This window comes from Frieseomelitta varia, unplaced genomic scaffold (assembly GCF_011392965.1).
Source record: "Frieseomelitta varia isolate USP_RPSP 00005682 unplaced genomic scaffold, Fvar_1.2 scaffold_996, whole genome shotgun sequence".
Taxonomy (NCBI): domain Eukaryota; kingdom Metazoa; phylum Arthropoda; class Insecta; order Hymenoptera; family Apidae; genus Frieseomelitta; species Frieseomelitta varia.
This window is the reverse complement of record NW_025110807.1, coordinates 919-73,007: the sequence shown is the minus strand read 5'-3', so window position 1 is coordinate 73,007 and position 72,089 is coordinate 919. Positions and strand designations below refer to the sequence as shown.

At 41.5% G+C, this 72,089-nt stretch overlaps 2 protein-coding genes across 2 annotated transcripts; one reads left to right on the top strand and one right to left on the bottom strand.

Moving 5' to 3' along the window:
- Positions 1-17,289: 17,289 nt before the first annotated feature.
- On the top strand, positions 17,290-52,694 carry LOC122538418. Its single transcript, XM_043672465.1, has 3 exons — positions 17,290-17,298; positions 17,889-18,204; positions 50,485-52,694. The coding sequence occupies exons 1-3, from the start codon at positions 17,290-17,292 to the stop codon at positions 52,476-52,478; spliced, it is 2,319 nt and encodes a 772-aa protein (XP_043528400.1). The 3' UTR covers positions 52,479-52,694.
- Positions 52,695-68,370: 15,676 nt separating this feature from the next.
- Positions 68,371-70,456, bottom strand: LOC122538419 (TIP41-like protein). Its single transcript, XM_043672466.1, has 6 exons — positions 70,263-70,456; positions 69,669-69,850; positions 69,424-69,603; positions 69,118-69,340; positions 68,880-69,038; positions 68,371-68,602 (listed from the first exon to the last, which is right to left on the bottom strand). The coding sequence occupies exons 2-6, from the start codon at positions 69,845-69,847 to the stop codon at positions 68,411-68,413; spliced, it is 933 nt and encodes a 310-aa protein (XP_043528401.1). The 5' UTR covers positions 69,848-69,850; positions 70,263-70,456; the 3' UTR covers positions 68,371-68,410.
- Between the last annotated feature and the right edge of the window lie 1,633 nt (positions 70,457-72,089).

Sequence of the window (72,089 nt, the reverse complement as noted above, 5' to 3'; positions counted from 1 at the left end):
CATGATGCTATTCAAAATATTGTTGCGTACTTCGATTGTTTATAATAGTAAGTTTATAATAGAAAGTTTATAATAGTAAGATTAATTTTTTAATAATATATTAGAACATTCATTATAGTTTATAGTGGCATGGATTTTATTTATTTATTGCACATACTTTTCTTAATATCAAACAATAAACTGAATTACGTCGAATAATTTTGCCACGCTACATTTCGATACAATTCAGTTTATTGTTTGATATTAAGGAAAGTGTGTGCAATAAATAAATAAAACGTGTGCCACTATAAATTATAACGAATGTTCCAACACTAATTGTTGAAAAATTAATCCAAACTTACTATTATAAACAATCGAAGTCCGCAACAATATTTTAGATAGCACGATGCCCGAATATCAACAAGAGTCACTGTATTTTAACCTATTGCGCTGGAATGACGAATTTTGCCTCAAATTGCAACTCAATTTTCTCAGTTACTGTGTTTCATTAATTGATATATAACGTGAACTATTATGTCTAATACATTGAAATGTATAACACAGGTGAAACAAATAATCAATTCATTGCTTCTCAGTAATTTCTATCCAGTGATATGACCGACGAATTCGAAAAGAGGACGCGTCACTGTATGGTCGCTCGTTACGGTCCGTCAACCAGTTACTAGCGCAAGAGGTTAACGCGTTAACAAAAGTGTACATTTCGCGCAAAGATCCGTGGTTTAGCTGCGAGAGTTGGCGTCGACGTGAAACGCGTTCTTGTGCAATACTGAGTATGGTGGCAATATAAAGTCTCGGAAACGATTTTTCTATCGGCGTGGATTGAAAACGCGTTACGTGGGGTCCGTAGGGGTTGGGGATTAGTACAGAGGGAGGCGAGACAATTACGGCGATGATAATTACGGCGACGAATTTTGTCACGAGTGGCGAACTCGTCGGTGCTCACACGATCGATTCGTGGAAGCAGAAGCGTGTCTCGCATACGGTTCCCCGACGTGTTTCCGGTTTCGTCGCGCGCGCACGCGGAGGAGAAGGAAGAGAGACAGAAAGAGGAGTAGGTGTATAGATACAGCGAGTCGAAGAGAGAGAGAGAGAAAGAGAGAGAGACAGCGAATGAATGAGCGACTGAAAGACAGAGAGAAAGAGAGATATAGCGCGTGTGCATGAGACAGAGAAGCAGAACGAAGGTAGAACGACGTTGCGTTTAGAGAGAGAGAGAGAAAAAGGGGAATGATATACGAGAACCTCACGTGTTTTGTATATGTACTCACTTTGTATAAGATAATCGAGCGATAATCATCGCGATGAAAATAAAGACCACAAGTTTCACAAGAAAAGCACGTATCGATCCAATGATACGCGATTTTATCAGCGTATAACCTTCTTTCTGTTTTTGTTTTCGCCGTTTGGGAGCACCATGGGGTTTACGAAGGTTCCAGAGAAGAAGCTCAAACGGAGTTCATCCATCCTGTTGGATCCATGGCTGTTCTTCCGTGCGTCTTTGACGTTCACCTCATTCGCACAAGAGGAGAACGCGATCTTCCATCTATACGACGCAAGAATGTGCAGAAGAGTTTTTCTACGACGTACATACAAGCTCGAACTTTCAAGCACAGCTTGCTTCGTGCTTAACCCTTTCGATACGACGTTACCTTTGGCCACTGTGCCTCCGTTGAAGAGGAACAGTTTCATCGCGAATAAGCTTCACCAGATAGGAAGCAACATAACGAATTGATGGGGAGAGACACATTTTTATAAAAATCGTTTGACAATATAATTTTGTGCGAAATATCTCGAAACACGGATAGACACGAATCTACATCGAAAATTTTACAACAAGTAGTGACTTTCGCGTCTATCATCGGAGTATAATACTGTGCCAACTCAGCGTTACTTTAGGGCAGCTATACCTAAATCGTGCAACTATTGAAAACATACAAAACGTCTGGAATCTCGTAACCAAGAAGATAACAGCTACGCTCTGATCAGTCTAACGATAAGTTGTTGAATTCATGCGAATTCTTTACGAACGGCTATAGTCATCTTATAGTATCGAGGGGGTTTTTTTTCCCCACGTAGAATCATCTTGCATTTTCGAGATGGAACACGAAAGAGAGACGAAATTCGGAGAAGAAATTCTGGAAGGATAGGCTTTTAACGATCGGCAATCTCGTTGCTGATTCACGGCGAGGAGGCGGACGATCAAATACACCGGAAGGCAAGCGATGTACGACCGCCGAATACTGGAATACTTAAAATTCCCCGGGGATACACCACCACGACTCGTTAACTTTTTAATGGTAGGTATAACTGTTCCGCTTCCTCCTTCGCTTCGGGTAGATCGGTAAATTTGAAACATAATTAGCGAAGGAACTCGAAACGAGGCTATCGTCGTTTTGTGCACGGTGCACACACACAGGAAATGCATCCGTGGCGAACGCCGGGGCGCAATGCACTCACGTTCCTTTTCTTCCGTTCCAGCTCGTCCGTATCATCGATTCCACTCTGAACGTCCGAGTCTCTCGCTCATTCCCCCATCTCTCTCTCTCTCTCTGTGTGTGTCCGAGCTCCTCTTCACGAACCCGCCAGAGACCCTCTTTTCATCGAATCCTACGTGTCTTCGAGGCTCTGCCAACTGGAACTTATGTAAGTCGTTTAATCGGTTTACCGATGCGGTCGCCTCCTCTACACGCATTCGCTACACGCTCTCATGTACCGCGTAAGCGTAAGTGTGCGCGCTCATTTCCTCCGTTCGCCCTCTCTCTCTCTCTCTCTCTCTCTCTCTCTCTCTCTCTCTCTCTCTTCCCTCGTGTTCCAACAGCTTCATACTCTTGCCTCTGCCCACCTTGTCGCCCCCTCGCCGATACCACCGCGCTCCCGAGTCATCGATACCGCCTGTTACGGTTGTCGGAGGATACGAACGAGCTTTCGGCACGAACAAATTTAACATGTTCGCGCTGGCAAATCGGCGTGTCACGCACGTCGAGAATTACTTTGACAGTCCTCGCAGTTTTAATCACTCGCGGTGGCAGCTGATTGCGGACCGTAACGAGCGACCAGAACCGATATATACGATATAATTCGTCGCTTTATTTTCGAACTCGCCGGCACGACGTCGCCGAAGTATCATATTTTGTTTTACTTAAATGTGCTCGATACTGAGAGGATATTACAATTTCGGAACAAATTGCAACATTTTCTCAATTTTAAGTATATTTAAATGTAACGCGGACAAAGCAAATAGTAGATTTATTATTTCTTAGTAATTTCTATCCGGTGATATCGAGTGCCGACGAGTTCAAAAAGAAAGGAAAAGAAAGCGACGAATTGTATACGGTTCGGTCACTCGTTATGGTCCGCGCAACCAGTTGCCAGCGCAGAGGGTTAAGAGTGCAAGTCATACGGCGAAAAAATGTCGAGAAACGAGATCCTCGTTAATTGCAACGGGTTTCACGGGTGTCTAGATGAATGGCTCCTTGATTAAGTAAGCTGGAGAAATAACAGACTTACGAAAAGTAAAACGACAGAGAAATAGCGAGAATGATAGTAAAATAAAAATAGCCGAAATAGCCTTAATTACCGAAAATTTTGTAGCATTGCTGCTTTTTATAGAAGTCTTAATATCTCACTGCAGTGGTATAGCGAAAATTGACTGACGATTATATATTGTGAAGAATAGTTTGGTTAGATTCTCAGAATCTGAACTTTGTTTTATCCGCATCGTCACACGAGTGTTAAAGTTTCAGCTTCGGTCATTTTCTATCTTTACACTCGAATTTACAATCTCCTCCTATTATCCATAACGTGCAAAAGTAAGCATTGTACACCTGTGTACAAATTAAAAAAAAAACATGAAACTCGACAAAAATCGGAGCGGATCAATTTGACTCGCGAGTCAAGTCAAAAAGTCACGTAACTTAATTTAAATGAAATTTAAACGAACAGTATTCTCTCACGTGTTATCGCGATAAAAGGTGGTAACGCGGCGAGGAAATCGGTCGGTTCGAATCTTTTCCTACGCATGTCAGAAAATATGTCGTGTCCTTGCTGGGAGCAACCGAGAGCACCAAGTCGGCACGCCAAGCGGCACTCAATGAACACACGTCATTTCGAGTCATTCATGCATCTGCAGGTTGTCCTCGCTTGCGTCTATACGCAACACACGTGGCTGCGTGTGCGTTAGCGATGGGAATGATGACCTCGCAGCCGACGTATCGACGCTTTCGTGGAAAGTGTTGGTTCGTCCGCGAATAAACGTCGCGATTATCGAACGATGGCCGAGGAAAAACTTCCGAGACGTTGGTGAATTATGTTGGCCGATGCTAGAGTTGTGTAGCTATCTGCGTGTACACGTGGCACGTGAAGCGTTCATCAAAGATCGGTGTTCTTAACACACGTGTACACGTCCTTTAACGTAATCTTTGATATAAAAGTGCTTTTTTTTCTCAAATGTGTGTGTGTGTGCAAATGAAAGGCGAGTTTTTCCATGAGAAAGAAAAGCTTGGACAATGGTACCGTTCATTTTGTTGTTTCGATTATCTTTTGCCAACTTCGTGATTCCACGTTCACAAAGGAAGTTGATACTCTTTTCGACGAAGAAACGGTTACAAGAATATTTGAAGATTTGATAACCGCAACAGAAGTGAAAACTTATTGTTAGCAAACCAATTCTGACACTGCTCTTTCGCTCTACACGTTAGATAATTTTCTATCAGCGTTTTTAATAGGTTTAAACGATCAGTGATCAGATGAATTTTGTAGTTTAAAATGAAGTTAGTTACGTACATGTTCATCTATATATATATATTAGAAAAAAAAACGCAATTACTTTTGACCCAATACATGTTTGAGTTTTGGTTATACTTTTAACATTCAATATTTATTGTAATAAAATTTTTAGGATGTCACAGCTCTTCACGCATTAACACTTTTCACAGGTTTTCAAAGCTTTTCTATAAAAGTATCGTTTAGTATCGTGACAAGTACAGCATTCGCATATTTCCGAAGACTTTTGTCCGGGACTTTGGGTAAAAAAAAAAAAAAAAAAAAAAAGAACAGAAATGCACGGAATAATATCAAGAAATTACGCTTGATTGAAATCCGGATTCGCTCGCTTACACGTGTACACGTGATGTGAGGACTTCTAATCGATACTACCGCGTTACTACTCGTGTTTATGGATGACTATTATATTATACTTGACGATGTATGTACGTATCGTCTGTGGAAAGTGTTATATAATTTGTTTTCCACGAATTTGTCATTTGCATATTTATAAATCTCCACGAACTTGATTTCTGCCTTTATAATCAGCCGTTTGTTTATCAGTTTCCTCATTGACGGTCTACCGGATTTTTTTGTCTCCTCTCTCTCTCTCTCTCTCTTTTTTTCTTTTCTTTTCCTTCTTTCTTTGCTTCATAAATATTCATTTCGAAAGATACCGGATGAAAAGTATGAATCGATAGAGCCGTGCCTCTTTTAGCCTTCGCTTTGGCCTTCGGCGTCTCAATCGAACGTTTATCTCCTCGCGTAAAAATACGATCGTTCGCAATGAAAACTATTTTATTGACGATTACCCCCATCGGGGTGAAAATCATCGGTATATCTTCTCGACGATGGAGGAAAACATTCTTTCTCGAGAAACATAGACGTTTTACACATGGCAGCTCTGCTCTTACAATTAGATATGGCGGAGCGGTTGTGGCTGACAAGCGCGTGTATGTTCGTTCGTAGCTTAGGTCACGAAAGATCGCTTAGATAGTTGTACAAATACAGATAGTTATACAGCCAGAAGAACGGCGTATCGTTATCATTTGTCTCTGCGTCTTCGATCGTGTCTTTGACTCCGGGTTAGGTTCTTTCCGCTTCGTTCCCCTTTTATACACTAACTGCAGGCCTAAGCGAATTTCTCGGTTCATTCGTATCGATGCACCGGATGCCACTCGATCTTCCGAAGTTTCGTATTCTGACTCGAACGATTGAATGCCTGAAGACGCACACACGTGCGGAAATTGCTCGAAACTGAAGTTGGATGAACGGACGAATTGTTTTTTCGTGAGAGGGCGGAGTTGCGATTACTCAGGCGAGCAATAATTTTCAAATATCTGCTCTTTTTTTTTGTCATTTTCAAGGGGATATACAAATTAAACGTTGTTTGATAACGTTTTCCATTATTAATTGACGACGTCCTACATTGTGAAATTATTAAGAAAAAAGATGGGAGATACGATTTATCGTGTTGCCGCGATATCATTTATCGTGTTCTCTGCGGTCGAACAAATCGTTCTTTGAATTTCAATTATCTGGAGCTTGTTAGCGTGTGAAACATGCCCCGGTAGAAGCGATTCGGGATGTTTAATCTGGAAGGAATCGTCGTCTGTTCTGGATCGCGCCGTTGGCCGATGGTCGATAAAATTCGCAGCGATATCGTCGCCGATATCGTTGCGCTTTCAATAGGCGGCATTCTTTCGTAGGCAGAACTCGACCAAGGTCGACAAGAGAGGAGAAGGAAAAGACAGAAATGTGTGCTGCGTTCGCGTGTCGTAGGTTACAAATCGTCCAGGGCGAGGGAACGAGTAAACAGGCGTAAGGTTAAACGGGCGTACACACTTAAGTGCATTAATGAACGCGCTAAGATACGCGGCGTGCCGCCGTTTAAATATAGGCTAAACCAGTGTCTCTCAGCCTGCTCTGTTATAGTAGTTAGAACAGCCCATTCGATGGTCCAAGAAGACTTCTCTCGCGTCACGGCTGTATGTATGCATGTATGTATGTATGTATGTATGTATGTATGTATGTATGTATGTATGTACGTATCTCGCTGATGCTTGCTCTGTAAATGATATCGTGAGAACGAAACGCGCGACCCTCCACGCGACGTAACGAACTCGCAAGTAGCTCGCCGAGCGATTACTTTGATATCTTTGCTCTTCTTCTTCTTCTTCTCCTTCTTCTTCTTCTTCTTCTCCTTCCATTCGAGTACAGTAGAAGCTACGCTTTTGTCTCCGATGTTTCCTCGAATTACGACGATCGAACGATCTGCGGTAAGAGTTCTGCCGGCGGCGCCGATATTTAACCACTTGCGCTGGGCAACTGATTGCGGACCGTAACGAGTGACCGAACCCGTACACGATAATTCGTCGCTTTCTTCTTCCCTTGAACTCGTCGGCGATGGTATCGCTGGATAGAAATTACTAAGAAGTAGTGAATTTATTATTCGTTTTGCCCGGATTACACTTAAATATACTTGAAACTGAGAGAGAATATTGCGATTTTGGGACAAAAAAAAAAACTTCTCGACGTACATGGCACGTGCAGCGCAAGAGGTTAAATTGCAATGGGGTTATCCGTCCCGCAAGGACGAGGAACTGATCTTGCTCGTTGCAATATTAAAGTTGCAATATAAAATACGTACACGTATGTGTATTATAAATTTAATTTGTTATACTCGTTTATTTTATACGTTGCATACCGTGTGTAAATTTACAAGAGAGTCGAAACATATTTTTCCCTGCTCGTTATGAGATATCCAACAGGTATATTTATGGGAAAGGAGTTTATGACCAGGAATATTAGTACTTGATTTTTTGACATGAAATTGGTTTTTTGTTTTATGGAGACTGCAGTTACCTTGTTAATTCTTCCGGTGCAACTCCTTCGGTTTGCAAGTGTTCGTGCTTCGAGATGAATAGGAACGCAAACTTTGGATACTTGCTTATCAGTTGTGATACATTTCGCACTCGATAGTATCCAGCGTATAAAAACAAAAACAAAATTCGGACGACTTTCCAACAAAATTCTACAGTTTCTCGGTATAAAAGTATAAAAAAAAAATGATATCGAAAATATGGCCGGCAGTTTATTGGATGCAGATGTTGGTTACGATCGATTGAACTCTGATCCAACTCGTCAGCAGTTAATTGATAGAAGCATTAACCGATGCAGATTTCGTGGTTTCGCGAAGGAAGAAATCTCTTGACGTTTAATGTCCCTTGGTTCGTTGCGACTGGCACGAGTCGCAATAAAATTTATTGACAAAGAGAGGAGAAGGAAACAGAGAGATGTACGTAAAGTTGCGAAAACGAGGATAGCTTTCGCCGTTATTGTTTTTCAAGGCGTGCAGCTCGCTTCACGTCGCGCGAACGCCTTACTTAATTAGACAATTAACCCTTGCAACCGTTGAAACCGATGGCGCAGAAAACGGTCAGCCGGAGTTACGCGAAAATGTCACTGTTCTCTTAATTCGTCCTCGAGTCCTGAATCGGGTTTATACGTACAGGAAGCTGGCAGTTGTCTCTCGACGCGGAGCTGTCCACGTATTTTCTAAGAAACCTGCAACGAAGTTTCACGTCAACGATATTTTAACCAACGCTAGAGAAATTTTATAATTTGAAGATTCCACGAAGGAAGAATACACAATGTAGAAGTTATTTTTAATACTACGGTAACAATAACTTTCTGTTTTTTTTTTTTTTTTCTTTAAACTCAATTCATCTCCTGTCGATTGATCTCTCGTTACAAAATTTACTTTCCCAGTAAATTAGTTTTAGTGCTCTTCAAAAATTTTCAAAGTATCGAAAACGCTAACTTCCACAAAAACTTCATTCGATTTATCAGTGTATTTTCGAGAGACCTCTGAACTCAACAACAGCTCGTTTCCTTTTTCAATAGCGAGGCATTGAAATCTATCGTAACGTTAAAAATCAGAGAGAACGTGTTCGTTGCGTTGGTTTCCTACGAGAGTCTCGAGGGATTATTATATTCGCGCTCACGACGAGTTGAAGAAGAGTTTTCAACAAGGTAGCGCACGAGGTGGCGAAAATTACGAGACGAACGTGTCTCCGTTCGTTGGTTGGGAGTATACGTCAGGACGTGTTATTACCACGCTAGGAAAGGTGATCATCGAACGTAAGAGGGAAGAGAGGGGCCTCGTCGGTCGGAACGAGAAGAAGGGAGAGGTAGGACGAAGCGTTTCCACACCGGATATCCTCCCGGGGGAAGTGGTGCACGCGATTCGCATCGCCACGCCCGACATGCAGAATGTGTATTTATATTATTATTATTATTATTAATATAATACTTAATTATTAGTAATTAAGTGTTATATAAATAATTAGTAACTAGTAATAATATTATTAGTAATTAAGTATTATATTAATAATTAGTAACTAGTAATAATATTATTAGTAATTAAGTATTATATTAATAATTAGTAACTAGTAATGATATTATTATTAATAATAAATACTAATATATATTATTAATATATTTTATATATTATTAATATAATACTAATAATATTACAAGTAATTAGTGACTATTAGTAATTAATAATATTATTATTAATAATAAATGCTAATATATATTATTAATATAATACTAATAATATTATAAGTAATTAGTAACTATTAGTGATTAATAATATTATTATTAATAATAAAATAATACTACTACTATTATTACTATTATAATGATATAATTATCATTGTATTGTTACAAATTCTACCCATATATAAACAAGTAACGAGCACGGGAAGGATCCGCGAATGTTGCGTTAATTAGACCGGTCTTTTACGTCTCATTAACCACGATTTCTTTAGATAACTTCGTTATATCTGCTCTGATTAAATTAATTGCATCGCTATTACGAAAAAGTCGAGAAGAGGGAAATGTCAGCGTGGAGATGGGCTTCGTCGCAAAGATCGTTTCATTTCATTTCAGAGGCCAACGAAAATGATCGAGCTCTTCCAGAAAATGAACACACCCGTTATATATATATATATAAAACATTTCGAAGCTCTGTTATTACTACGTAGCATTAAAAATAACTTCTATATACAATTTTAAATTTGTTTCGGACTTTGCGAACACAGTCGCAATAAAGGGATCTCACTGCATAGCGAATGTTTCGAAATCTTTCGAAGCAGAAAATAATAGAAGAAATGATTTCGTGGAACTCGATAATTAGTACAAGAGCGTTTCATCCTTGACATTTCAATTACCTGACGAGCGAGTGAAAAAGTACAAGTCGTATTTTAGTTAAAATAATATAAGTTGCTGTTAGCTGTTGTAAGAATGTTAAACATTATTGAGCATTGAGCCATGGCCCAGTTTATATCTCTTTTCCTCGTTTCTTTTTCTTTTTTGTTCGTCAATTTCCAACGTTGTTTACTAGAATAAAGACACCGAAAGCACACGTGTTTGTCAAGACGATCGCTTGATGATTTCTCAATATTATTTAAGACTTGAATGTTCTAGAAATGTTTGGTGTTGTCACAAAACAGGCTCACGTGTTGTTAGGCTAACGCCAAGCGTTAGAATCCGAAAAGTTTTCATTAAGTGATCGTCGAAGTAGAATCTCCATCGTTGAACAAGTGAAATTTATCAGAACGCGATTGAACAAGAGTGTACAGTCCAAGTCTCATTTATTCCAAATCAAATTCGACTGAATATGAATAGTAGAACCATACAGATGCTGAACCACAATGTCTAATTACCAAGTCAACCATAGTCGCATTGGGGATGGAATCTCTACTAGTACATCTAGGAGCGCGTCAATACAAGCCAAGGACATTTGGAACTCAATTGGAGTGGGAGGTCTATCTTCGAGAATTACTGAAAGACAGCAGTGTGCGTCAATGCGATCCAAAACATTGAAACTCGCCTGATAGGCAGCTAGCCAGAGGACCTCCCCAGGACCTCCACGTCTTCATTGGTGCGTCCAGAACGCGGCTGTGCGAAGCAGAGGTCGATCTGAAGTTCGTAGCCTCCTGAAACTAGGAGCCACTAACGAAGAACACCAACGAACGACGAAAGGAGTCTAGAGGAAGCGGTTGGCGTCAACCTCCACATCGCGTGAGTTGATTATCATTGTCCCCTCACGTCAAGACTCGACTAACGCTCGAGAAATTCGCCGTAGCCGATTCGGATCGAGAATCGTATTTAAACATCATCGATCGTTACGAATTCGACGAAGTTGGAGCTAACAACAAGATTAGAGGCGACAGTCACAAGCAAGTCGTATAAACGTGTGAGGAGATACATTTGCAGGAACACGAGCCCTTCGAAGACTATTTTCCACAGTCTTATCTTTATCGCGGATAAATTGTAGAAATTTAAATTCGGCGCTCGCGATCGATTTGCCGACGTTCGATGGCAATTTCGGTCAGTGGCTCCGCTTTAAACAGTCGTTCACCTCGTTAGTACATAACGCGGAGCAGCTATCGGATATCGATCGCTTTAACTGTAATACATGGTAGAATCTTTAACAGCCGCGTGGTCGAAGTTCTCGACGTATAGGCCGTTAATTATGAGCCAGCGTGGTCTCCAACAGCAATGATTCAAAATCATTAATAGATCATTAGTGACTGTTTTTTTATTTTTTATTTATTTTATTATTATTATTATTTATTGTTATATATTATATATATTTATATATTATATTATATTTATTATTATATATTATATATATTATTATATTTATTATTACTATTATTATTTATTATTATATATTATATATATTATTTTATGTTTATTATTGTTATTATTTTATATTTATTATTAGTTTATGTTTATTATTATTATTATTATTATTTATTATTATATATTGTTTTATATTTATTATTATTATTATTTATTATTATATATTGTTTTATATTTATTATTATTATTATTTTTTATTTCTTTTTATTATTATTCGTTTACTCGCAATTTTTACTGTTGTAACAAAGTACAAAGTTTTACTGTCGGCGCCTTCCGCGATTTTAAAAAAAATACAAATCCGTTGGAGGATTACTTGTGTCTATCAAACTCCTTGGAAAATTAGAACTCGGGATGGAAATTAACATTTGTTCTCGGCCAACTCGTTGTTCCTGACGACAGGGTTCGCGGAGCTAATGGATCAGGTGAGTCCTCGCGAGCGAGCATGTTTCGTGAAAAAACATTTACGTTCGACATCGAGTAGTCTCCTCAGCTGGCCGTTTGCATTCATGCAACGCGTGGAACATGATTTGCAGCAACGTCGGTGCCCACGTTATTAGACGAGGTCTGGCCGGTCGCGTTTCTAGATTACGTTTCGTTGCTCTCTTCAATGTCGTCAACTTCTTTTCCGTTTTTTCTCCACTCTCAGGCATCGCCTTCTATTCGTCCGATTCCCGATCGTAAAATTCCTCGAGGGCTTTAAAAAAAAAAAAATGCGATTTGCAAATCAATCACACGTTTAATACGCCCGCTTCGCGCATTCGAGATTAGAACAGTGGCATTCTTTTTTTTTTTTTTTTTTTTTGCCGGGGAACCGGTTCACCGTATTTATTGCCCGAGTACTAAAAGTCGTCACCGTCGCGACGTGTCGATGCGTTTCGTAAAATCGCTCCAACCCCTGCATACAAGTGGGCCGCATTTACCAACGATCAGATTATATTTATTACATTCCTCGTGTTTGCATAAAGCGAACGATTATCGAGGAGGGACGTGACGTACGTCACACGTTTCTGTCTTTTGCGGAGAAGCAGTTTGAAAATTCGATGCGTGATTCCGCGAATCACGGTCTGTTAAGAAAAATTGTTATTTCATTTTATTTTCGTCTGTTTGAAAATTTTAAAACTACTGCTCGACTCGACAAGCAGATGTATTTACTATTTTTAAGGCTGTTTTAAAAACTTGGATTCCTGTCGATCCAACAGGTTGTTATCATTTTTTAATACATTGCTGTACGGCACTCGGCGCGCCCAACCTGTTTTCCAGGGCCCGCGCATTTTTGGAGCAATCGGGGAAACTTTGTACAATGCATATATGCACTTCCTTTTAATTCACATTGACAAAGTATTCTTAAATATTACTATATATCTTTTATTTTCCATTTATTATGTATTTCAGACTTTAACTATTATTTATTATATTAATTAAAAATGTATTTATCGCGTTTTGTTTCCTGCTACGATCGTTACGTGCGAGCGGACTTGCCAAATCCGCATACCTCGACATTTTATTTGTCCATCCATCAACAACGTCGAGATAAATAAACTCAAAATACAAATAAAGTGTGCGCGATCGTGGGCAAGAGCGCGGCACGATATATATTTGGCGAATTCTGGAGGATAAAACGCGTATGATTGCGCGAGAGATGAAAGAGCGCGAGGCATGATGCAACTCGGTGTATTTATGGTAATTTTATTTGCAGAAGTCTGGTCGATTTATCATGACAATATTCCGCGCTCGTGATTCGAAACTTGCGTGCCCGATTAATACCCGAACTGCTGCGCTGCCTGGTGTCCCGGCTGTGCGAAACGGAGACAGCCAAGCTGGAAGCGACGAGGACAGCCTGGTTTATGCTCACTGTCTGCCTTACAACAGGGAGTGGGAGGAGGAACACGCACACACGGCCGCATAAATAACGTGGCACAGGCACAGAGTCACGGTGTAAGACTTACGTGTAAACGAACGGAGTGAGACGAACGCATGGTGAACGAGGACGATCGTACCGCGCTGCGGGGGGAAGAAACGACGAAGACGAAAGAGGATGTAGTCGGCGGACATTTACGAAGAGAGCCGAGCATCGCCGACATGTGGGAGAGACCCGTAGTACACAGAGGGGTATCGGTTTTACGACGTTCGATCACCTGAACGACTGTGAACGACGGTGGATTTTTCAGGCACCGCCGGAGAGCAATGAGAGAATACGAGGCGAGCGAAATCGTTTCCCGCTTCGATATCCTTCAATGAATCCGTCCTCCCTGACCGCGTTCTCGCACTCTCGTCATTTCTCTCCACGCGTTCTAATTCACCGCGTTCGCGAAAATTCACGCGACCGTGAATCTCTCTCTCTCTCTCTCTCTCTCTCTCTCACTTTCTTCGCCTCGCTTGCTATTTGTAATTTACAAAATTACACGTTTTTCCATCAAGATTAATTGCACGCGCCTGATACAATCTCTGAGAGGAAGTTGGATCGCTCGACGAGCAAGCGGGAGATAGATTTTCGTCATTGACGTGAAGTGAATGAATGTAACTGAGCGTAGGGAACGGAGAGTGAGCGTGGTAGATTAGACGCGGTACACGTGTACGAATGTTGGCGAAAAGTGCGTGGAACCTGGTCGAACAGAAGCAGCCCTGGCCGCACAATACGAGCATGAATGAAGTATCGGCGTCTGGCTCGCGGGGTACGGTATACTCGAACGAAGGCAGGCTAAAGCGTGGTGGGGAGATGGCAGGCGTCACGGTGCTTTCCGTGGCGGCGTGTATGCACACGTTTACGTGTAAAACGGTCGCGCGCGCGCGCGTATGAGTGGACGCGCGCGTATGCAACTTTCGGTATGATCGAGTGCGCATGCGCATCGCGCGCACCTCACTCACGGACAGACAGCGGCCGCTGCTCCGCTGTTTGCAACAAGCAAAGAGTTTAGAACGCCATACCAGCAACCGGCCGCCTCGGCTTTAAACGAAACGCACAATTGTACCCTTACGTGTGAAAACGTAAACGACGCAGGAAAGGGGGGGGGGGAAGAACAGACGATATATACTACTCGACTTCGAAAGAGCAGAGAAAAAAGAAAAGAGAAGAGTAAATCGCATGCGAATGTACGCATGCGTGTTGCTCTTTCACGCTCTGTGAACGAAATCGAACGATGAGCCTCCGTTCACAAGCGAGAGAAGAGTTTCGTTGCTTGACAATTCGTCCGCTACGTACATCATCCCCGAGCGAGATCGGGCCGCGTTTCGATCGTTACGCGAGGGAACGTAAACGTGTCGTCGTACGCTTTAAATCGTAGAATAGTGGGAGAACGTGAAGGACTCGATGGATACTCGGAGACTCGGGGGATCGATTCGATCGTCGACCGGCGCGGCAACAACGTGAACGAACGTGAAAAAAGAAAAAAAAAAAACACGTCGGAGGGAAGAGAGGTTAGAAAAGACGACAAAAGGAGAAGGAGAGAGATCGTGCCCGTGTACGTGATCGAGCGAAGCCTGGAGGAATACGCGGTCGAGGCGAAAAAAAAGAAAGAAAGAAGTGCGGAGGAAAGAGAGAATAAAAGAAGAGGGAAGGGAGCAAGAGGGAAAAGGCGAGAGAAATAGAGAGGTGTTGAGTGGTGGGCCTGCGGGTCGGACAGTACGTGCCTGGGCTGCACTCGCACGATCTACACCGGCATGGCCGCCGAGGCCAGCTGAACTTTTTCTTCTCTCTCTTGCACCGACGATCGTTGCAACCCACTTTATGCTTCTTCCTCCCTCCCTCTTTTCCTGCCTCGTTTCTCTCTCTCCCTCTCTCTCTTTCTCTCTCCTTCCCATCCGGCTCGTTCCGACTCTCCTCTCCTTCTCTCTCTCTCTCTCTCTCTCTCTCTCTCTCTGTCTCTCTCTCTCTCTCTCTCTCTCGGTGCTCGCTTAATGCAAGAGAGGACCGTGCGCCGCGAATACCCAGGCTCCCCCGTATACGCGTTCGCTCGTGTGTGCGCGCAATTCGCCAGCCATCGCGGGGAAATCGAGCGGAGGTTTGTCACTTCAAAGAATCGGGGAACGCGAGCGAACGTTTCACACTGGCCACTGGTACGTTGCGGACGCACGCGTTGCACTTGTCGCTTTAACGGTGGTCCACGCCGTTAACGTCGACGCGTCGCGTAGAATCGTGTGTGATTCCACGGGAAAAGGGTCTCCGCTCGACCAACGTCGACCAACGTCGATTTCATCTCGCGTAGATCGCCGGAAGTATCTGTATCTGTAGCCACGGAACGAAGTGGAGGAAGTGCGTACATCGATATATCCGGTAGTGACCATCGTTTAAATGCAGAGACCACTCGAGTCAGTCGTAATCGAAGGTTGCGAACATCTCCGACTGTAAGGAGACGCGAGGAAATTGGCAGTGACAATTTTTCTTTTTCGGATCTTTTTGCCGGGAAATCTCCGGCAACAGTGTCAGTTGGTTCGCGGAAGCACGGGGCGACGCGATTGATCGTGACGCACCTGTCGGCATCGTCGTCGTCGGGGTGCTTGCTGGCAGTGGCAGAGACAGAGAGAGCGGTGGTAGTGTCTCGTGCGGCAGCAGGAGGAGATGAAACAGTAACGAAGAGCAGGTATCCATCCCAGCTTGCTGCAAGCTTACGCACGAGAAAACGTGTATGCGAGAAAAAGAGAGAAAGAGATAGGAAGAAGAAGAAGAAGAAGAAAAGAAAAGCACGCATTTTAAGCAGGAAAAATTAACGTTCCGCAGAGGAGGAAAGAAGGATGCGCGAGAAGGAGTACGTCGGTGAGGAGGTCCTACTCGTTGCTTTTCCACGGCGAGCAGCAGTACTGTTGTTCGAGGTGCGAGCCGCGTGACACGAATGCGAGAGTGCGAGAGAAAGGAGAGGCAGGAACGATGAGGAGAGAGAGAGAGAGGAAGAGCGAAGGCATATCCGGCCGTAGAGTGTGCGCGCGACAAGGATAGAGCGAAGTGGCTATTTCTGTGGAGCATAGGGGGCCGCCCGTATAAAATAAGCAGTGAATGAAGGAGCCTGTTTACTGGCAGACGGTCTACGCGAGATTCAGTCGTCGGCTCTCTTTCTCTCTCTCTCTCTCTCTTTTTCTTTCTCGACCGCGCACACTCGTCGTTCGTCTTCTTTCTCTCTGGTTTTCGCTCTCGCTCGACCGGCAACCGTCCCGTAGCGGAAAGAGAAAGGGAAAAAGAAAGAAAGAAAGAAAGAAAGAAGGAGAGAGGGAAAGAGAGACGGAGAAGAGCGCGCATCGTTGCTTCGAGAGAGAGCTTGTGTGTGTTCCTGGTGCGCGAGAAGAATCCGCAGTGTATTCACCGGTCTTGTCCTTCTGTCTCGCCTCTTCCCCCTCTCGACTCGTCTCGTCATCCCCTCTCCTCACCTCACCACACCTCGTTATACCTCTCCTCTCCTCACCTCGCTTCACCACGTAGCACACCTTGGTACTCCCTTGACTCTCCGCCCTTTGCCTCTCTTTGTCTCGCTTCGGCCTCCTCTACTCGTATTCTTCTCTGCTCTTTTCTCCTTACGTCGTTGTAACCTCGCCTCACCTCGTCTTGCCCCTCCGCTCCTCGCCTCACCGCGCGTCTTGCCCCGCTTTGCCGCGCTTCGCCTCGCCTCGCCTCGCCTCGCCTCGCCCAACCTCCTGTAGACTTGCCTTACCCCCGGTCTCACTTCGTCTTGCCCTGCCACGACTCGACTCGATTCGACTCGACTCGACTCGCCTCGACTCGACTCGACTCGACTCGACTCGACTCGGCTCGACTCGACTCGGTTCTCTCGTCTCCTCTTCCCGTGCTTGTGTTTTTCTCGACAGAACTCTTACGCTGAAGCTACGATGCCCTGCGTTCGCCGCTTTCGTTCCTAATCCCGGAAATCAACCGATATAATCCGTCGCTTTTACGCGAGTTTCTTGTTCCTCTGTTACGTTGTTTTTACCACGCTATGCCATTGCGTTTGTAGTAACCTGTACGCCGGAGCGTGTGTTTACGTGTTGTGACGTGACGTAGTGTGAAAGAAGACAAGTGAAGAGATAGAATTATAGAGAGCAAAAGGGAGAGAGAGCGAGAGAGAGAGAGAGAGAGAGAGAAAGAAAGAGAGAGAGAATGAGAATAGAGAGATAAGAGAAGAGTAACCAACGATATTTCGTTTTCGAAAATTCACGGTGCGCGCATTCACCGTTGCTCCGTCTTTCTTTCTCGTTTCCTGCTTGCCCCCCGCTTTCGTACGCAGACCACGTGTTGTGTTGCTCCGCAAATTTCAAACGGATAAAGAAAAGAGAGCAAGGGGAGACTAGTGAGAGGCAAAACGAGAGAGAGAAAGATCGCGGCTCGCTCCTCCCAGTAAGTTGGTGCTCGTGCCGCGGAAACCGGAGCGAAGGAATAAATCTAAAATGGTGATTTTGCGGTTCGGTGAAGGATACAGGTGAAAAAATAGTGGCGAAGTGTGGATACCTTGGACTACGAGCCGCCCCCGGTGCTGCCACCGCGGCGCCCGCCCTGGCCGTTCAACAACAGCCCGAGCAGCACCGCCTCGAGGTACATCGGGCAGCGCACCACCATCATCGCCACCACCACAACGTCCCCGTTGACACCGACGGCGGCTACGACGACTATCACGTCGACGACGCTAATACCAGCGGTGCCCTCCATCCAAGGCTCAACGACCTCCTCGCCTGCGCGAGTGTCGCCGCAGCCGCCACCCTTGACGCCGCCCCAGTATCCTGCGCCTCCACGGCCCCCTAGTCGAAACGGTGAGTCAATGAACATCCGAGTCAATGTTGAAACTGCAATTTCTTTTCTTCCTTCTTCTTTCGCCCTTTTGTCGTCGTTTCTCGTTACACGACTACGCGAATCCCTGCTAACGACCGTAACCGTAATTTTAATCTCGTAATAAAGTAGTGGTCTCTGAACGGATAGGGATAACTCCGTGGTTAATTCTAGATCTCTCCAACATGGGCAGCGAGCGTATACGATTTTCTCGTTAACCTCTCGCGCTTGACAAAATAACGTGCCATGCACGTCGAGAGTTTTTTTTCTTGTCCCAAATTGCAACATTTTCTCAATTTTAAGTGTATTTCAACGTAAGCCAGCTAAGTTTTATTACTTCTTAATAACTTCTGTCCAGTGATATCGTACCGACGAGTTCGAAAGAATTATCGTATATAATCGGTTCGGTCACTCGTTATGGTCCGCGCAGGTGGTTAATCGGATGGAATCGATCTGCAAGGGAATTTTACACAATGCATGCTACGAATTCTAATAAATAATGCACAAGCGGACTGCGCGAATGTACGATACGTAGATCGTACCGTCACTGTCTATACCTGTGACGATTTAATTCGACGTTCGTTGTTTAGAAAATTTGCCATTCAGTTCGCTGATACTCGGTACGATCGACGACGAGCGAGGTCGCGCGATTTCTTCGACGGTCGAAGCGAGCGAGCGAGCGTGACTCGCCGCGGATTGAGTCACATTACGCTTTCATAGAGGCCAGCCAGAAGCCACGGGGCCCGAGTAGTGAATGAAATTTACTGGTGTAGAAAGTTTGCGAGAAAGTAGCCTGCCACCTTTCCGTCCGTAACGCCCGACACATTTTACGTAGCCGCGTTTCCTCCGCGAGCATTCGGCTTCGTACGTCCTTCCCTCCCCTCTCTCCCCCCCTCCCCCTTTCCGGTGAGAATGCTGACCTCGTAGGCGGGTCGTGTGCGCTTTCGTGGAAAGTATTCGCTCGTTTCGAACCGTTTCTGCGAATGCATTGGGGCGTGTATGGTATTCGTAGATGAAATTCGCCAAGCTGAATTCAAGCACGGCCGATTGTTTCTCGCGTTTCTCTGGTGGGTCGATATACCATTCTCCTCGGATGGACTGGTATGATAATGAAACGTCGAAAGGGAAGATAGACGTATCGAGTGGCTCGTGTTGAATGCCAAAATAAAAATCTGACTCGAAGTAAACACATTGGCCTTTATCTCGCGTTATCTCTACCGGAGTCGACTCGCGGACCTACGTTAACTGGATATTCTTTATCTTCTCCTCTGATTATTATACACCTCAGCGAGCTACGATCTACTTTCTCTCTCTCTCTCTCTCTCTCTCTCTCTTTTTCTCTTTTCTTACGAATTTATTTATTTGGTCGACAAACGGCGTGCACGATTTATCAAAGCCAGTGGCCGATTGAAAACTCGGAGGCTGTAAATTGAATTAGTCTCATTGCCAGTTTCCTCTCTCTTCGTGCGGAATACGATCGGAGTACGAGCGCATGCGCGGCACCGCGCATTCACACGAACGCAGCCGCGTAATTCGCTTCGAATGGCAATAGGAATGAATGCCACTCGGTTTGACGTACCTAATGATCTGGCGCGCATGCGCCCGCGTGTTTGCGTCGACGTGTTTCGCGTAAGTTCCCTCGCGTATAAATACGCCGGTTATCGGGTGTTCGAGAAATTCTCGCGTAATAATGTGCACGTTGCTAAATTATCCCTGGTGACTCGCTTTCGCCCCCCCCCCTTCCAAGAAATTCGCGAAACGCGAGCATTTAATCATTCGGGGCGTATATCGAGCTCGAGATTGCGATTGATCCGTCTGGAAAAAGTTTCGATCGGACGGTAGGCTTCGAACATCTTGGACATAGGATCTGACGCGTTACATTCAATACCTGATTAGATATCTGCGATATATATATATGTATATGTATATGTATATGTATATGTATATGTATATGTATATGGCCAGTGTGATCTCACTTCGAAATCCGTGGTCGCAAGCGAGGCCAGCGAATCTGTCGGAAGTTTCCTCTCGCCGTTCGAAGTGCGTTGATGACGGAAAATCGATGAACAAAATAGTCTGTCATCTGTGTGACTTTATTGTTTGCTGTTTGAGCTCGCGCTAACAATAAGTAGTTTGTATAGAGATAAAGGTGCGCGGCTAGACTTTCAGGCCAACTTGTAGAGGCAGTTTGCGCGAGGACTTGCGAGGCAAGATATCGGCACGCTCACGCGCATCGTGACACAGATACACACGTTTGCGAATATACATGCACACACGTATACTAGCAACACATACACACACGAGGGTAACGTTGGTCTGGCATGAATGAAACCATGATTTCCACGCATGGCGCATAGGTAGCCGACTCTCGTCTGGCGCTACACTCGAGACTCTCATCGATGAGAAAGATTAATACGCTGTATCTACGACAAGAGATATAGAAACTAATTTCGTCTCGTTTTGCTTTCGTTTCGTTTCGTTTTTCATTCAGCCGGTTGCGAATCGATAATGTCTCTCATTCAGCAACACTTTTTGAATGACAACTAGTAAAACGTACAGTGCCCTCACGGCCACGCTTAACTTTCGTTTTAACTAACAAGCGTTCAGCGTGTTCAGCTTGCTGTGGCTTCATGTAAAAATGAATTTTCGTTGGTTTATTAACCGCTCGCCCTGGAATGACGTGCCATTTTAACATCAAATTGCAAGATTTTCTCAGCTTTAACCACTCTTGCGCTGGCAACTGATTGCGGACCATAACGAGTGACCAAACCCGTACACAATGATTCGTCGCTTTCTTTTCGAACTCGTCGCTATGACATGACAAATTCTATTTTATTTCACTTGAATCTACTTGAAACTGTGAAAGTACTACAATTTTGGAACAAATTGCAACATTTTCTCAAGTTTAAGTGCATTTAAATGTAACCCGGACAAGTTTATTACTTCTTAATAATTTCTATCCGGTGACATCGTACCGACGAGTCCGAGAGAAAAAGAAAGCGACGAGTTCGGTCACTCGTTATGGTCCGCGCAACCATTTGCCAACGCAAAGGGTGAATCTTCCTCAAAGTGACGTTGCTCCAAGTTGTTGTGTCCGACATCCTCGCAATTAATCGCGATCTTTCGATCGCGCGTGGAAAATTGAATCTTCTGGCGTTTGGTGACTGTTTTCCAACGTTGAAAACGCAAAGGGACCCATCGTTATTCCACCTGCGTGTGTCACTCCCTCGAAAGGGAGACGAGACGAATCCGATGACGCAAAACGCCACGCCGGAACGTGATTTCCCGATATTCTCGAACCACCGCGCGCCTCGCTTGCTGAATAATTCGTGGTACGTTCGAGATACGCGACGAAGATATTCATCGTATATCTCGAAAATGTTAAAAAAAACATCGAGGCTCAGAGTTTTATCTCCGGGAACTAATTGCAAGTTAAACGAACCATGCGAGTCCATGCTTAACTCAAACGACAATTGAGCTTCTTTTGGAATTTCGACGAAATCGAACGAAACAATTGAAAAGAAAGAAAGAAAGAGATATGTTTAACGAATTCGCGGAGCGTTTTATAGCCGATTTTTATGTGAAAAGAATTTCCAAATGAAGTATTGCATTGAACCTCTTGCGCTGGAATGACGTGCCATTTTTTGTTCCAAATTATAACATTTTTCTCAGTTTTAAGTATGTTTAAATTTAATTAACCCAAAACAAACGTTAAGTTCATTACTTTTTACTAACATCTGTCCAGTGATATCACAACGACCGAGTTCGAAAGAAACGGAATGCGACGGAATTATTGTATTCGGTCGCTCGTTATGGTCCGCGCAATTTCAACGTAGGACCAACTTTCGGTGGTTTGAATCCCAAAAATTTGACATTGGTAATAAAAGACAATTGATCGGATTTTTGAAATTAATTTCGCGGCGAAACCAAGTGAAATTCCTGTTCTTTCTGAATCTCGGTACATCGGTATTTACGTATGTATGTATCACGTTGTCACGTTCGATGGCGATTATATAGAGGAGTTTTCGAACGTACGAACGTCCATCCACGGTCGATCTGCGAAGATGCGCTTTCGAGCCACCGTTTTTCTTATGTAACGTGGCGCAACACCGCGCATAAACGCGGTGTGGTAACACGTTTGCAAATGCACTCGATGATCTTCGCGCAAAGGCACCATGTCCTTGAGCGACGTGTGCCCGGAATAATGAATCGATGGAATATGAACAAAGTCATAAAAGGAGTGGCCGGCGTTGCACGTTCTCGCGCTCGCTCGCACGTGCAGCGTCATTTTAACGCTGTCAACCCGGCCATTTAAATTATGCGCCGGTCGTATATCCCTCGTCTTTCGAAATCGGACGATCACGTTCGTTCGTCATCAACGTGATGCGTCGAACGGAGAATCGCGATCGCGGTGAGAAAATTAATTCGACATTGAAATATATACGTACGGAGACGACTTCCGGTTTTACGTAAGAGCAAGATGGGAGGGTGCGGCGGAGACACGTTAAAAAAGGAGATTCGAGTTATGCATATAGGAGGCTGTGTAGGAGAGAAAAAGAGAGAGAGAGAAAAAAAAAAGGAAAAAAAGGAAAAATGCATCAGACAAGTTTCGCGCGAGACACGGGGGACGAACGTTGCGAAAGTTTCCATTCCAAAGCCACCGGTTCCGCGTAACGTCGACGATGTTTGCTGCATTCCACGCGTTTCGACGCCGTTCCGTGACAAATCGGCGCGTGAACTTCCAAGCAAATCGCGCCTGTTAAAGCTTGCCGCCGATTGCGCCTCCACGCAACACGACACGCGTTGCGATACATATTTGCACGCATGTAGCGTCCTCGCAAGCGAAATCAAAATCGATTCTACAAACAGAGCGTTTGTTTCCATCGATGGGGCTTTGTTCGAGCGGATGCGTTTCGCATTGGTATCACGTGTGATATTCATAACACGCCGAACGATCCGAGAATACGTTCTTCAGTGCGCAGCAGTCGGCGAGCCTCGTCGGCCTATTTTGCTGTTACAATGCTCTACACTTTTTTTTTTTTTTTTTTTTTTTTTTTTTTTTACACTCTAGATTGTAGGCTCGTGCGTCTTTAACAAAGGCTTGCGGTTCAAACGTATCGTTCAAAAGGCTGACTCGAGTCTTTTCTCGAAGAAATGCTCGTCTAGACGTATACGTACGCGTATATTCCGTAAAGATCGGGCTGACACAGGTCAGACGGAGAAAGGATTTGCCGGTGAGATTTCTCCAACGAGATTCTTGGAAAACGATAAATCTTTCAATAAAAGATCGCGAACGTTTCTAATAACACGCGTGGCAAGGTGAAACCGCTACGGATGCGATCTCGTCATCCGCGAATAGCATTTCTTTCGAATCTTCGGGGCGCTGTATGCTTGGGTCATGTCCTTTACTGAAAGTAAAAGATTCTCTCCTCTCCCCTGTGTCCGTTCGTAAGACAAGAACACCGCCGCTATCTTCGTGTTTGCCAACCCCGTTATCTTTCCGTTCCTCAGTCTTTGATCTCCTCTCCCGCTCTCTCGTGTCTCTCTTTCATTTCCTCTTCTCTCTTATCCGTCACTCTTTTCTCTTGCTCTTCTTTTGTTCTCTCTCTTTCTCTCTCTCTCTCTCTCTCTCTCTCTCTCTCTACCCTCCCTGTCTCTCATCGTTTCATCAACCCGCTCCTGCTCGCCTGCTCTTGCACAAGCACTGAACGCAATCTACGATCATCGTTATGTGCTGTCGCGTCATATCCGGTCTGGCTGATCGCTCGCCTTCTCCCCGTTCGCTGTTCTTATTGCTTCTCTTTTCGGTCTTCTCGTTGGGTCGCTGGTTCTCCTAGAGGCCTATCTTGCACGGTCCGTTCCTTCCAATATTCGAGTCTCTCTCTTCGTTGAACGTTGAAACTCTTGGCAATTCGAATACGTATTGCACGTATAGTTAATTAGAGTGAAAGCAACGTAGGGAAACGTATCTCCAATATCTCCAATTGACCAACCAAAAGAATATAACATTTGCTTGTACATCTAGTCACCGCAGACGACTAGTTCTAGTGTCAATAGGTTCAGTTGACTCTGAATACTCCGAATGAATTTTTGAAGCATCTCTAGAGGGCAAGGGAATTTTGGAATTAAATGTTTACGAAATTGCAATTTGATTTGTTGTACGTTCACTTGGATCGAGGCTTGCTGCTATTAATCGATGCCACACGAAGGTGGAGTCCCTCCCACGTTCTCCTTTTACAATCTTCTCTAAAAGTTGAGAAACACACTGACAGGAAAAAATGGGACTGACATAATGTTCTCGATCTGATTTTAGAACAGAGTAATCCTAAATTAAGGGGGTGAGTATTCTGGTAATCCGGCTTGAAAAGAATCGACTTTCTCGGGATTGTTTTCTAAGGAAACCATGATACATTTTGATATGCAGTTTTCGCACAAAGGTTTATTCGTACTTGAAGAGTATTCACGATTTTTTTTTTTAACGAAATTAATGAAAGTTGTGGAAATGACATAGCCTTAGGTAAAGCATGTTTTTAAAAACAGATTCGAATAGCTGACGTGATTCCGGTTCGCCTGGTTATTTGAAACTAAAAAACCAAAATGCATCTTAATTAGTATAAATATGTCTATCGTATGGACCAGGGAAATAGTGAAATTTCGAAAATTAAAAAAATGGCAGCGTTTTGACGTTAGAATATCGATTTTCCTTGTGCTTTCCGTCTTTTGGGTGGTAAAAAAAAAAAAAAAAAGAAAAAAACATCAGATTTCCGAAATCATGCGATAAAGGTACATCCGGTGAAGATCTCCTCCAAATTTCAAGTCAATCGGTCAACTAAAACGTGAGACATCCCGTCAGCCAGTTTAAAAAATATAGATTTGAGAAAAATACATTTGAAGTTCTTGTTACCCGTTGTACAAAAATATTCATACTTACGACCAATCGAGCAGTACAAAAAATAAAATATTATAAAATAATATATAATATTAATAATAATATAATAATATTATTATTTATTATTAAATAAAATATTTTTTGAGAAAGACACATTTGAAATTTTTGTCACCCGTTGTACAAAAATATTCTTACGATCAATCAAGCAGTGCAAAAAATAAAATATTATAAAATAATAATAATATTATAAAATAAAATATTTTTTGAAAAAGACACATTTGAAGTCACTCGTTGTACAAAAATATTCATACTTACGTTGCGAGCAGTACACCGCTTCCTTCAAACGTCTATAACTTTGCTAATTTCACGAATTCAGACATTCTTGAAAGCATATGCTTCGAGAAAATGTAAAAAAAAAAAAAAAAAAGAAAAATTTACTTCTTCAAGCCAGATTACTAGAATACCCCTTAAGGACACCAAATATTCAGCAGCTGATTATCTTTGTACGATTGAAAGTGGAATAAAATTTTTTAGGAAAAAAAAAAAAAAAAGAAAAAAGAAAATGTAGTTTAGTCCACTTTTGCTCCCAATCTCTGAAATAACATTTGATCGTGCGACAATCCACGAATGAAAGGAACCAGTCAACGTTCCCACCGTATTCATTATTGGCAAGATTGAACGTCCCCTGTTTTCCTCGTATATCGAAAATTATAGAGGCCGGCGTGGTTGCAAAGGGGGAGGACCGAGTTGCAGTTTATTGCCACGAAGGTATCGTGTGTCGCGATCAGCTCGCGGAGATTGACCGGAAGTCGCAGGAATGAAGATACGAGGCAGGCTGCCGGCTTTAATTGGCGACTAAGAGTATTCGATTCGGTTCAGGGTTCAACGAATTGGCCTCTTCTCGGCGAATTAATTTATTGCCACTGTCGCGAGGGGGCCAACGTGTTATGATATACACGAATGCGCGGGAACTTTTATTGCGACCGCGAAGATTATGCGCGCCGTAAACGAGCCGTAAACGATCGGTTACATAATACCGCGATAAAATAACGTTTTACGGCTCGTCAATTTCCTATCTGCGATACCGATTTTCTACACCGTACGGATATTATTCGCCCCGCGTGTATTCGTACATAAATACGCGCGCGAATGTGCGTGAGGCTCGTGTTGGGTTAGGGACGTGCATCGCGATCCTTCCCCCCCCCCTCCCACCCCACACGGGTGGACGTGGTTAAAATTCATTAAGCAAAAACCATCGAGCAAATATAAAGTTCGCCATATAACGATAATATATTGGTAGCTCACGTTACGTTAACGACGTCATTATCCTTTAACGATATATCAGACTGCGAGTGTTTATGAAGTATCGCCGTTTCGAAAAGGAATTTCTAGTTTACGTTTCCTAGTGGAAATTGTAGAATCGGCAAGAATGGAATGAATACGCGTATAGAATACAAAGCACAGTTGTATGAGAGTTTAATGAGAAACAGATTTCTATTCGCGTCCTGTTTCTGTCCGAGGAAATATTATACCGTGCGTGGATACTGAATCGATCGGGATTCGGTAGGATCGGTCCGGTGGATTTTTGTTGGAAATTTCAAGATACACAGGATGCACGTAATATGTATGAAAATGTATAAAATATTCGAAATTACGCGCGCTCATGCATATATTCATACACGTTCGCTGAATTTCTTTGCGCACATTCAAATTTCTAAATAAATGCACGAACATCCGCAATCTACCGGCAACCAAACTCGATCGAGTCAATGCAAATTTTCCAGATCGAGTTTTGTACAGGCCACGTACACGTTTTCATTATCGTTTAATTGGATTCGATGATAAATCTCGCGTTCGTGCATGCTCTCTGGCTCGAAAACGTTCGGAAAGAAGCCGGGATTTCGAAAGAGTCTTCCCGGGGTCTGCAACTTCACGGGTCGCGTCCGGCCTGATCCATATAGAGGTTGGCGTCCCTCTATCGCCAGCAACGACGTGCCCTTATCTCGAAGACACTTTTACGAATTAGCACGATAAAAGGCAGGCCATTATAACAGTCGTCGTACAAGCTGGGATCGAGACGCGACCTCTGTCGTGTTAGGATCGAGAGGCAAGCAGCGCTTTCAGTGTTTTTCACTTTAACCGCTTGCGCTGGCAACTGATTGCGGACCATAACGAGCGACCGAACCGTGTACAATAATTTAAATAATCGCTCTTTTTTTCTTTTGAACTCGTCGGTATATCGCTGGATAGAAATTATTGAGAAGTAGTGAAACTTGTTATTTGTTTAAGAATTAAAAAAATATTGCAATTTCGGGAGAAAAATTCTTGACGTGCGTGGCACGTCATTCTAGCGCAAGTGGTTAAACTGCAACTGATTGCGGACCATAACGAGCAACCGAACCGTGTACAATAATTCGTCGCTCTCTTTTTCTTTTGTAGTCGTCGGTATATCGCTGGATAGAAATTATTGAGAAGTAGTGAAACTTATTATTTGTTATGCCTGAGTTATGCTTGATATATAATACTTAAAATACTTAAAATTAATAATACTTAAAAATTAAGAAAATATTGCAATTTTGGGGGAAAAAAATTCTTAACGTGCGTGGCACGTCATTCCAACGCAAGTGGTTAACGGCAACTGATTGCGGACCATAACGAGTGACCGAACCGTATAATAAAATAATTCGTCGCTTTCTTTTTGAACTCGTCGGTATATCACTGGATAGAAATTATTGAAAAGTAATAAATCTATTATTTGTTTTGCCTGAGCTATGCGTAAATATACTTAAGACTAAGAAAATATTGCAATTTTGAGGTTAACCAGTCGTTCTTCTCCTCTACTCCCCTACTCGCGAATTTACACGTAAATTAACCTTTAACACATTGCGCTTTATTTTACAGTTTTTCCCTACTGTAACTTCGTCGAATTTGCATACAAGGATGTTGACGTATTATTACCATAACTTTACGTTAGTATTATTACCTAACTCTATCTTTTCGGTTTATGAGCATTCTTCAGGATACGAGTAATAAAATGAAATCGGCATTTTCAATCAGCGTCTTTTATTACTATTTTGTTCGCATTTATCTCGACACTATATATATATATATATATATATATATCCGTAAAATGCGTTAAAGGTTAATACGTTAGGGTAATACGAGTGATCGTAAAATCTTTCTGTATGAAAGATTACCGGGCAGTACAATACCGGGTTTCTTTGAAGCTCCACGTTCCTTCGTGCAAAGATCTGCGAATTATTGTCTTTCGTCAGACTTCGTTTAAATTAACCAGGTGCTTGAAATCAAGCTACTCGATGTCAAGTGATCTGGCTAATAAGGAGAAGGATAGAAACATGGAAATATATAAGTACTACTAGATTCTTCTATTATGCACTTGACGAGAGATTGGGAAAGAAGGTAAACATGTCGATAGAAGGATCCGCGAAACTGTGCTCGAGAAACATGTTACGTTACGTATTAATTCAATCAAATTTGAATTCTACGTGAAGAGGTTGTGTCATCGAATAATAGGTTTCACACTGATAAGATCCGCCACCCTCGAAATCGAGGAGAAAACCAAAGTTCTATCGTTTATAGGAAACTCGAAGAACAAGAACAATTGAAACAAAAATCCGGCGAGTTCGAAACTCTGTCTTGAACAAAATTTTTCGCAACAACAAGTGTTCAGCCCCCTCCCTCCCGAGCCGGCTATAAAATTCCAACACGCGCGGATTTTAAGGCAGCGCCGCGTTTCTAAAACCGGACTATCGCAAAACATTTAGGGCGATCTATTCCACTTATACGAGCTATTATTAGTCCCGTGAAAATTTCATCCTCCCGAAATAAATGCCATCCTTTCTCTCTCCGTCCGTCTCTCTTTCACAACCGTGTCGCCGCGGTTAGGTCTCGCTCCTACGCCCGACGGACTGTTCTTTGACTTTTCTCTGGCCGTCCTTGAAAGGAAGGGAACGTTGACCCTCGCGAGAACGTCCATCTGTGTCCGTCCACCAGTCGGTGGTTCGGTTCGTACGTACGTTCGTCCGAACGTGGTTTCATTCAGAATGCGATGCCAGCAAGATCGACGTTGATATATACTGGATGAGGAATGATGTTGCAGAACAGGGAACAACACCAACACTGTTGAACCCCCCCGGCCCTCTCTCTTCCTTGTCTTTCTTTTTCTCTCTCTTTTTTTTTCCTTTCTTTTCCTTCTTCTTCGTCTCTTCCTCCGATTCTCTCGCAGTGCACCGTTCCCTAGGTAGCCTCGTCCGACTACGCGTGACACGAATAATTCCTACACCGTGCGAAGAAAACACACACGGTTCGATATTAATCGGCTATCGATAAGCCAGACACGGTGCTAGCTGTCATCTCGGATACACGAGAGCCCGTGTAATCGAAACGATCGTGAACGTTGTTCGGCCCTCGTGGTATACCTAACACGAGGCCGTCGTGTTTTCGTCGTTTTCTTTTTTCGATTGCCGGTGCGGCTCGGAATGGCAGGTCCGTTGCTTCCTGCGTCGTAGGAAGACGAGTGGAATTTTGGCCACGGTGATTTTGCTATTTGGACGCTTAGACCGCGAGCATTTGATTTAATTTGTACGAGAGTTGGAATTTATAGCCTGCAGCTTGTGAATACGCATACGCTTGTGTCATTGTTGCAACACCTGGTAACTGTTTACGCAAATTTAAACCCCCCTTGCGCTGGCGTGACTGGTTGCGCGGACCATAACGAGCGACCGGACCGCATGTATACAATAATTCGTCGCTTTCCTTTTCCTTTCGAACTCGTCGGTACGATATCACCAAATAGAAATTATTGAGATGTAATAAACTCATTTGTTTCCTCTGGCTTACGTTTAAATACACTTAAAATTGAGAAAATGTTGCAGCTTGTTCCGAAACTGTAATATTTCCTCAGTTTATAAGTACGCTTAAGTAAAACAAAATAGGTTTGTCGTGTCGTACCGATGAGTTCAAGAAAGAAAGCGACGAATTATCGTGTACGTTGTTTGGTCGCTCGTTACGGTCCGCAATCGGTTGCCAGCGCAACTGGTTGAAAACTGAGAAAATGTTGCAATTTGGGACAAAAGATTCTCGACGCTCGTGGCACGTCATTCCACCGCAAGTGATTAAAAGCCAAATACAAAAGTATGTTCAAATTTTATGATACTTGACGTTAAAATATTAATTTGTCCAAAAAAAGAAAAAAGAAAAAACATACTAGCAGTTTACTTATAAAGCAAGAATCGCTTGTAAGAAACGTCATTTATAAAAATGTGAATTTGCACAGTGTCCGAGGCTCGCAGCTTCGATCCTTCGGCAGTCGAAAGATTTCGAGGACTGTAACGACGTTACTTACGGGCTTTGCGTAACAAAACGCTTCGATATTTGACAGAAACGATAACAAGATCGGCGAGATGCAGTCGAGCCGCACTGGCTCCCTTAACGAGAGGAATTCCTGCCTGGTTGGATAAATATCGAGAGACGCATGTAGGCCGCGGCAATATGTTTACATACGTAAAACAGAGGTTTCCGGCGGAGTCCGGAGTCCGCGCGTATACACAATGCTCACGTCGAAAATAGTTTTTCAACAGACACGAGGGTCGGCGTTTCACGACATGTGGTGGAGTGCAGAGTCGCCATTGCACGAGCTTGTATCCATACGTATACGTGCGAATACATAAATTCACACGCGCGCGTAACCGGATTTTTCTTTAAATTCGTTGAGTAATCGGCGGTGTACCGATCGTTTTCACTGGAAAATATAAACGCCGCCTTTCTCGTATTTTTCCTCGGACGCAGAAAACATTTTTCTCTCGTGACACCTCTCGTTGGCACCTCCTACAGAAACGTAGAGAACTTCTTTTGTGCTTAGCTGTGTTTCTCAGTGGCTTAACAGTTCTCTTAGCTTTAGCTAATTGTGCTAGCTGATCAAGTGCCTACCTGTGTTTCTCACTGACTTAACAGTTCTCTTAGTTGTTGTAAGCTCTAGTTACAAGTATGTAAAAAGTTTGTACAAAAGTCTGCGAAATTGTTTCTGTACTGTTAGTATGCGCATGCTGCTAATAACCCTGCAGAGGGTTCTATAGCGTAAATAAAAAAAAAAAATTGACGAGTTGTCGATTGAAAACAGGCAAGCACCAATGCTAACATTTCGAGAATACACTTTGCTCGTACCGAATCGAAAGGCGAGGCGAGAAATCAAAGGGAACATTGGTAGGCAGCCGGCGAACGAGCGAGGCGGTATAAAATGGTGGTTGACGACACGACTCCGCAAACAGAAAACGCACAATCAGAATTCCCGGGCTGGCGAGTGATTTCACGTAACGCGAATGTGGTAATACCGGCTATAAATTTCCATTCCGCGAGCCGTGCAATTACTGCTGGAATCGCTAACGAACTTTTCCCGGAGTGTGGCTAGAGGTGTAGATCAGAGATGGGATCGAGCACCTCACAAGTAGGCTCGAACCTTTTATTTAGGGGGATTAACCATGCCTCGACACACGTGCGTCAGCGATTTTTCACTGGACATGTTCCTGTTTTTTTTTCTGTCCGCAACTTTGAAATTGATTCTAATAGGCGTGGGCCCATCGTATCGGTGCTTATCATCGTTATACTAACAATTAACACTAGAACTACCAAAGCGGTCAAAATGACCAATTTATATATTTACATATATTTATATAATATTCAATTATTATATAAATTACAATTATTTATTATTTATATTTAATTTATATTTATTATATAATATTCAATTATATTAATTATATTATATTATATTATATTAATATTCATATATTTATATAATATTCAATTATTAATATTATATAAATTACAATTATTTATTATATAATGATATTTATTTATACATTATATATACATTAATATTTATACAATTTATATTTTATATTTTATACTTTTATTATACAATGATATTTATTTATACATTATATATACATTAATATTTATACAATTTATATTTTTTGTTTAGAAATTTTATAGACACAAAATAACGTATTTCTAAAAATTTGAACGATTCATCGAAAAGCGTCTGAATAAAAGTGTAATTCATTTCTTGCGTAATTTATTATAATGTATAATCGTATAATTTATCGTGTTATAAAGCTTCTCCCCCTTTTTACTTTAATGTTTCTTACGCTTCAATCGTCGTTACTATTAAGAAAAAAAAAAAAAACAATTGGGTCCTTTAGCAAGCGAGAAAGTTTCGAATCTTACAATCGATGCGTTTTCCGACGAACACATTTAACGAGTAGCGATTACTCGTTAAAAGAGTTTCGCTTTCGAAACGAAACTTGGATATCGGACTCGACTCGAATTTATAAGCTCGTATTGGACTTGATCCCATCCCTAGTATAAATGCGCGCGTAACGTGGCGAGAGCCAGGGAATCAAGGCACCACGACAACGACGACGAAGACGAAGACGAAGACGACGACGAGTGGGTGGTTGGTTGGCCAAAGATCCCGGCCATATGGTGTCCACATTCCATTTCTCGTGAGCCGGCGATAGCTGCGTGTTTCCTCTCTCTCGGCTCTGCCAACAGCCAGTTAACCTCCTGCCTCGCGGACGTCTCTAATTCTACGTCTTTGATAGAAAAAGCATCTCCGCTTTTCGCATTAATCTACTTCTTTTTTGCTCTACCCGTCGAGTGTAGACTTTGAAAACAATTCCACTGTTACGGTCGACGAAAGTATCTTCATCATTTGTGAAGAGAAATGCTTTCTGATATTTCTGGTACGTATCAGGTTGTTTCGAAGCAGTGTTGTAAGGAGTGTGTAAGAGAATTAGAAGACTTAACTCAGGACGTCGTGAATTGTTTGGTTAACAATTTATTTAGCAAGGTTTCGAATCAATATGCAGAAATAGATAGAGACAAGATACGTAACTTGTTCGTTATATTAGTAAGCCGTAACATTCCACGGAATTGTCTTCAATGTTTATTATATGATTTATTATCAATATTATCGATATTATTAAATTTTCAGACTAGATTCAAGTTTCAAGTTTGTTAAAAAAAGTAACGAAAACTTTCTAAATTGGTAAATGAAATTTCAAATTTCTCTTCCTCTCGATCGACTTCTAATTGAATTATTGTGACTTCATTCAACGCTAACGTAAAAAGAAATCGCATCGATAAAAATTTACGACGCGTACTTGAAAACCAGATAACGAATTGTTATCTTTTGACAATCGTAATCAATTTGTATCAATCGACGAGTTTCATTCAGATATCTGCACTGTAAATAATGACATGTTGTTCGTCGTAATCGATGAAACACCATTTGATCGGAAACCATTCAGTTTTAATCGTAATTTTATTCCGCCAGCTGTATAACACCAATTTGCATAAAACTAATTTTACCTTATTGACGGCCAGTATATGTTAAATTCGCCTTACGTGTCGTAAATTATTGCTAATAATTTCGATTGGGCAACGGAAAAATTTCACTTTATTACTAACACTCTCTGGCGAGAATAAAATTTCTACGATATTGCCACACGAAGGCTTAATAAATTATTATTGTATTATAAATTGTAATTACACCGTGCCGCGTTATAAATTGTCAATAGTCTTTGGCAACATTCCAGCGTATTCTAATTAACGATCAAGGAATCGTCCTGGAATCGAAGGAAATACGCGAAGTCTACGCAAATGAGGATGAAAAGAACGATAATAATTTAACACTCGGTAGCGAGGAGCGCTTGTGCCCGGAGCAGGTGATTGATTATCTTCCTCTAGCTATCGGTGGTATTCGGTGAGGTTAATCACCGTCTGCAAATCATACGAGCTGGTGCCTTTTCTTCCTCCTCTTCGTCGTTTTTGTTTTTTTTTTTTCTTTTTTTTTTTTGTTTTAAACGCGATACTTCCCGCGAATGATTTTATTGCGCTTTAAATTTGAAACCGATGCCGGATAAATGTAACACAGACCTGGGGGGCTGGTGCGTTTGCAGGTATATAGCTACGCCTCGGAACAGGTAACGCAAGGTGGCAGAAAAGCAAAGGACGGGGGAAGAAGGGATCGTAGCGATCCATTGTCTTCCCTTCTCTTCCCTTCTCTTCCCTTGCCCCTTCTCGTCCCCTTCTTCTTCTTCTTCTTCTTCTGCTGCTGCTGCTGCTTCTACTTCTCCTTCCCTTTCGCCCATCCTTCCATTCCTTGGCTTTGTAAGAAAATGACTCGTCCCTTCGCCGGTTCCCCGAAATTTCTTTCTGCAACGTGGTGTCACCGTAAACGGACGCCGGTCGTATACCTTCCCCGAAGACGAAGAAGAAGGGACTTCCCTGTACAAAAACCTATTACGAATCGCTTACAGGGAACCGGCGTTAGCAAAGGTCGATTGTTTCATTCATTAGGGTCGGTATCCTTCCTCCATTCTGTCGAGTATAGTCTCGCTTTGGAATTTTTGTCTGGGATTTTGGACGTTTCCTGTATTGTTACGGTCACAGTGGTTCTCGTTTTGAAATTGGTTTCACCTCGCCAACGATCGACAGACGATCGACCGGATCGAGAGAAATTGCACTTGCAAAGTGTCGTTGATTTTAAATAACTCACTCGCGCAGTTATTATTTGTTAACGCGAGGATTTTGCCTCGCGAAGATCAAAAGTCGATAGAGAGAGCCGATGGAATTGGTTGCGCGGACCGTAACGAGTGACCGAGAACCGTGTATAGAATAATTCGTCGCTTTTTCTTTTCCTTTCAAACTCGTCGGTATGGAAATTATTAAGAAGCGATAAACTCATCGTTCGTTTTGCCTGGGTTACATTTGAATATACTTGAAGTTGAGAAAGTGTTGCAGTTTGTTCCAAAATTGTAATATTTTCACAGTTTAAGTAAAACAGAATAGGTGTGCGATGTCACGCCGACGAGTTCAAGAAGAAAGCGACGAATTATTGTATATACGTATACGTTGTTTGGTCACTCGTTATGGTCCGCAATCAATAAACCTGAGAAACCTGAGAAAATGTTGCAGTTTGAGAGAAAAAAAACTCTCGACGTGCGCGTCATTTCAGCGCAAATGGTTAAGAGATTTCTTACGAGTTGCAAGTTGCAAGAAAAATTGTCGTTTTGATAAATGAACTCGACCATTTACTTTCAGATTGTTGAGAATTGTAGGGACGAAACGTGAGGTTAATCGGGATTTATTACATTGTTTTGTGTTTGGCATTGTGCAAGAACAACAATCATAACGCGATAACAAAGAAAAAAAATATATATATAAAATTATAAGAAAAGAAAAAATTAAAATTAAAGGAAAAAAAATATATATATAAAATTACTGATCGAATAATTAACAATTAAAAAATTTACATCACATTGGAGTGAAAAATACTTGCACAATGAAGTATATATACATATTAAATTGGCAAGTGAGCAACGACGGAATGGAAGGAACGATATTCCAGTTTCTTCGAATTTGGAAAGCCTGTAGAGATTTTAGGGAGTAGATTTTAGAGCAACTCGCGTAGGTTTCAGGGAGAGAACCGGATGCATCTGTCTCTCTGCGGTCGTCGCAATCCTTGTCAAGGAAACTCCAGGCTATTTCCTTTTTTTTCGTAGTCAATTTTCGAAAGCGTTGTCCGACTCTTCGTCCCGTGGGCAAAGATCGGAGATAATCGAGCGGGAATGCCACCAGGGGGAATAAATAATCGGACACGGCGAGTTTGCCGGCCGATGCTTAAAAATATGCCAGCACTGAATCGCGGAGAGATGCTCTGGTGCATCTTGAATATACGAGTGTGTATGCACGCGTGCATGCATGCACGTTGCGTGGGCGCAGTCTGAAGGATATCCGGTGTTGCTCTTGCTCGTTCCTTTCTCTCTTTCTCTCTGTTTCTTTTTTTTTTCTTTTTCTTTCTCTCACCTTTATTACTGATCTCACTCGATCGTTTAAAACGCCTCAATCGTTTGCTAACTGTGTCGCTCTCGGTTGATGATTCGGGGAAGGGTTCGCTTACGACGAGAATGAATGGATTTCACTCGACGTCGTTATATCGTGCGTAGAATAGTAGCTGGTAACACCATTAATCCAAGAAATTTTTTGCCTTTCAAGGAAACGAATTTCATCAGAATCATTATCTAAAAAAAAAAAAAAAAAAAAAAAAAAAAAAAAAAAAAAAAAAAAAAAAAAAGGAAAAAAAGAAAGAAAGGAGACGAAACGACTTAACCTTAATCTGAATCCACAGTCTACTAATTACACACGCACTTTTCAGAGAGTTCAATTTCATTGGTTATCATTATCTTTCGAGAGAGAAGTCATTAAAAAAAAAAAAAAAAGTTAGTTCACTAATTACACTACGCATCTCGACGAAATCGATTTTTATCGGAATCGTTATCTTGGGGAAGAAAAAAAAAAAAATTAGAAGAGACATTTAGAAGTGAAGAGCAATCCACAGCGAATCGTTATCTTTTGAGAAAGAAAAAGAAAAAAAGAGAGAAGAAAAGAGAGAACATAGAAGAGTTAATTAGAAAGAAAGAAAAACATTCGAAGGTAAAGAATCTATTTAGAAAACTATCTGTTTCTTCCCGAGTCTGTGGCTCATTCGGAAATCGCGTGTATATATATATATAAATATATATTTATTGCGCGCGAGAGTCGAAAACGAGCGGAGCGCGAAATTAAAATTTAATAATCCGGCGAGGCTGTCGTCAATAGGAATTTATAGCGACGGTCGATTTATGGCCGATTCGTTATTCGAGATTTACGAGCGTATTAAGGTACTATATAACGATTAATTCCTACGTTAGCGAGAGGAGGCTGCGCGCGGCTGCTTTGCATGCAAAGTCAAAACAGCTTCCGACGAGCAGCTTCTCTTCAGCTCGCTCGCTCGCTCGAAGGGAACGTTGAACAGAGGCCGGCAAACATCTGTCGTAACGTCTTCGCTGCATGGGGCGCGCGTTCCCTGTCAGTTATGACAAAAAGCTGCAACATCCTGGAAAACGACGGTGCAAGTATGCTTCTTTATTTCCTTATTGTCCCTGCTGTTTGTTATTTCGCTGTCGCCTTAAACCGTGGCTGCGCACTGTTTCTCTATTCCATTTAGGAACTTGCACGATCGATCCTTCCATTGTGAATCGCGACATTTCTCGATCGTGATCGTAAACGTCACAATGCCAGTTTAACGCGAGAGCGTCTGCCGTCTCTTGATCTCTGCGAATCTTCAATTATTCAACCTCTTGCGCTGGAATGACGTGTCAGGTTTTTTGTCCCGAAATTGCAATATTTTCTCATTTTTAAGTATTATTTACGCATATAACCCACGTATCTGTGCGCACAAATAATAAATTTACTGCTTCTCAATAATTTCTATCCGGTGGTATCGTACCCGACGAGTTTCTGAAAGAATAGGCGACGAATTACTGTATACGGGTTGTTGGTCACTCGTTATGGTCCGCAATCAGTTGCCAGCGCAGCTCGTTAAAATAGCAGCGTGTAAACGTTGAAAATAATTATAATATTATATTTGTATCAATAAATATTTAATAATAAATATTTTAATAATAAATATTTAAATATTATTAATTTATATTAATAAATACATTAATACTCATATGAAATATAAAATTATATTTTTATAATTTTAATGCCGCGTCGTTTTTAGCAGAAGCGACGAATTCCAAGAACAATATTATTCTTCCTTTCAAATATCTCCGAAGTTATCGCTTAGGCTTTTGAATGGGAAATGAGAAAAGGCAGCTGAAAAGATCCAGGTAATGGTATTGGAATGTTCTTTGCTTCTCTTCCAGCTTGAACACTACCGCGTAGATCTTGTAACTTTTTCCAACTCGAAGGAAGTGGGTGTTAATATTTTGTTGTTTAATAGTATCGAGTTGGGAAGCTTTCGATTTTCGTCAAAATCGTGGTAGACTGTCTTGGATTTCATTGCGAATGGAGCAACGAAACCCAGTTTTCACGATGAGTCGAAGCTCTCCCGATAGGAGACTATTACATGGAAACGCGTCACGAAGCTTCGCGAATGATCGTCATTGCAGACGGTTTCGTTTTCTGTTCTCAGTGAGTTGAAAAAACATCGAGCTGAGAAGTTCTTAGTTCTCAAGGGATGTTTCTGACATTGCCAATTTATCGTACAGAGGCAGAGAAGTATTCACTGTATGTGTATCTATTGATCTTTAATATGTATGGTAGTACACAGCACTCCTGACAAGTAAAATTATACTTTCTAACTTTTCTCATCATAATCATCCATTTTCAAATAGGTTAATTGCACTTAATAAAATCCCAATACGTTTTACACTTACGAGCGAAAGTTACCGCTGTGATGTGTGTCCAACTCTTGCGCATGTTTCTCGCAATTAAAGGAACAGACAATCTCGCTCATGTTGACTGGTTTGGCAGTGTAGATATAATGACAACTACTGTCATTTCTAATGCAAAATTATTAATGACACAGAAGAAAAATGTAGTTGAATGAGATGTAAAGATTTCACGTTTAATACCGAGAGAAATATTCGCGAGAGGGTCAACAGGGTATCTGTCAAAAGAGATTTCCTACGGAGCTCCGCGAGTGACAACTATTCCCAAAAGCTGCCAGAGATTTTAGTAAAATTCAGTGTCCTTCCTTTCGCGATACGAAGCTCGGCCCTTTCGAAATACAGCTTGTTTCATTTGAAAATGCGATTTTTATTAGATGTCCATGTTACGACCTCTGCAAAGACACTCGCAACCGATAAGAATCGATCGGTGGCTGTTGCGGTGTTGTTTCGTCAAATCGTGCCCCACGTTCGAGTGGTCGAATACGTGTCGGTCTCGGGGCAGCAACGAATAAAATCTCCCCTTTTCCCCCCTCGAGGGATTTGTTACACTTGCCAGAACCTTGACTTTCCCCGCGAGGACTAGAATTTCGGGGTTTAAAAGACACAGTGCTCGGTGCATAGACACGGCAGCTTTGTCGACGGTTATAGCGCCAAACGGGGTTGCTTGAATCGCCGCGATCTTGACACACCGAGAGAAGCAGAATTCTCATTAAAATAACTCGACGGTGCGGCTCTAATTTTGTACAGCCCGTTGTGAACGGACGTACCGTGACACAGCCCGTTGAAAGAAAAATATTTTGGATCATCGTCAACTCCCACCGCTAGCACCCGGCGTTCGTTTGTTTCACTTTTACCGCTAGATATATACAGTAACGCGCATTAGGCGAATAGAAAAATTCGCTGGTATCTGATACACGCGACGCTTCACCTCTTGCCACGCACGTCGAGAAGTTGCAATATTTTCTCAGCTTCAAGTATGCTTAAGTATAAAAAAATATTTTTGAGCAAAACAAAATAGGCAAAAAAAACGAATGATCAATTTGTTACTTAATCGATAATTTCTGTCCAGCGGTATCGTAACCGACGAGCTCAGAAAGAAAGGCGACGAATTATTGTATACGGTCGCTTGGTCGCTCGTTATGGTCCGCAGTCAGTCGCCAGCGCAAGTGACTAATACAGAGGTTAATAGAAAGGTACACATTTAAACACACCCGAATCTCGATCTCCACGTAATTTTTGAAAACACGCGAAATGGTTTTGATTATTTCTATTACACGTGTTTCGCTGAAGTTGAATATGTAAGTTTCGTGTCTTCTCTCCGTGTCAGATCTCGATTAAGATGTACAACGTTTTCTCGAAACCGAGGTTTCTAGCATTTTTTCTACCTATAGTTCTTTACTCGTTGCTTATTGCTATCTAATGAGCAACTTAACGAATTGAAAAAAAAAAAAAAACGATACGATAAAATCTATCTTCGTTATCTGCGCTGGCGAACTTAGAAGACAAGCGAACAAGAAGTCCGTGAAGCAGAGTCCTGTATGAAATATTCATGTTCGTCCAGCTATCTGGACCGAAAGATCAGTACTGAAAGTTACACGGATCGAAACGCGGATACGTTAATTATTAATTACACCCGTGTATTGCTCGAGTATCAGTGAAACAGGGACATTTTCACCCAATTCTTCGTGCTTCGTTCCGAGACGCACGCCAGTCTAAAAAAAAAAAAAAAAAAAAAAAAAACGTCCGAGCCCCGGACCACGTTCGCAACCACTGCGTCTTTCAGTTGGAATTCATACGAAGCTCCTTTATGAACCATTGTGTAATTGGCTTCGCCAGTGGCACGCGAGTCTGCCTCCGCGAAATCGGAAACGCTCGAAATAAACTGGCTGCTTTGACGCTCTCGCTAACTTTGCTCCGCGCGCCCATTGCACGCTATTTCGTTCCACAGAGTGTTTTCTTCTTCTTCTTCTTCTTCTTCTTCGTTAGTCGACCGTGTGTGTGTGTGTGTGCACGTTTCTTCGTTATTGACGTAGCTACTTGGATACATAACGGCAACGCAAGGAAACTCAAGTTACTTTTGGTTGCGCGTATTTGGATATTTCTAACGGCTTTCCCATATCTCTGACGGAAGTGCAAGTCAAATTTTGCAAAATTTTGTGTCATTTTCAAGAGAAAAAAAATAATAATAATAATAATAATGTGCGTTTCGTAAGTACAATAGGACGTTCAGCGCCTACGTTAATTAATTTCATCAGAGACACAATTTCAATCATTTACTCGTAGAATGCTAAATGTTATAAATAGTCAACGCTGTCAGTGTGAAAAATAAATTGGAGCTGCTAATTAGCGGTTGCTAATTAATTCAGTGCCTTCCGATTGGTCGATCGGTTTGCGATCGGCGGTAAGGGGATTGGGATTGGAATTTATTTGATATAGAAATTTTCTTCGAGCACGGAGATGTTTGCTCGGAGGCGAGCCAAGCCCTCGTCAAAGTTTACTTGGCTGTTCGCTCGCTCGCTCGCTCGCTCGCTGTTCGCCCGCTTCGCTTAACGTTCCTGCGCTTGTCTTTCTACACTTTCAGTGGCGTATTGTCGAATTCGCGGAGCCCCGTAGAGAATCGAGTCTCGAGCTCGCTACTCACGTAATTTTCTTTGAAAAATCTCGCGATTTCGCTCGATTGTGATTTTAGTCTGCGATTATTTTTCTCGGCGGTGAACTGCCAGTTGGAAAATGCCGTCGGCGTGTGCTTCGGTGAACCATAAGCTCGTAATATCGCGGTATCGGCTCGACACTTGAGACACACACACACACACACACACACACACACACACACACACACACACACCGATGAAACATTACACGTCGAACACGATATCGTCTTATCTGCGTTATTTAGTTTTCGCGCGGCGCTGTAAGGACCGCGCGACCCGGAAATACGCTGTTACGCAACTAGGATCTACGTTGACACACGATCGGCAGGTTCGCGATACGGATAGATAATACTCGGTGTAATTTTTTGTTAAAAGAAATCGCGAACGTGCCCCGGCTACGGATAATAACATTTCCGTTTGAAAATTCTCCTCGACTTCCGTATTTTCTCCGTGAGCCACGCTGAAAAATCACCGAGAAATCACGCAAAACTTTCAAGCAAATCGGCATCTCTCTCGTAAGACCGAAAACTAACATCTTCAACTGTAAAAAAAAAAAGTATATATATTTATATCTCGGATATATTCTGATTATCTATTCATATCTGCTTATATGTTCGCGTATTGATTGACTAAAAAAAATTGAGCATTACGCTACACGAGGCTTCAAGACAGGGGGGAGTAATATAAAATAATTGAAATATCATTTCAAATATTAATATTTATTATTATTATAATATAAAAATATTACAAATATTACAAATATTTATCATTATTACAATATACAAATATTCATTACTTTATTACAGTAATAATAAATATAAAAAATATTATTCGCAAATAAATGGAGTAACTCGAATTAATAATTGAGAACGAGACTTGCGGATTTACGCGCGATGCGCGTAACCAGGCGGATTTTGTAGTTACGCTATTGGTATCTGTCGTGCGGATGTGTGTCGTTGGTGGGGTGTACGAGTGAGTGGGAGCGACGTGGCTAGTTGCGCGACTGAGTGAACGAACCAGAGCTAGAAGGACGGAGAAGGTAGAAAAGGGACAAGACGTCCCGTGCGCAGGAAGGGGAGAACAAGAGAGAGAGACAGAGGAGAACCGCGGCGAGTGAGACGGGAAGCAACGGGAGTGGAAAGTACAAGCACGGGCAGCGGGAAGGACAAAGAGGAGATGAATGAACGTGCGTACGCGGCAGAAAGAGAGAGAGACGCGACAACGACGGGCGGCGCGGTAGGGTGAGATAGAGCGAGACAGATGTTGGAATGAATGAACGGTGCACGACGAGGATAGAATTAATGAGTGGGATAAATATAGAAGCGTGTAACGTGGTAGAACGAGACCGCCTATCTTCTCCTCTTCTTCCGTTCTCCATCTGCGCCCTCTCTCGTCCGTTGATGTTCGACTCGCTTAGTTGGTTGGTTGGTTAGTTGGTTGGTTGGTTGGTTGGTTGGCTCGACTCGTTCCTCCAACTTTTCTCTCTCTCTCTCTCTCTCTCTCTCTCTCTCCGTCCCGCGTACAAGCGTGATCGAAGGACTTACTCGCTGCGAACGAACCTCCGATACAACACACCGAACCAAATGAAACGAAAAGATTCTTCCTCGTACTACCCAATCCACTCTTTACGCGCATAGTGCTATTATTACGCTGAATCAACGCAATAGCGTGAACAGTAGCTTGAAATTCATTCAGCCGTGATACACTCGTCGACCCGATAGATATTATCGTCCGTGATCTTTTAATCTGTCGTTCGTTCGATTCTTGGGTATTTAAGTGGCCAGGCCAGTCATTTTTATTTAGGTTTTATTTAGGCTCACATACTAGAGTTTGGACGATGCGTTATTGAGTTGAATTAAAAGCGGTCGATCTGTTTCTCTACTTTTCCATGTTTGGAAGTTCTCCCATCATTTGTTCCTCGGTTATGGTTTCGGTAAACCGTTTCACTCTCGCGTAGATATCCCGTTCTCGTAGATATCGTTGCAATATTCAAAGACGGAATATAAATGGAATGAATGGTATAAAGTAGTTCGGGATTCGTTTCTCCGTGAAATGTAACGGTATTGCTTCTGGATCGCCACTTTTGCTGATTGCGTTACCGATCGGTGCAAATACGACAGCGACTTTCGAGTTGATCCTAACGGGAACATCCGTCACGATTTATCGCCACGAACAATTAATATTAACGAGAGCGGTGTTGGAAATAATGGGATAGATACCGTAAATGTTGAGCGAAAGATCGAACTGGCGCGGGCAGGCACGTGGTCAGGTGATTAAATAAACTCGTCGAGAGATGCGATCCGGTTACTTAATAAGCCTTAGAGATTCTTCCGGTTCGAGAATGGCATCGTTATTAAAACGTAACGGTACCCGGCCTCGTTCTTTCAGTTTACCCATCTTATCCCTCGGTAACAGTCGTATTCGAATCGAATACGTACAGCGTTTTCTTCGTGTGAAAGTCCGTAGAAGTCGATCGAAAACGCGTGTGCGTAAAGCACCAAAAAAAAAAAAAAAAGAAAAAAAAAAGAAAGCGAAAAACGATGCAGGATGACGATGAACGATGTAAAGTGACGCGGCTAGAATCCTTTATCCGGTGTGACCGGAGACTCTTGGGTGTCGAGTAAACGCTCGGGAGAGGTACGCTTTAAATTCGATCGATAACGCGCGGAACGGCACATCGAACCGCCCGCCCCCCTCTCCCCATCGCCCCTGGTTGGCGGTGCGGTGTGGTCGGATGAAAAAAAAAAGAAAAAAAAAAAATTTCCCACAGCGTGGAAGAGGAGGCGCGTACAAGCGTGTAGAGAGCACGTTTGACAGGGACGAGAGAAAAAAAAATCACCGCGCAAGCATTGCCACCTCCAGCGTGGCGACCGACGACCGTCACTGTCGCCGCGCCGACGCTGTCGGTGGTATACACGGTGACGACATAGGTAATGTTTTCATTCAATCTAAAGCTTCAATGATAGCTTCCGCCCATTCATAAAAAGCTTCGTGTTGCGAACGAGTCGTTGGCCACGATATCGCCAGATGGCATACCGTGCACGGAACTCGACCGGCCCTCGTTCCTCTCTCTCTTTCTCTCTTTCTCTCTCACACACACACACTATATTCACATACACTCTGTCAACCTCCTCCGTCTCTGCCTCGCTCTTTCTATCTCGCCGTTTCTCTCTACTTTTGTCTCCTCCGTCCCCTCGGCCGGCTGTCGCCATTCATGGCTTCCTTCCCACCTTCTCCCTTCCTGCTTCCCCTCCTCGCCCCACCGACCGTTTCGTCCTACTGCCTCTTGCTCGCGTCCCCCTTGCCCCTCTGCCGTCCGCTCGGTTCTACTCTGTCTTTCACCATCTCCGTCTCTCTCCCTCTTTCTTTCATCCGTCGTTCCTCTGACTCGCCTGCCCCCCTTCCCCTCTCACGCTGCGCCCAATCGCTGACGCGCTGCCCCTTCCCCTCCCCCGTTAGCTAGCCAACTCGACTCACTCACGGCGAGCTCATTGTCAGTTGTCCGCCAGCAGTCCCTGCGTCTGCGTCCCCCTCTTTTGACGTTTCACCGTTTCTTTCTCTCTCGCCTCCGTGTCAACTTCACATCCATTCATCCTAATCTCGTGTCCACGAACAGTTGCCCAAGCGGTTACTAATCGCGTCGTTGTCGTCGAGAGCGAACCGTCGATTATATAAATCTCGTACACATTCAACGGGCGAGTCGTCTCGTCTCCACGCGCCGGTTGGTTTCGAACGCTCTCTTTTCGTCCGTGAAACTCCGGGAGGAAGTCCGCGAAACGTTTCTCCTCTCTACCTAGGTGAAACCTCGATTACGATTTACGCGGAAAAGGCAAATTCTCGTGCGTTGAGTGAAAGGCGTTCGGCGGAAATGTAAATAAGGTTTGAACCAGGGGGCTCTCTGAAAGTCGAGCTCGAATTTTTTTTGTTTGGCGGTTGGTGGTGACGTTGGTGTGCCCCGGTTAACCGTCGACTCAGGGAAAGAGACTCACGGTGGAGGCATTAACAAGCGGGAAATGAGAACGGCGGGACGTGACCGATGAGAGGGTGACAAGCAGCTGCCCGTCCGCGCGGTTGGAATTTGGAGGACGTTCCTTCCTAGGGTCCCCGTTCACAACCGTTCGAACGGAATCTTCGTCGTTCCCCGTGAGGCTGTCGGTGTGTCGTGTCTTGTTGGTGCGCGTGGGTGCGCTGTAATCAGCAGACACGCCTCCGAAGGATTCCATCGGCCCCGGCGTGGGCGAGCCCACGTTCTTTTCTGGATTTTCGCTGGTCCCATGAATTTTCAGTAAGTCGACAGATCAATTTCTTCGTTTCCTCTTGCTCGTCTCTATTTCCCATTCACTTTTCCATCCGACCTTCTCGATGATCTAAAGCAAAATCATGGTTATGATGATTAGCACTGTATACTCGAGGATATACTGTCGTATATTCTCGACATTAGAGAATAACAACGATGTATCAAATTCGAATAGAAAGTTGGTTTGACGTATTGTACTGTCAGACCGAACACAATGCGATGAAATGTTCGTATTTCATGTTAATTAAAAAGAACACACGCACTTGTGCTTTTAATAACTGTGAAATTGAAAAGCGTGTATTTGTTTTAAAGGAAATGTTTATACAGATTAGACGAACAGAATTAATAATGGTCGTGTATTTAAAAATCATTACCGTGGCACAATATCGTTCAAAGAACTCGTCGTTTAATGCACGATATCGCGCTGGCCGCGGCAGCAGATAATTTTATTGAACGGAAATACGTGCGTGGCCAGGAAGCACGTCCGATCTTATCGCGAACATTTCCGGCGCGTTATTAAAACGTATCTGGACCGGAACGTCGTTTAAAAATTGCGTTTTTTTTACGGACGACAGTTACACGAACCTGATTTCTAACATCCTGTCAAAGATATCCTACAAATGCCTCGCAACTTAAATTGCACCATTTAATTCCAGAACTGAGTGAAATGGAACATTTTTGCTCCCGCTGATTGCTGAAAACGTGGGGTTTTTGTTTTCACAAAAAAATTAATCGATCGACTTCTATTTAAAATAGAAAAATTTTTCGCGCAATTTAAATTCATATTATCAGTTCACGTATAATTCAGTTTCGTTACACTTATCACTCAAGTTATAATTAGACTGCGGATTTTTGTGTATTTTGTGAAAAGTTCGAAGGCGCAAAAGTACACACGCATGCAGAAACGTGTAAAATATTCAAACGAAGAGTATTAATCACAATTTTATGTAAAAGAGACAATTTTCCATTTAGGTATGTTCCTATTGTTTTTATTATTATCCTTATATTCAAATTTAGAATATTATAAATATACGCAGTCTATTTATAATATATTCATTAATTAATATTTCCGTAGTAGCAGCGAATCAGTTTTCATTTTTATTAAATATCAGTTTTAAAAGAGCTCGTGCAAAATCTTCTTGCTTTCCCCTCGTTTAAGACGGCCAACTTTTAACAAAAACAAGAAATAATCGCGAAAACTTTTGTATTCAACATTTCTCTCGCAAATCAGATATTTACACTCGAAATTTTCCAACGAATACATTAATTATATATATCACATTTATTTGTGGCGTATTTAAATGTTCATTATAGCTCATACACGTCCAATATTCTATCGCTCGAAACTTTTGTGTCGCATATATGTATTTCCATTTCGTTCGACGCGAACACCGCCGGCGCTTATCACTGTTTAACATTAACTTATCTCCTCTTCTTCTTCTTTTTTTCTTTTCTTTTCATACCAACGTTTTCAACGTGTTCGCGTCGAAACGTGAAACACATTAGTTGTCGTTGCAGTACGTGGCACATTCGATTTGCAAACGGCTTCAATTATCGTATCCGCACGCGACACAACGGCCACAGAATGGAATCTGTCGAGGGAACGTGAGATAGTTGGCTAAATATTCGACGTATCATCGTCATTATCGTAATCGCGGCGATCGAGCGCGGATATTAGCGGAACAATCATCGTGTCACAATTACGTGATTGGCAATCTTCTGCGAAAGCCCTCCCGTTCTGTAATACCGCCGCCGTGATTCATAATTGATTCGTGACTTACCTTATCGTTACTTGGAAAATGTATACACAAGTTGTTCACCGGTTGACCTACGTGTCGCGGTGCGAGTATCTCTCTCTCTCTCTCTCTCTCCCTCTCTCTCTCTCTCCGTTACCGTGACAAAACGAAATTCCTCGCGTGGACGAGCCTTCCTTTCACCGTGCAGCAGCTGTCTGCTTTTCAATGAAAATTCGCCTCGCGTTTATCGTTCCACGGCAGTGGAAGTCCGGCTTCCAGAAACCCATTAGCCGATGGATGAGTTCCTATCTGTTGACAGCGTTCGTTTTTCTACAGGGTGTCACCGAGGGATGATAATCCTGCATGGGAAAACTCGGCCGAGACAAAATCTTTCTATTTAAATCTGGTGGTTTTCTTCGAGCAAAATCAACGTTTGAAAATTGATCGTGTTTCACTCGAATTTGGCTAATTCTCTATCGGACGTTGGAGCAAATAACGCGTGGGATTATATAATTTTCAAGAATTTTCACTCTAAAGAAAAATGAAAAGATTGTTTTCGTACCTGTCCAACGCATAAGTGACACGCAGCTGAATAAATTTTCAAATTCGAAAACTTGTAAATTGACAATAATTCTCGAACGAAAGGATTCTATTCCCTTAGTTTATTCTCGAGTGTCGAAATCACTACCAAAGGCGCTTACGTGTATCGTGATTTCGATTTGCAGCGAGAAAAGCCAAATAAACGTCTTCTTCGTTTTTTTGTCGATTGATTTAGGAGACGAGGCGAGGGAGAGTGAGAATTAGTCCGAACATAGGGACACAGACTCGGAGAACGTTTTTTCTTATCTGTCATATGGAGCGACTAAAAGCTCTGACCTATGACAGTCGGTGATAAGCACCGCGCGTTCCTCTTCCCAAGTCCATTTTCTCTGAATGGTAGGTACGCACGAGTGCTCTCGAAATTTATCCGGCAGCCAGGTCGGAAACGTCAGGAAACGTCAGGCGGTCTCGACACAGAAAACGTTCAGATAGTCCGATTTCTTTTTCAGCTAGCCTTGTTCGAAAAAGTCGGATAGTGGTCCGATATTTCCGGGCTACTTCCCCCTCCCCTATATCCTAAATTTAATTTTCCTAGATTTTTAACTGAAATTAAATTTTCTAGATTTTTGACTTGCAATTTAAATTTAATTTTCTTAGATTTTTAACCGGTAATTTAAATATTTGTAATCTTTATTTTAGTTTTGTTTACAATCAAATAGAGATTGTTTACAATCAAATATATTTATAATATTTATAATATATAAATAATATATATTTATGATATATTTATAGAGAAATTAAATAATATATCTATGATCTTTAATTTTAATTTTAATAAAATGTATAAGTTTGCAGTTTTGTGAATAGATTAATAATATAATATAATATAGATTAATTATTAATAGATTAATAATATAATATATATTATTAATAGATTAATAATATAATATATATTATTAATAGATTAATAATATAATATAGATTAATATAGATCAATTTATTAGATTAATAGATTAATAATGTAATAAATTAATTTATATTATTAATAGATTAATTTAGTTTTTCGGAATGAGAAGTGTACGAATGATACGTTCCTGTTATTAGTATAACGGATAAAAAAATTTCACGCCGAATTAAATCTTGGATATCGGGGAAACTCGGGCCGACTGTTTCCGATTTGAGCTGATAGCCGATCGAGACTGTTCGACTCCTCGTATATCTCGCGTGTCTTCACGAATTCGATCGACCTCACCCGATCCGACCCGACCCGACGTCAGACGTTTCTTCAAGAAACACCGCCGTATCGTCGAGGATTACGTTCCACGCCTGGCTTAGGTTCACACGTGTTCAGACCGCGTGAATATGGAACGTTACGGTCACAGTGAATGCGTTTTCCGATGAATTACTGACGAATACGTCGAGATTCACAAAAAATTTATTACCTCTGAGAGTGTAATTAAAGCAGAATCCTCCTCTGTATATTGTTGAAACATTTTAATAGTCAAACGATTGTATTATTCGAACAATTATGTCATCAGAACGATAATAATTGAAACGTCATTTGTTACTAGTAGATATATATATTGCTAAGGTAACATTTTCGAATTCTCCGTTTCAATTTGTGGGCCAGCCTTGCTGAACAGTGGAAGTATAAAGGAAGTTGAAAATCCTCGTTGCGAGATACCGATGTATTCCTACACGGCGGATGCGTGTAGGATGCGGGATTGGTCTTGTGCTAGGCGATTGTCGTTTCTTCCAGTTCCGCAGGTTCCTCGAGAGTGGGTCGAGCACAGTCGAACGAAAGAATTATCTGAGTCAGATTTAATGTCATCTGGTTTCTGCGCATTCTACCCTGCTTTCTAATTATTCCGTCTGCCCTTCGTCGCGAATGAGGCATTCTCATCTCGTTCGACGCCCGAGGCAATCAAAATTTCGCTTTCCCTCGCCGTAGTTCTTGATTAAAAATTGAAATCTTGACTTGTAATTTAATTTAAATTAATTTTAAATACTTTTTTTTTTTTTGTTCTTTTTAATTTACTTCGCTTTCTGAAAGCGTAAATATCGAACAAATAGATGCAGAATAAAATTAAATTTTGATCGTCCAAATCCCAATGACGTACGCCAGGGTTGAATTTCTCTCCGAGAACTCCTCGTAGAAATAATTAATCGTCTGCTCGTTGATGTAAGCCTGTCACACGATGCAGATGCGTGGAGGGCACGATCGGTCTTGGCTGAGCAAAATACTCGATTCTTCCACAACTGTAGGCGCTTCGAGTGGGCCGTTGACCACTGAATCAAGAACCACGGTGCCCACTCGCGCCGCGCTCGCCCACGTACCGAGGCCAAACCTACCTCGAAGCCACGTAGGTAGCGTACCACGTACACGGGGATTCTTCGTGTCTGTCGAGGTGTGATCCGAATATCGCTTTCGACTTTGTTCATTCAGATCCCATCTCTCGTTCTCACAGAAAGGATCCCCTCCTCGTGTACGTGGATCCTTACGCTCGTAACCGAGTGTAACACACACGCGCACGCGAAGAGTAGGTATATGCCGGATCTCAACGTGAAATAACAAGCGATTACAATTCGTAGCAATTTATGTGCATCGGCAAAGCGAAGTAAAATAGCTTGGATTACTCGGAAATTGCAACGTAACATTCGAGTTGTACAATTTATAGGAATTTCGTTGCTTTTTCCAATCTCAACGAAGAGAAATTGCAGTTTATAAAAATTGTCGACAAAGTAGAGTAACAACAATTACAACAGAATTGAATTATAAAGAGTAGAAAAATTAAATTAAGCCGAGTGAGAGAGTGAAGAGGGAGAGTAACGGATGTTTGATGGTTTCAGGTGGGGATGAAGCGCGTGTCGCGAGGGCGAGAGGAAGCGGACGCGGAGTTTTACCGAGCCTCATCCTCGCTAATGGAACGCCCTTGTCGAGAGTGTCACCACCTCGCGCGGGCTGGGCAGTGCGGATCAACGAGGCGACACTCACTACCCCGAGTCAGTCAGCTCATTATCAACAGCAACAGCATCAGCAGCGCGCTACTCCAACTCCAGGATCACCGAGAGCCGTCGAACAATGGGCTAGCGAACGGGCAGCGTTGTCGGCTTTGTCGGTTCGTCGTTCCACATCACCACCCTCGCCAGAAACAGCAAGGAGACCGGCAACAACAGGATCGTCGAGAAGGATCGTCCCGTCGTCGAGTCGCGTTAGGCTGGGAGGCGGAGGCGAAAGAGGAGAAGAAGGAGGAGAAGGAGGAGGAGGAGGAGGAGGAGGAAGTGGAAGTGGTGGAAGCGGCGGAAGAGCAGGAGCAGAAAGAGGCGCTGAGTTCGGTAACGGTATCCATTTCGCGAATCACTGGCAGGAGGAACAAGAGCTGGAGGCGAAGAAGAAGAAGGAGCACCGGAAGCGTTGCGTGGACGCAGCGGCGCGTTGCCAAGCCGAGCATCTTGAACTGAGAGGTCGGCCGATGTCGCAGAACAATGCGATCGCGCCGCTCTCGCGGCCACCCTCCTCGCCAACGAACGCCTCGACCAACCTCGATAATACCACCGTCGCTAGTAGTACGACCAGCCACGATAACAGTAGAGTAGTCAACGCCGACGACGGAGACGCGCAGCATTCCGTTCAACAGCAGCAGCAGCACAACGTAACCGGTGGTGGTCGCGTTCACGATCACAATCGGCCGTTCCCTCCACCGAGATTGCCCACTGTGCACGTGCCGGCTGCATCATCCTTGACTCTCGCAGCGAACCAGTCGAGCCCGTCGAGAGTGTTGGTCACCACTGCTCCACTCAGCCCTCTGTCAAGCACGTTCCGCAGCAGACCGAGAAACATTGACACTTCAACAGAGACCACGACCAACAGCCGCGGACTGCTATCGAACGACACACCACCGAGAAGCCCGATAAGCGAGGTGAGCCTCACGGTGCCACGGCCGGATGGTGAGAGAGCCATCAACGAATACGTCGAGGCGCCGTTCAAACACGGGGCGAATCAGGAGCGACGAGTCATCGACGATGACCAGAAGCGCGGTATCGGCGCCGATTGCCCGAAGATCGACCGGAGGCATCGTCAGAAGGGTAGTGGTGGTGGTGGTGGTGTTGGTGGTGTTGTTGTTGCAGACGCGTCGGTCGCAGCGACGCATCGGTTGCACGCGAGCAGGACTCAAGCGTTTCGTGGTTTAATAGCCAGTGGGACGAATCCGACCGTGTCCGCTGGCTCGATCCCGGCGAACACCGTGGCACCGAACGCTGTGACCAAACAGCCGGTCTCGTTCACCAAGGAACCGGCCAACAGCCTCGCCTCGAGGACTTACGATCCGGCCGGTTTGTCGATAATGTGCAATTTCTGCGGCCGATGTCGTTGCGAGTCTTGCCGAGAGCCGCCACCGTTGCCCAGCAAGTGGCTGTGCAACAACAAGTGCTTCTGCTCCGCCGAGACGATTCTCGATTACGCTTCTTGCCTGTGCTGCGTGAAAGGACTGTTTTATCATTGCGTGGACGGAAACGGCGGCGGCGGCGGTGGCAGCGGTATCGGCGAGGCAGCCAGTAACTGCGCGGACGAGCCGTGTTCCTGCACAGGAAGCAGGAGAGCCTCCAGGTGGGCCTGCCTCGGCGCGCTCACCCTTGTCATGCCTTGCTTATTGTGCTATTGGCCATTCAAGGGCTGCGTCGCGTTGTGCGAGGTGTGTTACGCGCGGCACGCCGCTCAGGGCTGCAGATGCAACCCGAACACGATCGGAAACGCCGGGAACAGGCATCATCCGATCGCTAGCGATATCGGGGACTCGAGGGATCCGGAGAAGAGGTTGCTCGACCCGGTCACGCCGGAACTCTAACGCAGGAAGCAAGCGACGTGCGCTCGGTGCACCCATCATCGACCACTCTCTCGGATCGTGCACGTCGATCCGACCGTGTTGCGGACGATCGTCGCGTTTTCTTGTGACCGCCGCGAGCAGAGACGTACGTCCGCGCGCTCTTCTTTCAACGCTCTTATCGAGACGGAGCGCAAATGAAAAATTGCATTAAGTACAAGAGTTGCATTTAGGTCGAGAGAAAGGAAAAAATAAAACCGATATCGAAGAAATTCTGACGAGTTTGTACATCTGACGTCGCGAATGTTTTATTTATTATTCTTCCATGCGCGCGCGAAAGTGCGAAGCGAGCGTGAGAGAGAGAGAGAGAGAGAGAGAGTTTTGAGAGAGTATAAGAAACGTGTGCGAATGGAGAAGAACGCGAGAATGAGTTTAGTAGAATAGGGGAAAGGAGGAAGGAAGGAAGAAAAAAAGGATGCAGTGTGAAGATAGTCAATGGAGAAGAGAGACGGAACGAGGCCCTGGCTGGCGGATTTAAAGAAGAAAGCGCAGTGAGAACGAATGGCGATGAAAGGGCGAGAAAGATGACTATGTACTACTACGCGAGCGTGCGTATTAAATGCAGAGAGATATTACACTTACGTATAGATAGGTCTATACACGATAAAATATATAAATAGTACGCGCACACACAGAAAGTAACTGCGAGCATGATCGAAAGAAAGAGAGAGAATGCGCCGAACGTAAGAGTGAGAGTGTGCGAGCGAGAGAGAGAGAGAGAGAGAGAGAGAGAGAGAGAGAGAGAGAGAGAGAGAGAGAGAGTGTGTGTGTGTGTGTGAGACAGAGAGAGAGAGAGAAGAAAGATAGGAGAGAAAGCGTGAAAGCAAATAGACGTACCATTAAAAGTATATTGAATGCGAGCACGTGTACGCGCGTGTACACGCGTTCCTTGCTGTTATTTCGTTCGAAGCGCGTGCAAGTTGCACGCGTCTCACGCCTAGATTATAGCTATGTATATTGTATATTACATTTGTATAAAGAAGAAATTTTTTCTATGGTTAATTTATTCGTGGCTACGCATTGGCCAAGTTCACAGATATGGAGTTTTCGTAGTAGAAACGCAGACAGAAAAGAAAGGGGTTGGGGAGGGGAGGGGGGGGGTGAAAGAGATGTTTGATGATCAGCATGTTTGAAGGCCGTTGAGAAGATTCAGAGGACGTAGTAATACTGGTATCGATATCGACTCGATTATTTTTTTTTTTTTTTCCCGAAACCGTGGTTCCAGTCGCTTGTATCCCATGGTAAAAATAAAGTTAAAAAAATGAGAAAAAAAAAAGAGAGAAAGAAAAAACGGGCGTACGAGGAATCAAGAAAAGAAGGAATAAATAATGGGAAGGAAGAAGGAGAGAAAGGATGATGAGAGGAAAGGGAGAGAGACGAAGAAAGAAAACTCTGAAAAGAAGCATTGTCCGAGCGTTTTCCTTCAGCTCGGTGCACGATGTAGTATACGCTTTTGTATTTGTTACACGTTGAAGCTTGTAACATCGAGCGGGCTTGGCGATTCGATATCTTCGAAAGAGGATAGTGAAAAATCGCTACTCGTAATTGCCAATTACTGACATTGCGAATATTTATTTCTTCTTTTTTAATTCCTCGTCGTGAACCGTTTCCTCGATCATTTCTTACTATGAAGAAAAAAAGAAAGATAATAATTTTATAAACCACTGTTTTATTCTTGTTCACGAAACAATGCTAAATAACCAAATTATCAACGACGTAAAACATATTAATTTTAAGCAAAATAATACAATGGTGATAGTGTCAATTAATTTCAACCCCCTGAGCACAGTGAATCTCGAAAATTACTTTATTATTAACCCGCGACACTTTCACATAGCACTAGAATTCCGCGCTTTATATAACTTTCAATGCATTTGTAGACTCTAAAGTTTCTTGGCTAGATTTGCAGACATTTGCAGAAATTTCGGTAAAAGGACGAAACAATCTACAAGCGATAGATTACTACTATACAGTCTCGTATCAGTTTCGCTTAAAGGAAGAACTCACCGCGACCAACGATGTGTTAAAAATATTATTACGACTACCAACGATCCGCGAGAAACGTACTAGTAATGCAGCAATATGTTAACAAACATTTCATTGCGTATAAAATTGCATCTCGACGGCGACGACAGTGCAATGAAGTAAACTAAACGTTGAACGATGGATCGCCACGTGTTTCCATTTCGAGTGGTGAGCAAACACATCGGCGCTCGTTATTCCACAGGGGACGACGCGTTCGACAAGTACAATAATGCCCACCAATTCGTAGAAAATTATCTCTACGCCACCTTGTCGTATAATTCGCCGAATACATATCCCCGCTCTCGGACACTACTGTAACTCTGCTGAAAATCAGCTTGATTACTGCCTCAGTGAGGACAGAGGCTTCAGAGAGAGCGGTACGAGAGCGAGAGAAGCCCGCAAGAATGAAACGGTTGCATCTTCATGTACGTGATTCTGTGCGTAAGTGCACGTGTCGTGTATGAGCATGGGTGCATGCTTCAGGGGGACGACGAGAATGCGGGCAGACGGAAAAAGGACAATTGCGTGGGGGGCATACGCGCGAGGTGAAGAGAACAGAGAGCGTAGTACGGTACAGAACGGAACGGTGATCGGTGAATTTGGGGGGGGGGGGGGGGGGGGGGGAAATTATATACGGAGTACATACGTATACGGTATTTGTTATACACGTAAGTTCTCGGCCGTCATTACCCATTTTTGTCTTCATTTCTTTTTTAATCTTCTTCTGTTTTATTCTCAGTATTATCTAGTCGTGCGAGTTCAATTAAATATTGTCACGCGAGGAAACGGGAGATAACAAAGCGATAAACGTGCGCGAGATGATGTGCCAGGTGTTGCTCTGCTCTTTCATGCACACGCGAGCTCGGATATCGGACGAAGAAAAATTCGGGTATTTTTCTTTTCTTTTTCACTGTAACAAACACTGGTTTAACGTGTATATATACAGGGTGTTTCGTAAGTTGTGGGACCCACTTCGGGAGCTGATTGTACGCCTGAAAATAATGAAAAAGAGTCACATAAATATATGTCCTATCTGTCTTCGTTTATGAGGTATAATAAATTTTCTGTTTTAATTACTTTTACAAAAGATTGCATTTGAAGACAAACCTGCACGCGTCTTGTCATTGATCTGGTTACTCTATCATTCCTGGTGTTTCTCGAATTTGTCGGAAGCCTTGCTCTGTTCCATTTCGTAGTATTTCATCATTTTCAATCGATGTTGCGTATAGATTATAATAATAGATTATAAATGTCCCCACAAATGAAAATCTAATGGATTGAAATCCGGAGAACGAGCAGACCATGCAATAGGACCTCCACGACCAATCCATTTATTTGCAAAGCGTTGATTTAAAAATTAGCCTAACCTCGGCTCCATCATGCATAAACCGCATACGAAGTCTAATATCGACTGGAACTTCCTCTATTATATTTCGTGTAAACGCTTGCTCAAAAGATCAACGTTGTACTTTGTGCCTGTTAGTTTCCCATCAAGAGAAAAAGGTCCAATTAAAAATTTATCAATTATTCCTGCCCATACGTTTAAACTAAACTGGTGTTGATGTCTTGAATGGACAGTAACATGTGTGTTTTTCTTCATCCCAATTATGATTATTATGAAAATTGAACGTACCATCCCTGGTGAAACTAGCTTACTAGAGTTTGCTCTGTTTATAAAATTCATATCTCATAAACGAAGACAGAAAGGATATTTATATGACTTTTTTTTCATTATTTTTAGGCGTACAATCAGCTCCCGAAGTGAGTGCCACAAATTACGAAACACCCTGTATATGTACATGTATTATCGGTATAACTCTTATATATAATATAATACAATCCTTGTACATAAGGATAATCGCTTTGCTCGTTAGTTCGACTCGACTTCAACATTTTGAAGCAACGAACACCTTCGAGACTCGCCGATATCGCGGAGAATCGAGAGCCGGCCGCGTTGCAGTCCGGAGCGGCGTTTAATTGCACGGTAACAGCGCTTCCCACGCGGACGGAATTCACCGAACTAAGGTGTGTTAACTTTCCATTCTTGCTCGAGCGGCTTGATCGTCGAAGAATGTACGTACACGCTGTCGACGTTCAATGGGACACCATCATCCTTCCAGTCGCCATTCGATCCATTCCTCCGTCGATAATCGTTCGAAACCAGCCAACACCAGTCGAGTGTCGTCTTATCATCGATGTTGCGAGATTCATGAGATCGAGCTTGCTAATTTGTTTGTAAGAAAAGATTAACGACGACGAGAAGAAATCAGGTGTCGGTGGTTCGTAAAGTACAAGGTGGGAGAGGTAAGGGAAGAGAGCGAGTACTCGGCGAAATCGATTTTTCTCCCGATTGCTCATGCTAACTTCGAGCGAGAGGAAATCGAGAAGTCGTCCCGTTTCACTTCGGAGTTTGTTTCGCTCTTGATACTAACTTTTCACACCCGTTGATCGGGACGAGTCTCTCACGAGTCGAGAAAACGACTGGCGTGACGCTGGTTTGACGCGATGACTGTAGAAATGATGAAAGATGCAACGAGATCGTTGGAGAACCGCGACGTCGAGTTTATGGGAAACATTTTTCTAGAAACCTCGGTTTAGTTTCCTTTGACTTTTCGACGACGAGTAATTCTTTTCATCGAATCTGACGCACGGAGTGTTCGTTGAAACTCGATTTGAACGATTGACATCGAGGACCTGGGGCGGAAAAGATCGACAAAACTGTTGATTAGGAAGTATCGTACGTTGCTCACGTGCGTTTTGTATATGCTTGTAATCATTACTTGTCATATTACGTGATTAATTTAGAAATTCGTCTGTCGTTCTTCGCGACATTGTTTGTCAAATGCAGAGGCTGTCACACAAGTATATCTGATCTTTCTATCTTGCCTCGTTTCTGGTTTCTCTTTTTTTTCTGTCGGTTTCGCTGCGTCGTACTTAGCTCTCGAAATATTGACAATGCTTCCAGAGTTATTCGAGAAGAAGAAACCTTGAAATTATCTTGACGCGGCAAAACAAAAGCTTGAGAAACCGGCGTAATAAAAGTGAAGAGAGATGAAATTTGCAACAGTGCTGTACACGTTTATTATTGTTCGATGAAAAAAAAAAAAAACGATCGAGACAGAGACGAGAACACGACGCACCAGCCGTGTTGCAAGATCAGGACCAATGTCGTTCGAGGAAAAGAAGAGATCGAGGTGAGAAGAGAAAAGGGAGAGCAACAGATGAACCGAGGTGATCAGTATCTCATACGGTGAACAAGGATTCTCTCGTCGCATCAGGATTGTGGTCGTGTGGTCTTGCGAAGCCTCGATCCTTCAGGACATTGTAATCGCGGACATAGCGATTAACATCGACGTATATACGACGTATATACATCTCACGTATACGAACGTACGACAATGTTGAGGGAAAAAAATACAAAAAAAAAAAAGAAGAAAAAATTCGAGAAACGTATACCAATTTGGTGTATCAATTTTTTTCGCTCTTTCTCTCCCCTCTCTCCCCCTCGTCGATGCAAATTCGCCTCAAATCGAATCTTTTTATCATTGATATATGTCATATGTTATACATTGCAATGGCCAACAAGGCAAAGAAAAATAATTGAAGGAAACGGAAAGAACAATTATCCAATTTATTTCCGAATTCCGAATGCGAATTCGTTACGTCCATACTAAGAATGCGTTGACGCGCGCACGTTGTTATCTAATTGTTAGTAGATTTAAGTTTATACCCGCAATTGTTAATAAAGTTGGTAAGCAAATGCCCTTTTATTTTCAATTTTTCATTTTTCTCTTCCTCGCGCGAGTCTCGTACTTCTCGTTATTATTATTTTCTCATCCTTTGTGCACTTGGCTAACCAACAATAAGTAAAAGAGTATGCGAATCACAATGCATCGGACGGTCTAAGGTTTTCCAGATATTACGAACTATCACTCGTGTGCCCGATTTGATAGATTTCTAGCGGCAGTGGGTGGCCCTGAATACGTAAATTTAAATTTAGAGCCAGAGCAAAAAGATTCTACGGTCAAAGGTAAGACGTTAGTTATCCTGTTATATTATATTGCGAACTTACAGCACGTAAAGGGCTGCTCCATGCGCTTTCAGTTTTATAATTAAATTCTTCGACGCTATCACGAGGATGGACCATGAATGGAGAACGAGCGGTTACATGCTAAAAATTTTACGCTTCGGCAGCGAGAATAAAAAGAGAACTACGTTCGCTGCCATCTGTTTCGCTTGTTTCCTGACCGATTCGTGACAGTTTGAGTTAATCAAGAAGAAGAAGAAGAAGAAGTAGAAGAAGAAGAAGATGATGACGCCATTGAGGGGCTACGGAAGGGAAAGTTGGGAGGCGAAGAGGGAGGAGGGTCTGACGAGTCGAAAATAAGAAGAGAGCAAAGTGGCAGGCTGGCTGGTCCAGTGTTGTCACGTGACCGGAAGTGGCCTCTTCCCCACCCTTCAACTCCACCTTCGATGTCGAGACCTGTACGCGATCTCCCCGTCCGCCCTCCCCCCTTCCTTCGACTTCATCCGGTTAGCGATGGGCATTAAATTCCGTTCGTTGCAGGTTTTCGAAACGGATTCGGCCGCGCGAAGAATAAATAACACGGATAATTGTTTCGCTTTAACTTGTCGGTAATGAATGAGCGGCGTGTCGCCAATAAATTCGCAAGTGACGAGAGCAATAATAGAGCACCGATAGGATTACAAATGCATTTCTCGGAATATTAATTAGACCGTTTACAAACGCTGGGAGAGCGCCGCGTTATCGCGCAAGATGTCTCGAACTCGCGCGTGCAGTATTAAATTAGTTAAGGGCGATATTCCGTACTCGAACGCTGTTTCTTCGATACTACGACGGGGGGAGTTTCAAGGATTCTCTTCGTACTTCTTTCGTTGCTATCCCTTCGATCTTGATTCTACGAGTTCGTAAAGTTTGTGACATTAAGTGTACACATTTTCGTATCATTTAGTAATTTCAATGTGATTTTTGTATGATTACAACGATTTGATATTGCGAAAATGGAATGTAACTTGACGAAGAGAACGATGGTATTTTCAATTGTATTATATATATATTTGTATTTATATTATGTACAGGGTGTTTCGTAACTTGTGGGACCCACTTCGGGAGCTGATTGTATGCCTGAAAATAATGAAAAAGAGTCACATAAATATATGTCCTATCTGTCTTCGTTTATGAGGTATAATAAATTTTCTGTTTTAATTACTTTAATTACAAAAGATTGCATTTGAAGACAAACCTGCACGCGTCTTGTCATTGATCTGGTTATTCTCTCTATCATTCCTGGTGTTTCTCGAATTTGTCGAAAGCCTTGCTCTGTTCCATTTCGTAGTATTTCATCATTTTCAATCGATGTTGCGTATACAATAGATTATAAATGTCCCCACAAAATGAAAATCTAATGGATTGAAATCCGGAGAACGAGCAGGCCATGCAAGAGGATCTCCACGACCAATCCATTTATTTGCAAAGTGTTGATTTAAAAATTAGCCTAACCACTCGGCTCCATCATGCATAAACCGCATACGAAGTTTAATATCGACTGGAACTTCCTCTAATATTTCGTGTAAACGCTTGCTCAAAAGATCAACGTTGTACAACGTTGTGCCTGTTAGTTTCCCATCAAGAGAAAAAGGTTCAATTAAAAATTTACCAATTATTCCTGCCCATAAGTTTAAACTAAACTGTTGATGTCTTATAACATACGAGTTTTCTTCATCCCAATTATGATTATTATAAAAATTGAATATACCATCCCTGAAGTAGAACCAGCTTACTATCAGTGAAAAGTATGGTAGATACAAAACTCTCTTCGCGTTCACACATTTGCAGGAACCAAGTACAAAAAATGAAAGATATCAAGTAAGTATTACTTGTAAACAGTAGTGCGAATTCTCGCTTAGAATTACGAACTATTGCCGTCTATGGAAAGAGAGGCCGGACAGAGAGTTTGCTCTGTTTATAAAATTCGTTATATCTTACAAACGAAGACAGATCATTACTTTTAGGCGTACAATCAGCTCCCGAAGTGGGTGCCACAAGTTACGAAACACCCTGTATATATATATTATTTTATTATATTATATATATTTTTGCAAATATGACGCTATATAATATCATCAGGCGAACTGCTGCTTGGAATCTTAGAATTGACGACATCCGACAAACATCTGACAACAGTGATCGAAATTTGTAGCGTCGACTTCACCAAGTCCCACCTTCGAGATTCGATTCGTGTGCATTTCCTCAGGCTGTGATGTTCAACATTCTGATCGAGGCAACGTTTCGACCGACGTTCGAACGCGATGGAAGTTTTGTCAACGGTACGAAGCGATTCGGAACGCGCGCTGAGTCCATCGCTATCTCCGGTTACTTATGCCCTTCCCTCTCCGCACGAACGAACGCATCAACGAGAGGGAAGATTGGCCTGGGCTTCGCTTTTGCCTCGCTTTGCCTTACCTTGACAACTCGTTCAACCACATTCGAAGAAGTCGAAGCTACCGGAGACGTCCTTTAACCCCCTTCCCCCTCCGCCCCACCTCACGAAAACTAGTTTCATCCTTTGGTACATATTGTATTAAGGATAAGCACGTATATATACGCGTACGTGACACGATAATTTCATAGTAAACTGGCTGGCTCGACGATATTGTACGGATACGTGGTGTTTATCACGTTGCTTTATGTAAGGTGCAACACACCGAGAGAGAGAGAGAGAGAGAGAAAGAGTGAGCTTCCAATTCTACCGATGGCAGAGGTAGTTATCTATCTGGTGTATGTCCGATTCCCGATGATAACATAATCGTCAATGGAAGAACGTTAAATGGTAGCAGGAAATTGGGGGAGGGGGGCGATAAAATCTGTTCGTCGATATGATACAGCGAAACAAACGGAATACAGCTTGTTAGCAGGACGTGGTAGCTCGTTCGCGGTAATGTAATTTTAAATGATAAGAGGTTTACCTATGTTTCGATTGCAGTGGATGCGTGTTTTGACGAACTTCCAACGGGCATGTCAAAATAATTAAATAGGATAAGGGGGGAGGGAATGCCACGGAGAAATTGTTTGTATAATTCTGTTTTCTTGATAGAAAAATTCGCAAGTGACCACGAATTAGCTCTGTGGGGGAAATGTGTGGATCACGAAGCTTATCTTGTGGGATAGAAAAAGTTCAGAGGACAAATTTCTTTCCTTTCCGTTGGAACTTTATGAGCAACGAAATTTATTTTTATGAGAAGTTTATAAGGGACTGCATTCCCTTATTCTAAAAGTACAAAGGAATCATTAGGAACGTGAGGAAAGGAAACAGTGTGTAAAACATGGGATATAGAGTGTAATACAGGGAACGTCGGGGACAGCATGTGGTAAACGTTTTGCAGACTAAAGGAAATGGGATGGGGAATATAAGAATGGAATGGTAAATTAGTAGAATGTGAGATTTCGCTTATAAGATATTAAGAGAGATACAGTGACTCTTATTAATATTCGGACATCGTGCCATTTAAAATATTGTTGTGGAGTTCCATTGTTTATAACAGTAAGCTTTGGATTAATCTTTTAATAATATACTAGTACATTCATTATAGTTTGTAGTAACATAAATTTTACTTATTTATTGCACATACTTTCCTTTTTCGCTTATAAGATATTAAGAAAGAGACAGTGACTCTTATTAATATTCGGACATCGTGCCATTTAAAATATTGTTGTGGATTTCCATTATTTATAATAGTAAGTTTTGGATTAAATTTTTAATAATATACTAGAACATTCATTATAGTTTATAGTAACATAAATTTTATTTATTTATTGCACATACTTTTCCAATAATATCAAGCAATAAACTGAATTATGTCGAAATGTAGCGTGGCAAAAATATTGACATTTTAGGAACTATAATATTTGAACGTAAACAATAATTAATATTTTGTTGTAAGGGGTAGCCCTTAGCTTCAATTAGGCATATTTTCAGTAATTCTTTTTAAATAATTTAGCTGAATACTCTTCCATTCTTCGATTAAACCTCTCGATTTTTCCTGTCCAAAAACTCCCATACGTTCTCGATGTATAATAGGGAATGCGTGGCGATGTTAGCAATGAAAAATAGGGTAAAAGATGTCTGTCAGAGATACTAGAATACGGTATAAATGAAATGCGAGAACGTTGGTAATGGAATTTAGGATGAAGCTTAGGAATGAAATTTAGGACATCTGTTAGAAATACCGAATGTGGACAAGAGGTAGGAAATATGCGACATGGAATAAAAATATCAGCTGAGTGATAGTTGAATCAAGATTAGTGACGTGGAATATGGATCGAGGTATGATGAAAATGTTAGTGGTGAAAATTAGAGCAAAAGACGTCCATTAGAAATAACCGAAGAGATCGATCGTTCGTATGAAAGTCCAAGCAAATCTGAATCGTCGTACGATTATGCTCGATAGTTCTTCTCGCGCGTAACTCGGAAACGTTGCCAGAGGAGGCAGAGGCGATCGAACGGGCGCTACTTGACGGGATGGAAGAATCAAATAGAAGCGACCATTGTACGCGCGCGTTCGAAGCGCATCGTCCCGGAAACAGCAAAAATCCGTGCAAATAATGCGGCCGGGAAAAGTATCGAGACTGATAGAGAGGTGTTCGCGGAATGCTCGCGATATTCCGAGAACCGTGTGATATTTCTAGTGTCGTTCTACGAACGTCATATTGTTCGTGCATGTGGTAGGTGGCAACGGAGGATCGAACGAGCTATTGCAGCCCGCGTTCACGCGCGCCAATCGCCGATAAACTTTTTCACGAAAAAGCGAGCCGAACCAAGAGGGAAAGAGAAAGAGAAAAAGAGAGAGAGAGAGAGTTTCGAGAAATTCTGAACGACTCGAACGAACTCACGTGGTATCTGAACCAGTCGGACGCTTTTACGGTCGATCAGGTTTATCGGGCGGGGGAATTAAAAGCGAAGCATCCGGCGACGAAACGAAGAGAGGGAAACAACGCTGGAGCTGCAAACGCGGACGATTTTATAAGGAATCCGCCGTAAGAGTTTATTATCGTGTCAGGATAGTGGAAGCGCCAAGGTCACGAGAAGAGAGAGAGAGAGAGAGAGAGAGAGAAGGAGGGAAGAAGAAAGAACCGATCTACGACCCAGTCGGTTACACAAATATGATTTATGATTTGAAGGCAGATTAATACTGTACCGATACGAAATTTATTAGCATCAGAGAGAGAGAGAGAGAGAGATAAAGTGACCAGGGAGGTCACGGAACGTTATCCGCGATCGAGTTGAAAGGAAGCGTATATTTAAAACGATCGACATATTTCATCCCCCCCCCCCCCGCCTCCACCAAAAAAAACGTGTCTCAATAAAGATAAAATTCATAAAGTCTTCGTTTGATTAAGATTACGAAGGATAGAAAAAAAATCCGCAAGTCGCAATCGTCTCTGTTTATCGAATTTTATCGATACGTCGCGAAGAGATATCAAAGGCACGATATATATGCTGGAGGAAGCGCACGCAGATTTCAAATGCAGCATTTGGTGCGTTGGCATCCGCCGAAGTACCTGAACACTGTGCGGACGTTTCCTTTTCGTTCACGCAGCTCCGATCGAATCGTACAGACGGAGAGAAACGAAGTTTTTCTTTTTTTTTTTTTTTCTCTCCCTCGATACGACGCGATAAATACGATAGCAGCGTGCGGTTAGTGAGGTTAGCGTGATGTTTTCGCGACAGGGCGTGCGAGTGTTCTATATTAAACTCAGCGAACGCGGGTAGGCCGATTGCGAAACGGACGGCTGATATTTTCGTTACATCGCACGAGTAACTGCTTCCGGCCGAGCATGTCCTCCCTCTTTCTTTCTCTCTCTCTCTCTCTCTCTCTCTCTCTCTCTCTCTCTCTCTCTCTTGGTCGCTCTCTCCACGGCCGGCGTCCTTCCACTCGCATCCTGCTTTTCTACTCACTCACCCGCTGGTAAACTATTTTTCTCTCTTTGCTCGCTAGCTCCCTTATTCGCCAGCTCGCTCTCCTCTCTCGTTCTCTCTGTTTCTTTCTTTTTCTCGCTTCGTGTTGCTCTTTCCTCTCTCTTGCTCTTCACTCTCTTCTTCTCTTTCTCCTCTGCCTCTCCTTTTCCTTCTCTTTCTCTTACTCTTTCTTCGTTCTTGCGCGCGCGAAAGATCGGGCAGACGCCCGTGCTTCAGCCGGCCGGAAACACCTACGCATCATGGCAGTGTGCGAGATAGCGATGCTCAGCGATGGGAACGAACACCTCGCGAAACTTCCTCTTGCGTCCTGTTAATAGAGGAAAAGTTTCCGTTCAAAAATAGGGCTTGTATCGTGTATAAAAACGACTTGTACGTTAAATTTTTGACAATTATTGACAAGTATTGAAATTAAACGTGCTATAGCTCTCTCCCTCTCTCTCTTTTCTAGAGAAATTTTTCTTTTAATCCTTTTATTCCCTAGTTTAATAACTTTTTAGCAACGTTGATTCTATAATAGTTTGCACCGTTGCAATCCAGACAGTACATTCGAAATCTTATGACAGAATGTAAATGTAAATTGTAAATTTAGTTGTATTTATTTACATATTATAATTATGTCTATTTTCTGTCAATTTTCAATAGCAAAGGAAATATCAGGTATCACACATTTTGCAAATAAGACCATTATCAATTTATTAAACATATAATATTTATTGTTGACATACTGCCAATCATTTTAAACTGAACAAATATCTTATAAAGGTATTAAAGTTCATTTATAATTTCCTATTTATTTTAAACGTATCAGGAAATGTTGCAAAACTTCAAATCTTGTTCACAGAGATTCTTGTCGTGTTTCGAGTACATTGCTAATCTGTGAAATAGCGACATGATCTATTCAGGATCTTTTCTTTGAAAAGAATTCAAGAATTCAACGTAAAAATATTGTTCCGATGTGTAGTGCTAATTATTTGCAATCCTGTTCACAGTAATATAATATTGATATTTGTGAGCTAATAGTAGCGCGATATTGAATTTGTAATAAATGCTGTAATGAGCACCGCAAACGGATGTTGGTTCGTCGTTAATGAGAAGTAGACAAGCTACATAGATAGAAGGAGAGTATGAGAGCTCGCTTCCGTTCTCGGTAATTTTGTCAGTAATGGGTATAACAAGAAGAAAAAACAAACGTTATCTTATATAATTTGTTAACACAAGTAGCAGACACAATTTATATATATATATATATATATATATATATATATATATATATATATATATATATGCGAACATTCTAAAATTAAGTTTCATATTGAAAAGAAAATAAATGAATAAACGAGTATCGAACACTAATGATTGAAATAATTACAAAAAAAAAAATTTAGTGTATAAATGAAGATGAAGTTAAAAATGAAATAATAATTTTATTTAAATTGTACATTACTTATTTTACGTTAGATATAAGAGTTATTGATTTAAAAAAATCTCTTCGCTGTCGCCAAACCTTGTCTTGGTTTTCTTCTTTAATTGTCACAAAGCTCAATAGTTTTTGCATAAGTTTCTTTACAGGCACAGATACGATGTCACAATGTTGGTCGATCGACGATTGATTCGCTTCGCTTTTCCTTCTCTTACTTTTTCATTTCGATAAATTAACCAAGAAAGGCAGTTTTCTTGCCACTATAATATCTGTCCGTACATCCTTGTCGTGTTTAGAAATTTTAATGTTCCTTTCAATCAATAGAGATTCGATATCAAAGAAATTTATACATCTTTTTCCTTATTATATACTTTGATATACAAAATTTCGCAATTAAAACTTTAAAGTGTTTTGAATTTTTCGCGGGCCGAAAGATTAACCATGGCGCCATCTACGCCACTTGCCGAGCTGGAAGGGAGATGATATTTTTATTTCTAATGTTTTAGATAGAAATTGAAGGGATACAAAGTGTATGACTCTTTTACTTACATAAAGATGAACTGATCAAATATATTTCAAAATTATGGGATCCACCATAATAAATTTTTTTCAAATTAACCTATAGGAAACTTCCAATGAATAGGATCTTATCGTAGCGTTTGCTTGATTTCTACGATATCGTATATCGTGTATCAGTACTGAAATGTTTATTAAAACATGCATGTGAAATGCTACAGATACAAATTGCTGATTTTTTTAAAAACAATCCATTTGATTGAAAGTCGTTCATGTTATCTGAAAACGAGAAACATGTTTCAAAGAAAGTATAATTTATGTTTTTGTAACAATATTAGACTTCTGTTTTATATTCAACTTATAGAAAATGAAAAAGAAATGTGGTGTCTGCTGTATAATTTACAAAAAATGTGAATGCTGTTCTGCATGAAATGAGACGTTATTGCTTATCGAAGTAAGCTTGCCTCCGCGAAGAATGGAACGCGGGGGATTCGAGGAATGCGAGGTGCGTGTAACAGGCGTGACCTTCCCAAGGTCAGACGGTGTGCAAAGGAACAATGCACGCGGGACTTCAGCCGTGGTAGTCTACTGCGATACAATACGACTGGTAACAGCAATTACGGTTTCAACCGAAGAAAACACTGTGTGCCTGTTCCTTTGATCATTCAGCTATTCATAAATGCAAACATTGCTGATGTTGATTGTTACTATCATTCACTAATACTAAAAATGTTCAATTAATGCAAATTACACATTTTCACGACAATAAAATAACAATTTTTTAATAAAATAATTTAAATATAAAAAATATTTGTAGTTTTATACTAAAACATTATGAATGTTCTCATATCTCTTCTAGTTATTTTATTTATAATGATACACAGTGCATAAGTGTTAATTCCATGTATGTAAATATGAGTTTAGTAAAAGATTTAAGTTGCGTATGTTTATTTGATTATAAACTAATGTTCAAGGTTTTAGTTTCTATTTACTTTCATTTTATTTACATTTATAATGTTTAACAAAAATTTAGATAATTAATTTTTTCACTTCAGTCTGCTTTATACTCTATCTTTTCAAATTAATGCTTGTAGTTGTTCGATTTTGAAATTCAATCAGCGCTGAAATTATAATTTTAAAATTGACCTAACAGCGCACCCTAGTGCCGAACGTCGAAATTCAATTTAGCTGAAAATAAAGAATCTTTCGAATGTTTTTCTATTGGTAACAAACTTCTTCCTGCCAGATTTTTTATTTCAACACGTGTGTTATGCCTAATATAATAAAATAAAAACTTTACATGGTGTATGGTTTGTCTAAATTTTTGTTAAAACTTTGATATAAAAGTATCATACAAATATTATATTTATTAGGTATAAATGCATTTTAAACATACAGTAAGCAATATCAAATATTAAACAATAAGACATGTAATAGATACAGTATATTTGATTTTATGCCTAGAAAAAAACAAAGACAAGATATTTGAAAATTTATTTAATGCAAAACTAAATTTTTTTTATAAATAAAGTTATTTGTATAAGTACAATTGTTCGAAGATATGATAAAAATTTGAATGAATCAGTTTCTTCTTTCAAAACATAGAAATTAAAATGAATTTATTAATGAATTTTTATATAAGAATGTGACATTTTCTATACAATTCTTAAATAATGAGGTAAAATAGAATTATTGTGATATTAGACATATGTATTATTGAAACATTGCTGTAGATGCATTATTCATATGTTGAACATTATATATCAAATTTAAAAATTGTGAATTATTAATTAAATAAAGATTTCACACAATGAAAGATTTCACGCTGATTTCTGTATTGTTATGTCATATTGAAAGTATAAGGATTTTCTTTTTTCAATAAATGCACGATTCTTGGTTATTTTAGACAGTAATATATTTATATATAACTGTAGATTTTAAGTAACAGAACTGTTTGTTTCACTTGTATTTGCACTAGCCTTATTATCAGTTACTACTTCATTGGATAATTCATCGTTCGTGATTGATTCTGTTTTATTTGACATCATTATCAGTTTATGATAGTAACATCTAGTTAAAGGCAAATATGATGCGATTTCGCTTGGTTCAACAAACAATGATGGTGGAGCCTAAAAGAAAGTAAAATGTTGGATTTGAATATTTATTTCGTTTATGCAAAAATTATATAACTGGAGAAATATGAACAGCAAACATATTTTATTAATAATGGCGGCTGTGAAAAGGATACAAAAAGTACATGTTATTTCATCGATACGGAGGTGATACGAATCTTAAAGGCATATCATAATCATTGATGTATTACAATATATTGCAATGGGTGGTTCTTTGTGAATAGTTATAATAACTTTATCGGATATTAAAAATATATATTAAATAATTTCTTACACGTATTTCTTCAACCTTGGCTTCTCTTGATGTGTACTCTCTCAATATGTAATCTTGACCAAATTCATGATATAATCGTGTATCATTTATCCTCAACATTACACCATCAATCCTCAGGAAGTATCGTAATAAAATGAAAAAGCTACTCGGCATAACACGCTATTAAAAATAATAACAGAGCAAACTTAGTTATATTTTGTCCTTTTAAAAATAAATGTATTCATATAAACTTACTTACAATTTTTACAGAACAAACTGCAATGCCATTGTCATGAAGTTCATCTTCAAACAATGTCAAATCATGGTAGAAAAGAATCTTTTCTCTTCTCTTTAATTTATCCACATCAATCCGTTCATTAGTTTCTTGAATCTCAAAATGAGATATTGACCCAGTATAAGTGGTGGTGAATGTCCAATCAAACGGTTTTACTTTTTCTTCTAAATATTCACTGCTTTCTGATCTGTAAAATGTATAGGTACATATATTATTACTATTGTTATTATTAAAAAATATATTGATAAACAAGAAAATATATATCTCTACCTGGATTCTTTCCAAGCCTCTGCGCACGCTAACTGAACATTAATTTTTCCATTTGATACAGTTTTCAAGGCATCTAATGCATTAAATTGTATGAATGCTCCATCCTGGTGTTTTAAAGTTAATATATTATTTGGGAATACCATATCTGGCATGTGTGGCAATTCTAAAGTGTGGCTGAAACTACAAAATTATTTATGTGATATATCTACCATAGTTTTATATATAATCAAAGTTATGTGATATACATGCAAAATTGGCAGGCATCAGCATCCTTATTGCCACAACCATTTTCACTTTTAGAACATTTAGAATGAAGTATATGCGACTGTGTGTATTTAATGTGCCATGGATGAAACACATGTTCTTCTTGATTAACAGGAAGTCTCAAAATGTCAATTCCACCATGAATCTTCACTGCAGTCATGATCTAAAATTATATATTAATAATACATCATATTACATTGATATAAATTTGAAAATTTACATAGTAACCATTTTAAAGAAATATTAGCTCATGTAATATAATGATAAATATTAATATTACATAATCTCATAGATACCTAGTGAAATAATAGATAATGCATTACTTAAATATTCAATATTACTTAAATATTCATTAAAAAATGAAATACAATAATTATATATATTGATTTAACAACCTAATACATTTTAATTAGAAATTTTTGCATTATTATTATATTATAATATAATATTAAATTCTATATATTTTATTATTTTTCTAATTGATACTTAATTTATTCTTATTTACCTAACTACCTGTCACATACTAATGTATTTTCTAACCTGTCACATAATAATAACACATAAGCCATACTCACAAAAATTATTTATTGATTCCAATTGTCAATACTGATCTTAAAAAACATCACGAATATTACTTCAACTAACTAACGATCGTTGCTATTTCTGTTTGAATATTTATCCTTTTTCGTTATTGCAAATTTCTTTTCAGTATGACAATAACAATACTTTCATACTACTTCGTTACCGACTGTACAGAGAGTGCATATTTTCTAGAGAAAGCGACCATGTACAATTCTACCATTGACTAATGAAACAATAGATTACACATGAAATCAGATTTTCTATAACAGAGTCTGACATACCAACCAGGAAAAAAATCACTAATTTTTTAAAGCTATCCTACAGCAAAGACGAAATATGACCAAATACATCGTCTATGATTAAAGCAACAATGAAGTGGAAAATTATATTAAATAAAACGTTACAAGCCCAGGCGAGGAATGTTGAAGAAATTAAAGAATCCTGGTAATTGATTTTGTATTTCAAAATAATGTTTTTGCAAAACAATATAAAGCTGAGAACTTCACAAAATAAAGTCCAATTCATATAATACAAAATTATATCAATTGATCAGTTAACAGGGCTGTAGGAAAACATACCAAATACTAATTCCTTGAAAAATAACTACTGAAAAAAAAATTCGAACTTCCAGTGAAGAATAACAATATTTGAGAGACTCCCACTAGAAACTATTTTGAAAGCACCATAAGGACAACATGAGAATCGAGGAAGTGGCACGACAATGCTCGCCGTTAAGCGGTTCTTCTGACAAAGAGGTTCTTCGGAAAATGTATAAACGGGAATACCGAGTGATTAATTATTTTTCGAAAAACATCTGAATCTGAAGAACCTCTTGACGGCCGGCATTATCGCCGCCACCTCCTCATACAAAATTAGAATTTTCAGCCAGATGTAACATCCTGTTCACGAGATATTAGCGCTTAAAAATTTTTCGAAAAACCTCTGTATCAGGAGAACCGTTTAAAGGCGGGCTTTGTCATGCCACCCCTTCGATGCTCATGTTCTCCTGATTCCAGGTTGGAATTTTCAGCCAGTTGTATCATCCTGTTCATGAGATATTACCGCTTAAAAATTTTTCGAAAAACCTCTGTATCAGGAGGACCGCTTAACGGCGGGCTTTGTCGTGCCACTTCTTCGAGGCTCATGTTCTCCTGATACCAAGTTGGAATTTTCATCCAGATGTACCTTCCTGTTCACGAGATATTACCGCTTCAATATTTTTCGAAAAACTTCTGTATCAGGAGAACCGCTTAACGGCGGGCTTTGTCATGCCACCACTCCGAAGCTCATGCTCTCCTGATACCAAATTAGAATTTTCAGCCAGAAGTAACATCCTGTTCACGATATATTACTGCTTAAATATTTTGTGAGAAAACTGTGTAACAGGAGAATCGCTGAACAGCGGGTCTCGTAGTGCCAGCTTTTCGGGGCTCATGCTTTGCTGATACAAAATTAAAATTTTCAGCCGTATGTAACATCCTATTCACGAGATATTACCGCTTAAATATTTTTTGAGAAACCTGTGTATCACGAGAACCGCAGAACAGCGGGTTTCGTCGTGCCACCTCTTCGAGGATCATGCTCTCCTGATACCGAATTAGAATTTTCAGCCAGATGTAACATCCTGTTCACGAGATATTACCGCTTAAATATTTTTTGAGAAACCTGTGTATCACGAGAACCGCAGAACAGCGGGTTTCGTCGTGCCACCTCTTCGAGGATCATGCTCTCCTGATACCAAATTAGAATTTTCAGCCAGATGTATTATCCTGTTCACGTGATATTACCACTTAAATATTTTTAGAAAAACCACTGTATCT

What these genes read in the sequence shown, in the direction of transcription:
- LOC122538418 (XM_043672465.1), top strand. An exon ending in ACGGCCCCCTAGTCGAAACG is followed by an intron (nt 18,205 to 50,484) that starts GTGAGTCAATGA and finishes TGATGGTTTCAG; the next exon opens with GTGGGGATGAAGCGCGTGTC.
- LOC122538419 (XM_043672466.1), bottom strand. Translation starts at nt 69,847, where the DNA reads ATGACTGCAGTGAAGATTCATGGTGGAATTGACATTTTGAGACTTCCT. An exon ending in GAGGCTTGGAAAGAATCCAG is followed by an intron (nt 69,341 to 69,423) that starts GTAGAGATATAT and finishes TACATTTTACAG; the next exon opens with ATCAGAAAGCAGTGAATATT. An exon ending in CCAAGGTTGAAGAAATACGT is followed by an intron (nt 68,603 to 68,879) that starts GTAAGAAATTAT and finishes ACTTTCTTTTAG; the next exon opens with GCTCCACCATCATTGTTTGT.